The 71,422-nt window shown below is 46.1% G+C and overlaps 4 protein-coding genes and 1 pseudogene across 6 annotated transcripts; 3 read left to right on the forward strand and 2 right to left on the reverse strand.

Moving 5' to 3' along the window:
* Window positions 1-994: 994 nt before the first annotated feature.
* LOC147971991 (serine/threonine-protein phosphatase 7 long form homolog) lies at window positions 995-2,185 on the forward strand (annotated as a pseudogene).
* Window positions 2,186-13,533: 11,348 nt separating this feature from the next.
* On the reverse strand, window positions 13,534-14,202 carry LOC147971992 (uncharacterized). The gene is made up of 2 exons (XM_087522901.1): window positions 13,987-14,202; window positions 13,534-13,908 (listed from the first exon to the last, which is right to left on the reverse strand). Exons 1-2 carry the CDS (start codon window positions 14,200-14,202, stop codon window positions 13,534-13,536), a joined length of 591 nt encoding a protein of 196 aa, XP_087379027.1.
* A 1,655-nt stretch (window positions 14,203-15,857) lies between these two features.
* LOC147971993 (uncharacterized) lies at window positions 15,858-16,682 on the forward strand. The gene is made up of 2 exons (XM_087524197.1): window positions 15,858-16,097; window positions 16,182-16,682. Exons 1-2 carry the CDS (start codon window positions 15,858-15,860, stop codon window positions 16,680-16,682), a joined length of 741 nt encoding a protein of 246 aa, XP_087380323.1.
* Window positions 16,683-16,879: 197 nt separating this feature from the next.
* LOC125509808 (sulfate transporter 1.2-like) lies at window positions 16,880-24,553 on the forward strand. 2 transcript variants are annotated; one of them, XM_087521208.1, is made up of 14 exons: window positions 16,880-17,048; window positions 20,922-21,280; window positions 21,359-21,407; window positions 21,492-21,708; window positions 21,784-21,958; window positions 22,340-22,405; window positions 22,494-22,607; window positions 22,700-22,816; window positions 22,906-23,032; window positions 23,124-23,410; window positions 23,508-23,698; window positions 23,811-23,896; window positions 23,990-24,066; window positions 24,161-24,553. In XM_087521208.1, the coding sequence occupies exons 2-14, from the start codon at window positions 20,951-20,953 to the stop codon at window positions 24,302-24,304; spliced, it is 1,980 nt and encodes a 659-aa protein (XP_087377334.1). In that variant the 5' UTR covers window positions 16,880-17,048; window positions 20,922-20,950; the 3' UTR covers window positions 24,305-24,553. The 2 variants fall into 2 exon arrangements, with proteins under 2 accessions (XP_087377334.1, XP_087377335.1); XM_087521209.1 differs by lacking the exon at window positions 16,880-17,048 and having other exon boundaries at window positions 21,192-21,280; window positions 21,502-21,708.
* Window positions 24,554-25,109: 556 nt separating this feature from the next.
* On the reverse strand, window positions 25,110-27,671 carry LOC147971994 (putative leaf thionin). Of its 2 annotated transcripts, none has more exons than XM_087522903.1 (4): window positions 27,347-27,671; window positions 25,496-25,621; window positions 25,323-25,388; window positions 25,110-25,207 (listed from the first exon to the last, which is right to left on the reverse strand). In XM_087522903.1, the coding sequence occupies exons 1-4, from the start codon at window positions 27,462-27,464 to the stop codon at window positions 25,110-25,112; spliced, it is 408 nt and encodes a 135-aa protein (XP_087379029.1). In that variant the 5' UTR covers window positions 27,465-27,671. The 2 variants fall into 2 exon arrangements, with proteins under 2 accessions (XP_087379029.1, XP_087379028.1); XM_087522902.1 differs by having other exon boundaries at window positions 25,323-25,391.
* Window positions 27,672-71,422: the final 43,751 nt, after the last annotated feature.

A 71,422-nucleotide genomic window follows, 5' to 3' on the forward strand; every position in this document is an offset into this window, starting at 1 on the left:
GATCGGCGAGAATTGCCCTCATTTGGACAAGTGGGCGCAGGCTCACGACACCGGGGCTCGGTATGGAATAATGACCAGCAACATGTCAGAGGTGTACAATGGTGTTCTTAAAGGGGTGCGGGCACTGCCTATCACAGCCCTAATTGAAGAAACTTGGAACCGGACCTTGTCATACTTTGCAGACAGGGTCACCGTCGCCAAAGCACAAGTTGAATTGAACAAGCCATGGTCCGAGAAGATGCAAAGACATCTGGACGAGAAAGCAAAGAAGTCCCAAAGTCATGGCTGTAGGAAAGTGGATGCACTTAGGAATAAGTGAGAGGTCAATGTGCGAGCCAAGTACGTTAAGGGTCACCACAGAGGATCAAAAAAGCAAGCTGTCACCCTTGGCTCAACCTCCTGTGAGTGCACTTGTAACAAGCCCAAGCTTGAGGGCTACCCTTGCAGTCATGTGCTCCGGGCGGCTGCTGATCAAAAAATCAGCGTCGAGCCATACATATCGCCGTACTTCAACATGTACAATCTGTACAACACTTGGAACGGTGAGTTCTGGGCTTGGGGCATTGATATGAACTACAAAATGTTGTGGCCAGATGGGCCGAAATGGGTTCCGAACGCCGACTTGATGAGAACCGCAAAGGGACGACGTCAGTCTAGGCGTCATCGCAATGACATGGACCATAGCCAGATGGGAGAACCAAGGCGATGCCGCGTTTGCAGGTGTCCTGGACATTCACGCAAAGACTGCCCGTATCGAGCCAACAACAACGCATGATGTTGATATATATGTACTCGCCATGTCTATTTATATTTCTACTCGTTATGTGTACTTATATTAAATTTAAATTGAATCTCTTTGTATTATTGTACTCCTGATGTTAACTTCAGATAATTAATGTAAATCGTATCTCTTTGTATTTTTTAAGTTAATTTTGATTTGCATTTGTATTTCCGTCTTCCTCGTAATGTATATTTGTATATTTGTGTGCAGGTTATGGGTGAAGTGCCAGTGCTTTTGCAGGGGCCCCATGACGCCGGCCACCGTTGCCACCTATTTTTGAAACCAAATACTAAGCATGATTATCGGCCTTTCAGACTTCGAACCATAAAGAAAACATGGCCAATACACAATTTTTTCCTTGCTCACCTTGACGCTTATGGACTACAAGGTTTTGCTAGGCTCACATCATGCGACGACCAAGTACGTTCGGACCCATCCCTTTTGACATCTCTCGTTGATCGGTGGAGACCTGAAACCCACACCTTTCACTTTCGTTTTGGGGAGCTTACACCTACACTAAAAGATGTTTCTATGATCACTGCTCTACCAATTAGAGGTGAGCCGGTAGTCTCTCCACGAGTGTCTCCATCTTGGGCATTAGATATAGCAGCCCGTCTTGGGATGGAAATGCCAGAATCACAATGTTCTGGTAACCCTCGGGGCATCCCCCTCGTCTGGCTTCGTGATAACTTTCTTAATTTATCTAGCTTCGCCAATGAGGAGACGAGAAAAAGACATCTGTTTGCGTATTTGTTGTGGCTCCTCGGGAATCTATTTCCAAATTCATATAGGGACGTTGTTGTCCCTGGTCTCATCTACATTGCAGAGAATATGGTAGATGAACCTTTACCCGAGCAGCCAAAATACAGCTTCGGTTCTGCCATGCTATCTCATATATACAGAGGCTTGTGTGATGCCATGCAAAAAACCTCTTTCGCACAAAAAGCCCCATTACTTTGTGTAGCCTATGAGTTTCTACAGTTGTGGTCCTGGGAATACCTCCCTGTAGGATGAACTCGTATAGTACAACCCGTATACCCATACGACTTTAGCGAGGGTGCCAGCGCAACTATGGCCACCAGGTGGACAAAGGCACGGAAACGTTGGTCTCCAGATATTGCGAAAAATTGTTACCCTATGTACCACCAGCAGTTTGAGATACTTGATGAGGCAGAGGTCACATGGAACCCGTGGACTCAGGACCAGCTACAAATGGTCTTTGATGCTCGACACTTCACACCAGGCATGTTGAGCGATAGTGCATTCTGGCTGACTCGCTGCAACTTATTGTTCCTGTGGTGTGTTGAGCCTTACAACCCAGAGCGTGTAATGAGACAGTTCAGTCTCTATCAAGAAATTCCACCACCTTTTCCCAGACGTATCGACGAGGAAACACATAAGTAAGATGTGACATCCCTAAATAGTTAGTGTCATTTTTAATTTACTAAACTCACACTTTGTTACATAATTTGCAGGCTAACCAATATGGGCAGGGGTTGGAGTTTATACGATTGGAGGGAACAGAACATTGAATGGGTACACAAGTGGGAAAATGAAGCGCTAGCGGATATAGTGCATCAACTTAGGTATATTTTATTTACATTATTTTATGTATACTATTTTATTACGATGATCATACGATGCGTGAAGATGCTTTGCTTTCATCACAACGGTTTATGTAATAATTTAATTTTGCAGACCATACAATGGAAGTACAGATCAAGCGTACAAGCAGTGGTACTGCATGAACACACGTGCTAGCCTGGCCAGTCAGCCAGCTACTATACCAACACATCTCACACAAGAGGAGCAGGCGCGGAGACATGTTGAGCTGCATGCAGCTTACTATCGTGACCAGATGGTAATCGCTTGTAACTTTTTTAGGTCCATCATTTCATAATCATTTGAACTAAATAACATCCAAATATTGTTCAGCTTGAAAATTGCAATGAAGTAGGGCAGATGGCTACGGATAGCATGCCGGCCCAGGGCCCATTTCGCAAGACATTCCAGAAACTTCTTCAACAATACTTGGCAAAGAAGTTCAGATGCGGTAGAGGCGACGACGTTGTCACTGGAGCATACAACATGCCGGTACCGAGGTCAGCTAGACCAAGTGCGGCGCCGTCGTCCAGACCGAGCGAGCCGCGTACGAGCCATGGGCAGTGGGGGGAGGGTCCGAGTACTAGAATGACATTGCCACGACATGACTCATCTCTGCCACTGCATCGCTCTTCTTCGATGCAGCTTCGTCAGGGGCAGACATCTCAGGACCATGGCACGGGCTTGGAATCGATGCCCGAGCAGTTTCTTTCCCCTAACCCATATGCATACACAGGATATGATGCATACACCCAAGGTGAGGGATCTCAGCCGTATCTCTCCACGCGGGGGATCCCCATGCCCGAGGAGACTCGTGTACCAGATTTAAACCAGCACCACGTACAATGGCCAGACAGTATAGGAGAGGGATATAATCAGATAGTCATGTTTACATTTCAATGCATTTACAATGATATCATATATTATCCTCTAACAGTTTGTTTAAAATGTTTCTATGTGCAGGACATACCTGATGTTAATTGGGGCGATGAGAACACCCAACGTGGCGTCAACACAGGCCTCCAGGGAGCATCACATGATCATGGCGTCAACACAGGCCTCCAGGGAGCATCACATGATCATGGCGTCAACACAGGCCTCCGGGGAGCTTCACATGATCATGGCAACACGGTTACATCATTAGTTACAGAGTTCTTCGGAGGGGACGTTATTGGCCCATCTTTTATCCCCGCAGAGTCACAACCATACGCCTACAATTACGCTTCAGGTTCGCAACAAGGATTCACGACTCCACCACCTACGCAGGACTCGCAGACACATGAAGCCGAATTGGAGTACGGCCGCGGTCTTTGTGTAACTCGGCCATCTAATCGCTTGTCACCGTCCGGTTGTAAGGAAAGGTCAGGTGGTCGTCGTAAGTAGGGTGATTCATCTATCCACATGCGCGACCCATTGTATCTACATATGTATGTATCAGACTTTTCGATTTAAACATCTATGTATGCTGAAATAAAATGCACCAGTCAGGAACAATTTTTCCCGCCTTTATCTCCCGCCATACTATCCGCTCCACTCTTTTGCTTATGTTAGGACTGTTTCCCGCCAACCCCTTCCCGCCATATCTTCCTGCCACCCGTTTCCCGCCAAACCCTTCCCGCCATATGTTCCCGCCAACCCTTTCCCGCCATACCGCAGTCGTTCTTTCCCGCCATTTTTTCCTCTCTACCTATAAAATCCCCTTCAGATGGAGGTGGATAAGCATTTGAGTGTAGTGTAGTCGAGATGTCCCATTATCCTTCCGATCGTAGTTTTCACCCTGGGATGAGCAGCACTCTTCTGAGGCTAGCTACCGATTTCAGGATGTACAATAGGATAGTTCCATGGGACGAACTCACCGGTAGTGACACCACAATGAATGAGTTGGCTCACCAATTACGTAGGTCTGGGTGGCCTGAAAGGACCTATGAGGAGGTACGCAAAGAACTTCTTAGGTTGAATGCAAGGTGGAAGAAGGTAGTGGAGCCGAAGAGTGAAACTTTTAGAAGGACTGCAGAAAAGCATCCATTTTTATGGACTGAGGAGAGCGAGGACGAAGATGATATCTTCATGCCGCCGCTTCCGGGTTCTGCATCATCAAAGGGCAAGAGTTCTGCATCGTCCAAGGGCAAGAGTACTGCATCCTCGAAGGGCAAGAGTTCTTCATCGTCCAAGGGTAAGAGTTCTGCATCCTCGAAGGGCAAGAGTTCTGCATCGACCGAGGATGACGATGATGCCTTCATGTAGTTTTTAAGCTGTATTCCAGTTGTACCGTTTAATTCAGATGTACTTGCATTATTAGTTTGTATTCTCTTATTGTAAGGCATTATATTCTATCTTAATTTCATTTTGTAGTTGTTGCTGTTGGGGAACGTAGTAATTTCAAAAAAAATCCTATGCACACGCAAGATCATGGTGATGCATAGCAATGAGAGGGGAGAGTGTGATCTACGTACCCTTGTAGACCGACAGCGGAAGCGTTAGCACAACGCGGTTGATGTGGTCGTACGTCTTCACGGCCCGACCGATCAAGCACCGAAACTACGGCACCTCTGAGTTTTAGCACATGTTCAACTCGATGACGATCCCCGGACTCCGATCCAGCAACATGTCGGGGAAGAGTTCCGTCAGCACGACGGCGTGGTGACGATCTTGATGTACTACCGTCGCAGGGCTTTGCCTAAGCACCGCTACAATATTATCGAGGGCTATGGTGGAAGGGGGCACCGCACACGGCTAAGAATATGATCACGTGGATCAACTTGTGTGTCTAGGGGTGCCCTCTACCCTCGTATATAAAGGATCTAGGGGAGGAGGCCGGCCGGCCCTCTATGGCGTGCCAAGGAGGAGTCCTCCTCCTAGTAGGAGTAGGACTCCTACTAGGAGGGGGAAAGAACTGGGGAGGGAGAGGGAAAAGGGGGGGCTCCGCCCCCCTCTCCTAGTCCAATTCGGACCAGGGGGGAGGAGGCGCGCAGCCCACCTCTGGCAGCCCCTCTCTCTCCACTAAGGCCCATATGGCCCATTACTTCTCCCGGGGGGGTTCCGGTAACCCTCCGGCTCTTCGATTTTCTTCGAAATCACCCGGAACACTTCTGTGTCCGAATATAGCCGTCCAATATATCAGTCTTTATGTCTCGACCATTTTGAGACTCCTCGTCATGTCCGTGATCACATCCGGGACTCCGAACTAACTTCGGTACATCAAAACTCATAAACTTATAATATAACTGTCATCGAAACCTTAAGCGTGCGGACCCTACGGGTTCGAGAACAATGTAGACATGACCGAGACACGTCTCCGGTCAATAACCAATAGCGAAACCTGGATGCTCATATTGGCTCCTACATGTTCTACGAAGATCTTTATCGGTCAGACCGCATAACAACTTACGTCCTTCCCTTTGTCATCGGTATGTTACTTGCCCGAGATTCGATCGTCGGTATCTCAATACCTAGTTTCAATCTCGTTACCGGCAAGTCTCTTTACTCGTTCTGTAATACATCATCCCGCAACTAACTCATTAGTTGCAATGCTTGCAAGGCTTAAGTGATGTGCATTACCGAGAGGGCCCAGAGATACCTCTCCGACAATCGGAGTGACAAATCCTAATCTCGAAATACGCCAACCCAACATGTACCTTTGGAGACACCTATAGAGCTCCTTTATAATCACCTAGTTACGTTGTGACGTTTGGTAGCACACAAAGTGTTCCTCTGGCAAACGGGAGTTGCATAATCTCATAGTCATAGGAACATGTATAAGTCATGAAGAAAGCAATAGCAACATACTAAACGATCGGGTGCTAAGCTAATGGAATGGGTCATGTCAATCACATCATTCTCCTAATGATGTGATCCCGTTAATCTAATAACAACTCTTTTGTTTATGGTTAGGAAACATAACCATCTTCGATTAACGAGCTAGTCAAGTAGAGGCATACTAGTGACACTTTGTTTGTCTATGTATTCACACAAGTATTATGTTTCCGGTTAATACAATTCTAGCATGAATAATAAACATTTATCATGATATAAGGAAATAAATAATAACTTTATTATTGCCTCTAGGGCATATTTCCTTCAGTCTCCCACTTGCACTAGAGTCAATAATCTAGTTCACATCGCCATGTGATTTAACATCAATAGTTCACATCACCATGTGATTAACACCCATAGTTCACATCAATATGTGATCAACACCCAAAGGGTTTACTAGAGTCAGCAATCTAGTTCACATCGCTATGTGATTAACACCCAAAGAGTACTAAGGTGTGATCATGTTTTGCTTGTGAGATAATTTTAGTCAACGTGTCTGTCACATTCAGATCCGTAAGTATTTTGTGAATTTCTATGTCAACAATGCTCTGCACGGAGCTACTCTAGCTTATTGCTCCCACTTTCAATATGTATCTAGATCGAGACTTAGAGTCATCCAGATCTGTGTCAAAACTTGCATCGACGTAACTTTTTACGATGAACCTTTTTGTCACCTCCATAATTGAGAAATATTTCCTTATTCCACTAAGAATAATTTTGACCGCTGTCCAGTGATCTACTCTTAGATCACTATTGTACTCCCTTGCTTAACACAGTGTAGGGTATACAATAGATCTGGTACACAGCATGGCATACTTTATAGAACCTATGGCTGAGGCATAGGGAATGACTTTCATTCTATTTCTATCTTCTGCCGTGGTCGGGCTTTGAGTCTTACTCAATTTCACACCTTGCAACACAGGCAAGAACTCTTTCTTTGACTGTTCCATTTCGAACTACTTCAAAATCTTGTCAAGGTATGTACTCATTGAAAAAACTTATCAAGCATCTTGATCTATCTCTATAGATCTTGATGCTCAATATGTAAGCAGCTTTACCGAGGTCTTTCTTTGAAAAACTACTTTCAAATATTCCTTTATGCTTTCCAGAAAATTATACATTATTTCCGATCAACAATATGTTGTTCACATATACTTATCAGAAATGTTGTAGTGCTCCCACTCACTTTCTTGTAAATACAGGCTTCACCGTAAGTCTGTATAAAACTATATGCTTTGATCAACTTATCAAAGCGTATATTCCAACTCTGAGATGCTTTCACCAGTCCATAGATGGATCGTTGGAGCTTGCATATTTTGTTAACACCTTTAGGATTAACAAAACCTTCTGGTTGCATCATATACAACTCTTCTTTAAGAAATCCATTAAGGAATGCAGTTTTGTTTATCCATTTGCCAGATTTCATAAAATGCGGCAATTGCTAACATGATTCGGACAGACTTAAGCATATATACGAGTGAGAAAATCTCATCGTAGTCAACACCTTGAACTTGTCGAAAACCTTTTGCGACAATTCTAGCTTTGTAGATAGTAACACTACTATTAGCGCCCGTCTTCCTCTTGAAGATCCATTTATTTTCTATGGCTTGCCGATCATCGGGCAAATCCATCAAAGTCCATACTTTGTTCTCATACATGGATCATATCTCAGATTTTATGGCCACAAACCATTTCGCGGAATCTGAGCTCATCATCGCTTCCTCATAGTTCGCAAGTTCGTCATGGTCTAGTAACATGACTTCCAGAACAGGATTACTGTACCACTCTGGTGCGGATCTCACTCTGGTTTACCTACGAGATTCGGTAGTAACTTGATCTGAAGTTACATGATCATCATCATTAGCTTCCTCACTAATTGGTGTAGTAGTCACAGGAACAGATTTATGTGATGAACTACTTTCCAATAAGGGAGCAGGTACAGTTACCTCATCAAGTTCTACTTTCCTCCCACTCACTTCTTTCGAGAGAAACTCCTTCTCTAGAAAAACTCCGAATTTAGCAACAAAAGTCTTGCCTTCGGATTTGTGATAGAAGGTGTACCCAACAGTCTCCTTTGGGTATCCTATGAAGACATATTTCTCCGATTTGGGTTTGAGCTTATCAGGATGAAACTTTTTCATATAAGCATCACAATCCCAAACTTTAAGAAACGACAACTTTGGTTTCTTGCCAAACCACAGTTCAGATTGTGTCGTCTCAATGGACTTAGATGGTGCCCTTTTAAACGTGAATGCAGCTGTCTTTAATGCATAACCCCCAAACGATAGTGGTAGATCGATAAGAAACATCATAGATCGCACCATATCTAATAAAGTACGGTTATAATGTTCGGACACACCATTATGCTGTGGTGTTCCAGGTGGCGTGAGTAGTAAAACTATTTCACATTGTTTTAACTGAAGGCCAAACTTGTAACTCAAATATTTTAGCTCTGCGATCATATCGTAGAAACTTTTATTTTCTTGTTACGATGATTCTCCACTTCACTCTCAAATTCTTTGAACTTTTCAAATATTTCAGACTTGTGTTTCATTAAGTAGATATACCCATATCCGCTCAAATCATCTATGAAGGTCAGAAAATAATGATACCCGCCGCGAGCCTTAACACTCATCGGATCTCATACATCAGTATGTATTATTTCCAATAAGTCAGTTGCTCGCTCCATAGTTCCGGAGAACGGCGTTTTAGTCATCTTGCCCATGAGGCATGGTTCACAAGCATCAACTGATTCATAATCAAGTGATTCCAAAAACCCATTAGCATGGAGTTTCTTCATGTGCTTTACACCAATATGACCTAAACGGCAGTGCCACAAATAAGTTGCACTATCATTATTAACTTTGCATCTTTTGGTTTCAATATTATGATTATGTGTATCACTACGATCGAGATCCAATGAACTATTTTCATTGGGTGTGTAACCATATAAGGTTTTATTCATGTAAACAGAACAACAATTTATTCTCTTACTTAAATGAATAACTGTATTACAATAAACATGATCAAATCATATTCATGCTCAACGCAAACACCAAATAACACTTATTCAGGTTCAACACTAATCCCGAAAGTATAGGGAGTGTGCGATGATGATCATATCAATCTTGGAACCACTTCCAACACACATCGTCACTTCACCCTTAACTAGTCTCTGTTTATTCTGCAACTCCCGTTTCGAGTTACTAATCTTAGCAACTGAACTAGTATCAAATGCTGAGGGGTTGCTATAAACACTAGTAAAGTACACATCAATAACATGTATATCAAATATACTTATGTTCACTTTGCCATCCTTCTTATCTGCCAATCACTTGGGGTAGTTCCGCTTCCACTGACCAGTCCCTTTGCAGTAGAAACACTTAGTCTCAGGCTTAGGACCAGACTTGGGCTTCTTCACTTGAGCAGCAACTTGCTTGCTGTTCTTCTTGAAGTTCCCCTTCTTCCCTCTGCCCTTTTCTTGAAACTAGTGGTCTTGTCTACCATCAACACTTGATGTTTTTCTTGATTTCTACCTTCGTCAATTTCCGCATTATGAAGAGCTTGGGAATCGTTTCCGTTATCCCTTGCATATCATAGTTCATCACGAAGTTCTACTAACTTGGTGATGGTGACTAGAGAATTCTGTCAATCACTATCTTATCTGGAAGATTAACTCCCACTTGATGCAAGCGATTGTAGTACTCAGACAATCTGAACACATGCTCACTAGTTGAGCGATTCTCCTCCATCTTTTAGCTATAGAACTTGTTGGAGACTTCATATCTCTCAACTCGGGTATTTTCTTGAAATATTAACTTCAACTCCTGGAACATCTCATATGCTCCATGACGTTCAAAACGTCTTTGAAGTCCCGATTCTAAGCCATTAAGCATGGTGCACTAAACTATCAAGTAGTCATCATATTGAGCTAGCCAAACGTTCATAACGTCTGCATCTGCTCCTGCAATAGGTCCGTCACCTAGCGGTGCATCAAGGACATAATTATTCTGTGCAGCAATGAGGATAAATCTCAGATCACGGATCCAATCCGCATCATTGCTACTAACATCTTTCAACACAATTTTCTCTAGGAACATATCAAAATAAACACAGGGAAGCAACAACGCGAGCTATTGATCTACAACATAATTTGCAAAATACTACCAGGACTAAGTTCATGATAAATTTAAGTTCAATTAATCATATTACTTAAGAACTCCCACTTAGATAGACATCCCTCTAATCCTCTAAGTGATTACGTGATCCAAATCAACTAAACCATGTCCGATCATCACGAGAGATGGAGTAGTTTCATTGGTGAACATCGCTATGTTGATCATATCTGCTATATGATTCACGCTCGACCTTTCGGTCTCCGTGTTCCGAGGCCATATCTGTATATGCTTGGCTCGTCAAGTAAAACCTGAGTATTCTGCGTGTGCAACTGTTTTGCACCCGTTGTATTTGAACGTAGAGCCTATCACACCCGATCATCACGTGGTGTCTCAGCACGAAGAACTTTCGCAACGGTGCATACTCAGAGAGAACACTTCTTGATAATTAGTGAGAGATCATCTTATAATGCTACCGTCAATCAAAGCAAGATAAGATGCATAAAAGATAAACATCACATGCAATCAATATAAGTGATATGATATGGCCACCATCATCTTGTGCTTGTGATCTCCATCTTCGAAGCACCGTCATGATCACCATCGTCACCGGCGCGATACCTTGATCTCCATCGTAGCATCGTTGTCGTCTCGCCAATCTTATGCTTCCACGACTATCGCTACCGCTTAGTGATAAAGTAAAGCATTACAGCACGATTGCATTGCATACAATAAAGCGACAACCATATGGCTCCTACCAGTTGCCGATAACTCGGTTACAAAACATGATCATCTCATACAATAAAATTTAGCATCATGTCTTGACCATATCACATCACAACATGCCCTGCAAAAACAAGTTAGACGCCCTCTACTTTGTTGTTGCAAGTTTTACGTGGCTGCTACGGGCTTAAGCAAGAAGCAATCTTACCTACTCATCAAAACCACAACGATAGTTTGTCAAGTTGGTGTTGTTTTAACCTTCGCAAGGACCGGGCGTAGCCACACTCGGTTCAACTAAAGTTGGAGAAACTGTCACCCGCTAGCCACCTTTGTGCAAAGCACGTCAGGAGAACCGGTCTCGCGTAAGCGTACGCGTAATGTCGGTCCGGGCCGCTTCGTCCAACAATACCGCCGAACCAAAGTATGACATGCTAGTAAGCAGTATGACTTATATCGCTCACAACTCACTTGTGTTCTACTCGTGCATATAACATCAACATATAAAACCTAGGCTCGGATGCCATTGTTGGGGAACGTATAATTTCAAAAAATTTCCTACGCACACGCAAGATCATGGTGATGCATAGCAACGAGAGGGGAGAGTGTGATCTACGTACCCTTGTAGACCGACAGCGGAAGCATTAGCACAACGCGGTTGATGTAGTCGTACGTCTTCACGGCCCGACCGATCAAGCACCGAAACTACGGCACCTCCGAGTTTTAGCACACGTTCAGCTCGATGACGATCCCCGGACTCCGATCCAGCAAAGTGTCGGGGAAGAGTTCCGTCAGCACGACGGCGTGGTGACGATCTTGATGTACTACCGTCGCAGGGCTTTGCCTAAGCACCGCTACAATATTATCAAGGACTATGGTGGAAGGGGGCACCGCACACGGCTAAGAATATGATCACGTGGATCAACTTGTGTGTCTAGGGGTGCCCTCTACCCCCGTATATAAAGGATCTAGGGGAGGAGGCCGGCCGTCCCTCTATGGCGCGCCAAGGAGGAGTCCTCCTCCTAGTAGGAGTAGGACTCCTACTAGGAGGGGGAAAGAAGTGGGGAGGGAGAGGGAAAAGGGGGGGCGCCGCCCCCCTCTCCTAGTCCAATTCGGACCAGGGGGGAGGAGGCGCGCAGCCCACCTCTGGCAGCCCCTCTCTCTCCACTAAGGCCCATATGGCCCATTACTTCTCCCGGGGTGGGGGGGGGGTTCCGGTACCCTCCGGCTCTCCGGTTTTCTCCAAAATCACCCGGAACACTTCCGGTGTCCGAATATAGCCGTCCAATATATCAGTCTTTATGTCTCGACCATTTCGAGACTCCTCGTCATGTCCGTGATCACATCCGGGACTCCGAACTAACTTCGGTACATCAAAACTCATAAACTCATAATATAACTATCATCGAAACCTTAAGTGTGCGGACCCTACGGGTTCGAGAACAATGTAGACATGACCGAGACACGTCTCCGGTCAATAACCAATAACGGAACCTGGATGCTCATATTGGCTCCTACATATTCTACGAAGATCTTTATCGGTCAGACCGCATAACAACATACGTCGTTCCCTCTGTCATCGGTATGTTACTTGCCCGAGATTCGATCGTCGGTATCTCAATACCTAGTTTCAATCTCGTTACCGGCAAGTCTCTTTACTCGTTCTATAATACATCATCCCGCAACTAACTCATTAGTTGCAATACTTGCAAGGCTTAAGTGATGTGCATTACCGAGAGGGCCCAGAGATACCTCTCCGACAATCGGAGTGACAAATCCTAATCTCAAAATACGCCAACCCAACATGTACCTTTGGAGACACCTGTAGAGCTCCTTTATAATCACCCAGTTACGTTGTGACGTTTGGTAGCACACAAAGTGTTCCTCTGGAAAACGGGAGTTGCATAATCTCATAGTCATAGGAACATGTATAAGTCATGAAGAAAGCAATAGCAACATACTAAACGATCGGGTGCTAAGCTAATGGAATGGGTCATGTCAATCACATCATTCTCCTAATGATGTGATGCCGTTGATCAAATAACAACTCTTTTGTTTATGGTTAGGAAACATAACCATCTTCGATTAACGAGCTAGTCAAGTAGGGGCATACTAGTGACACTTTGTTTGTCTATGTATTCACACAAGTATTATGTTTCCGGTTAATACAATTCTAGCATGAATAATAAATATTTATCATGATATAAGGAAATAAATAATAACTTTATTATTGCCTCTAGGGCATATTTCCTTCAGTTGCACGATGTTCGATAATTAGTGGAGGGAAAGAAAATGCCACTACTTTATTCTAAAACTATATTTTTTTTCCCATCACGACAAGGTACAATTGAAAATAAGATACAACACGACAAGGTACAACTGAAAATAAGATACATCGTAGAATTTAAATAAAGCTACATTTAACTACTGAAATAAAGCTACATTAAACTGCATCAATAAAGATACAAATGATTGCGAAATTTAAAATACTACCACAGGAATCTACTGAGTCCAACGTGGATATTTTCCTTTTCCATCGCCAGCTTCTTCTGCTGCCTTGGCCTGACGAGCCCTTTCTTTCTTTCTCTGCCTCTCCGCCTCACGTGTCTCCTTTCGCTGTCGTTCCTGCTCCTCCATGCGACAAGCCTCTTCCCTGTTTTTCTTTCCTAAATCCTGAAAAAATTGGTGTTGCTCCGCATAGTATTCTTTTAACTCTCTCTCTTGCTCTGCTTTCTCCTCAGCTTCCGCCTTCTCGCGTCGCTCTTCCGCATAGAAACTATTCCACGCACGGTGACTTCTTTCACGAATCTCAGTCACTGCCCAAGCCGGCATCTCCGTGTCAATCCAACGATAGTACATGCACAGAGGCGGAGGAGACTACAACAAGAAACCAGAATGTTATTAAAGAATCAATCAAAATACCAACAATATCTATTCGTGATGGTTAAAGCATACCGGAGGCTTGTCGTACTCTGAAATAGCTACGGGTGGATCTTCCTCATAATTGGCGCACATGAAAAACTTCATGCCCAACCAATCTGAAAAATCTGTCACCTCCTTCACCTTGCAAAGATCGCCACACCAACACCGCAGGACTGCCACCCCCGGAGGCAAACTTGCATTCTTCATTTTTCTCGGCCTAATGCTTTGATCCGAGCAAGGCAAACTCATACCGACTGAAAAAATGTGTTACACACTTTGCACACTGGCGATTTCGAGGATGGCTGGACGAGAGCCTCGGTGTCTTCCTTTTATAGGCTCAGGCGATAAATGATGGCGAGAAAATAAGCGCGAACAGACGAAATTAGGCGGGAAATTTTAGGATCCCTGTAGTGTCGGCACAACAGGTTCCCGCAGCATCGGATTCCCGCAGCAAGTGACTGTTTACCGCAGTGCCGTCGCATCCGCTCAAGCAATAGCCAGAGTGATTCTCGGACTGCCGTCGCATCCTACGAGGCAAAAGTAACAAAAGCAGGACTGATTCCCGGGTGAAAGAACCAAAAGCAGGCATCAGCATCCATATTCCCACGCGGAAATCACGCTCTTGGGTGCTGTCACCTCACTTGTAGCAGCATTTTTCGAATCATGGGAATGAGGGCTGTCTGCGGGGGAATCAGAGCCGTTTGCGCACACGCGTGCAGCAGGGTGGCCGCCAGCGCTGGTGGCGGCGGGGCCCACGCCTCGGCCCGCGAGCTGCAGCAGCTGTCGGCCAGGGAGGGACATGGGCAGCAGCGGCCGCCTCCTCTAGTGGCGACCTGGCCCGCTAGGCCTGGCCCGTTCCGTCGCGGCTCGAAGAACTGTACATAATCAGCGGCCACCTCCTCTAGTGGCGGCGTGGCCCGCCAGGCCTGGCCCGTTCCGTCACGGCTCAGAGAACTGTACATAATCCGTTTTCGCCGGCCGGCCGCCTCCTGGCGTGGCGGCCGGGCCCGCCGCCTCCTGGCGTGGCGGCAGGTGCCACGTGTCGCCTGCCGCACCTGCCGCCACCGCTGAGGGGGTCTTTTTTGTCAAATTGATCCATAGGTAGTCTCTTTTGTCAATTCATCTGGTCAGGTGGTCCTTTTGGACAATCTGAGCAGGGGTTGGAGTTTATACGATTGGAGGGAACAGAACATTGAATGGGTACACAAGTGGGAAAATGAAGCGCTAGCGGATATAGTGCATCAACTTAGGTATATTTTATTTACATTATTTTATGTATACTATTTTATTACGATGATCATACGATGCGTGAAGATGCTTTGCTTTCATCACAATGGTTTATGTAATAATTTAATTTTGCAGACCATACGATGGAAGTATAGATCAAGCGTATAAGCAGTGGTACTGCATGAACACACGTGCTAGCCTGGCCAGTTAGCCAGCTACTATACCAACACATCTCACACAAGAGGAGCAGGCGCGGAGACATGTTGAGCTGCGTGCAGCTTACTATTGTGACCAGATGGTAATCACTTGTAACTTTTTTAGGTCCATCATTTCATAATCATTTGAACTAAATAACATCCAAATATTGTTCAGCTTGAAAATTGCAACGAAGTAGGGCAGATGGCTACGGATAGCATGCCGGCCCAGGGCCCATTTCGCAAGACATTCCAGAAACTTCTTCAACAATACTTGGCAAAGAAGTTCAGATGCGATAGAGGCGATGACGTTGTCGCTGGAGCATACAACATGCCGGTACCGAGGTCAGCTAGACCAAGTGCGGCGCCGTCGTCCAGACCGAGCGAGGCGCGTACGAGCCATGGGCAGTGGGGGAGGGTCCGAGTACTAGAACGACATTGCCACGACAGGACTCATCTCTGCCACTGCATCGCTCTTTTTCGATGCAGCTTCGTCAGGGGCAGACATCTCAGGACCATGGTACGGGCTTGGAATCGATGCCCGAGCAGTTTCTTTCCCCTAACCCATATGCGTACACAGGATATGATGCATACACCCAAGGTGAGGGATCTCAGCCGTATCTCTCCACGCGGGGGATCCCCATGTCCGAGGAGACTCGTGTACCAGATTTAAACCAGCGCCACGTACAATGGCCAGACAGTATAGGAGAGGGATATAATCAGGTAGTCATGTTTACATTTCAATGCATTTACAATGATATCATATATTATCCTCTAACAGTTTGTTTAAAATGTTTCTATGTGCAGGAGATACCTGATGTTAATTGGGGCGATGAGAACACCCAACGTGGCGTCAACACAGGTCTTCGGGGAGCATCACATGATCATGGCGTCAACATAGGCCTCCGGGGAGCTTCACATGATCATGGCAACACGGTTACATCATTAGTTACAGAGTTCTTCGGAGGGGACGTTATTGGCCCATCTTTTATCCCCGCAGAGTCACAACCATACGCCTACAATTACGCTTCAGGTTCGCAACAAGGATTCGCGACTCCACCACCTACGCAGGACTCGCAGACACATGAAGCCGAATTGAAGTACGGCCGCGGTCTTCGTGTAACTCGGCCACCTAATCGCTTGTCACCTTCCGGTCGTAAGGAAAGGCCAGGTGGTCGTCGTAAGTCACCTTCAGTTGTACCCTGCCCCACACGCGGTTCACTTCACCTCTCGTCGTCCCGACCACTATTCCACGGTCCAAACACTGAAAACTCATCATCCTTCCCTCGCCGCCGTTGGTCCCCGTAGACCCTGACCGCGGCGCCGTTGACCGACCGGCGTAGGACGGCCCCGGTTCCACGGCCGTGGAGCCCGCGGCGACTTCCCAGCCATTTTGGTTCCGCACGTCCACGTCCACGTCGCCGTCTTCCCTCGTCTCCCGACTCCGTGGTGTATAAACAACTACCAGCAGAGATCGCGCTACCTTCCATTGCCGCTCTTTTGTCCGTTGGGCGCGTCTGTTTCCCCGGCAGGCGGATCCTCCTGGTGCCTCCAGAAGGCATATATACCCGCTCTCGCCGCGCCAGCGCCAAGAGGGATGCGCCATTCGTGGGCCGGTGAACCCTGAGCGCGCGGCGGCTCCGTCGACCGATCACAGGAACCACTGTATATCCGGTAAAATCTCTTCATCCGACGATTCTGATCCATGAGCATCTTCTCCCCTCCCCTTCAGTCGTTCTTGGTTCTTTATTTTCTGTACAACTCGTCGCATTTCGTCTGTTACGACTGCGACTGCACGCTGGGGTTCGATTTTTTGATAACTTCGCCATTAGTTCCTCTGCTCGGAAATCAGCAGTGTATCCATCCCTTTTTTAATGGATGAGAAACCGGCAATTCACCGATACCTTTTGTGCGTTATTGTGTCAGCGAGTATGCTTCGTGAGTACTTGATTAAATGTCTCACAAAAATTTCAGCTGGCTCGTCGTTAGCATCCTGTAAGTAAGGTGCGACCAAGTGTTCTTGGTTCCATCCACACCCTAATGAAACTGGCCGAAAATGAAATATTGTTCTGAAAATATTTCTTTTTTTTTGAAAATATTTCTACTACTTATGTTTTAGGATTTCTGAAAATAAATGTGGTAAGAACTTCTTTCTTAGTAATTGAATTGGGACCCGTTTAGGTGGAATGGTGATCAGTCACTGCTCATCATAAGTAAGAAGATTAAGGTTGTCAAATTTTGCAGTATTCTTTAGATTATAATAAACCAATCCCTTCACTTTCAAACAACTGCCTCTGTTCATCTGTCTGCTCTTCGTCTCAGCTTTGATTTGGAGAATTCTACAGATGTACTATGGAGTATCTTCTGATATCTTAGTTGGACTATCTCAGCCTAGGCACAAATTTGACTCATTGGCTTTATTAATAGTATTATTGCTCATCTGTTGCCATTGGGTCAGGATTCAAAGAGAATAGTTGGAACTTTCTGCACCAATTATGCTATTTGAATAAGCCTGCTTGGACTTTCAGACCAACACCGGAAAGTCTTGTGCTTACAAGAAACAACGGTCCACCACTATTATCTTTGAATCATGCAAGTAAGCTGCGACCAAGCGTTCTTGGTTCCATCCGCAGCCTAATGAAACTAGCCGAGAATGAAAATTCTACTGAAAATATTACTACTTAGGTTTTAATTACCGAAAAAGGCTTTCGCCCCGCTTTATATATAAAGCATCAACCAACAACAACCCGGTACAAACGCACGCCACCACAACACACGCACACACCCAAGGCAAGATACATAAGTGTCGAGCGCAGCAACACCACCCCAAGCACTACAAGAGCAGCGGGGTCCTCGCCCGTGAACACGCCACCGCGAAGAGATGAAGCCGCATATGACGAACCGTGGGCTCCAAGGCGGTGCCTTCAGGAAGGAAACGACACCGGAGCGCCGCCACCGCCCGACCCGAGAGTCAGAGTTTCCCCTAGAGCAACACGACGGGCAATGATGGCCGCGACGACGCCTTCAGGAAGGGAGCGAGCTTCGCCGCCGCCGGTCCGTCCGAAGATAGGATAGGTTTTCACCCCGGCCCATACTCACCGCCACCGAACGTCACACCCCGGTGACCATGCCGCCCACACGACCATGGTTACCGGGCAGCACCAAGGCACGGGCTTTGCCCATGAGCACCGCGACACCACCACCAGGGCCGCCACCCCGGAATCCAAGACCTCGACGCCACCTCACCAGTTACCCAGCGCCACGCCACCTATAGAGACGCGCCTTTTGCACCCCTGAGCTGCCCCCAACTGGCCGCCATCGGCCCGTCCTGCTGCCGGGCGCGAGACGGGCGCGGTCCTGCCGCTGGGCGCGAGACGGGCGCGGTCCTGCTGCCGGGCGCGAGACAGGCGGCGCGGTCCTGCAACCGGGCGCGGGACAGGCGCGGTCCTGCTGCCGGGCGCGAGACGGGCGCGGTCCTGCTTCCGGGCGCGAGACGGGCGATGTACCACAACTGAGAAAAGCCCAGTCCTTCGACGGAAGTGGTGCATGGGCGACGGGGAGAGGAATCGAAGGCCGCCACACGCCACCTACGGTCGAACCGACGCCGAAACATGTCAGCCGCCGCCGCAGCCGACATGCCAAGCTACCGTGGATCCCTCCACGGCCGGAGCAGCAGCCACACCAGGCCACTGCCCATCCCGCGCCGCCCGCCGGACTCCAGCCGTTGAGTCCGTCGGCCACGCAGCCACCAGATCGGCCACCACTCTGCGCCGCCACCGCCACCACACACGCGCCGCCACACCCTGGCCAGAGCAGGCCAGCATCCGCGACCAGGACGCGCTCCGGCCACCGCCCTGCGCCACCAGCCGGGTCCCCGGCGACAAATCCAGCCAGATCTGGCCGGAACCCGGCTCGCCCGCAACCACCAGCACCGCCACCGCCGCGTCAGATCCGCCGCCCACCGCAGCCACGAAGGCCGCACCTTGAGCAGGATCCGCCGCCGCCTTCAGCCGCCTCTGCCGCCAGCCAGCAGGACGACGGCCTCCAGCCCACGCCGCCACAGCCCGTGCCCCCCGGCGGCCAGATCTGGCCGTTGCAGCCCGGGCACGCCCCGCCGTCGCAGTGCCCGCCACGCAGGCTCCACCAGTGCGCCGCCGCCGCCAGAACGCGGAGCCGCCACACCCGCACAACGCAGCGCCGTCGCGCTCACCGCCGCGCGACGCACCGGCCCGAAGAAGCATGCCCGCGCAGCCCCCTCGAGCAGGAGGACGCCAGCGCCCCGCCGCCGCCGGCACCGGTCGGGCTTTGCCCGGCCGTGCCCTCTGGCGGCGGCGGAGCAGGGGAAGAGGAGGAGGAGGGGGGCGCTCGACAGGATCTGGTCGCCCTCCCCTTCGCCTCGCGGGGGCGACGCGGGAGGGGTCGGGAGGGGAGAGTGTTCAATAGCTCGTCGAATTATATAATTCTGCACCACTACTTAGGTTTTCTGAAAATAAACATGGTTAGAGCTTCTTTCTTAGCAATTGGGACCCATTTAGGTGGAATGGTGACCAGTCACTGCTCATGTAAGTAAGAAGATTAAGGTTACCGAATTTTGTAGTAGTATTCTTTAGTTAGATATAATAATAATTGATAAATCAATCCCTTCACTTGGAAACAACTGCCTCTGTCTGCTCTGTCTCAGCTTTGATTTGGAGAATTCTACAGATGTACAGTATGGAGTATTTTGTCTCATCTTAGTTGGACTATCTCACCTAGGCACAAACTTGACTCATTTGGCTTTTATTAATATTATTAGTTTCTCATCTATTACCATTGGGTCAGGATTCAAAGAGAATAGCTGGAACTTTCTGCACCAATTATTGCTTTTTGAATAAGCCCGTTGGACTTTCAGACCAACACCGCAAAGTCTTGTGCTTACAAGAAACAACAGTCCACCATTATTATCTGCTATTCACACTGAGCTGAACAATACAATCAACCTTCTCGTTTTTCCTTTTACTGTTAGAATGGGACAGTTGGGAGAAACATATGGTTATTCTATATAAGAGTGAGCATCAAATATCAAATAGATTTTTCTATTTCGAAGATATCATAATATGGATTCACTGTTGCCATTCTTAGCTCCTCGTATGAAAAGATTTGCCTGCTAGTTGTCCGAGCTCAAGGTATGTGTTCATCTTGAATAAGCATCGCCTATATTTCTCCCAAAACGAAAATTCAGGATAACCTGTCCTCCACCAACATACTGCTGATTCAATCTCTTTCTAGTACGCAAACTAGTCACGACAAAATTAGTTTACATACTTATCAGTTTACTAGCAATATAAAAAAATTAAGTTCAGATTCATTCTATGTTAAGATAGAAAAAAAGATAAAACCATTAAACATGATAAATATCGATAGTTTCTATGCATGTAAGGGTCATCGTTTCGTGATGTCATTTTGGTGGTGTTTATATGGTTATAATTTTTGCAATGTTGAAGTACTGTAAACGTCTAACCTCCATGCACACTCCAGTTACTAAAATTAACTCAACTGTTTCTCCAGGATAACAAAAAGTTGTTCGAATAGCAGAGATGGTCCATCATATATCTGACGAGGCAGCAGATGAACCTGGCATCACCACACAGACACCCTCCAATGACCCATCTCAAGCACCGCTGGTGTACAAAGTGGGCTATCCCCCTCCGAAGAACTTGGCCACGGAGTTTACAGAAACATTGAGAGAGACTTTCTTCCACGACAACCCGCTGCGTCAGTACAAGGGCCAATCCGGACCGAGGAGGTTCATGATGGGGCTGGAGTTCTTGTTTCCAATATTTGGGTGGGGCAGGGATTACAGTCTCAGCAAGTTCAAAGGAGATCTGATTGCCGGGTTGACCATCGCAAGCCTCTGCATTCCTCAGGTATCATCAAGGATGACTGGTCCACCTTGGCTTTGACCACTTAAACTGTGCCTGACATTGAATGATGGACTCTAATAGGACATTGGCTATTCGAAGCTTGCTAATTTGGACCCGCAGTATGGGCTTTGTAAGTTACTCCTCTTGATTCTGTTGCGGAGATTTGATGCGAAACATTTAAGCTTGTTTTGCTATCATAATTTACTTTTGTTAGTTGGTTTCAGACTCCAGCTTCATTCCCCATTGATATATGCTGCAATGGGTAGCTCAAGGGATATAGCGATCGGTCCAGTTGCTGTGGTTTCTCTTTTGATAGGTTCACTTCTACAAGCTGAGGTTGACCATGTCAAAAACAAGGAGGAATACATGCGCCTTGCTTTCACGGCAACCTTCTTCGCTGGTATCACTCAAGCAGCCTTGGGATTTCTAAGGTATATGCAAACATATACTAAAAGCTTGCACATAATGTCACGTGTTGGACTAAGAGTTGGTAAATTTTTTTTCAGGTTAGGGTTCCTTATAGAGTTCTTGTCACATGCTGCAATTGTCGGATTCATGGGGGGAGCTGCCATTACTATTGCCCTGCAGCAGCTAAAATACGTGTTGGGCATCGCAAATTTTACAAGGAAAACCGACATAGTTTCTGTTATGGAATCTGTCTGGAGATCAGTTCGTCATGGGGTACATATCTCATATACTTAGCAGTAACATATCGATTTTATATCTTGATCAGAACATCATGCACTGCATTTTCTGGAATTATAAGAGCATATTTGTAATTCCTAGAACTTAAAAACATTTTCATTATTAATAGAAGTACATCATGCCATGTCGATATGGAAATAACTTATGTGGGGAAAAATATTTTTGCAAGTGCTGAATTGTTTTTGGATCTTTGGAGCTCATCTTTATATTCATTTGGAAGTGGGCAGGTGAATTTGTTCCCCTCCTTTTTGTGGATCTTCCCGCGCCAGGAAGGGATTAGCATAGGCTTAAGATAGTACTACTGTCTGTCTGAGTTATCTAGAGTACTAACAAGGAGATGCTTGTATATATATGCAGTGGAACTGGCAGACAATTGTGATTGGTGTATCTTTCCTGGTTTTCCTTCTGTTTGCGAAGTATATCGTAAGGATTCTTTGTTCCTTGTACCTTTACAACACATTTAACATTTTAAAAATTTATTTCATCCACTAAGGATGTTTGATTTACACAGGGAAAGAAGAATAGGAAGCTTTTCTGGGTGCCAGCTATTGCTCCTATAATATCAGTGATTCTAGCAACATTTTTTGTATACATTACTCGTGCCGACAAGCAAGGTGTTCAGATAGTAAGTGACTAAGTCAGGAAAATTCAGGCTCAGTTGTGTGGACCATACACTGTTTGTCATGGATGAAAAAAAAATTGTCACTTGGTTATCAGGTAAAGCACATTGAACAGGGAATCAACCCATCATCAGTACACAAGATTTATTTCACCGGTCCATTTGTCGCAAAAGGCTTCAAGATCGGTGTTGTTTGCGGCATAGTTGGTTTGACAGTATGTATTCTGATATGAACACATATTTGTTTTTCCTGTCATGTGCATCTCCAGATTTCTCATCAATCTGTGCGTGACTACTTCATCAGGAAGCTGTAGCTATTGGAAGGACATTTGCTGCTATGAAGGACTACCAGCTAGATGGAAACAAGGAGATGGTAGCACTTGGAACCATGAACATAGTAGGATCAATGACATCTTGCTATGTCACAACAGGTAGCTTCACCCTTTTTCGCCGAACAGAGCTGACAGTAAACTGTCTGGAAAATACAGTGCCAAAATCTATATCCTGTATTTTCTTTTTCAGGTTCTTTCTCACGTTCGGCAGTTAACTTCATGGCTGGCTGCAAGACTCCTGTATCCAATGTGGTTATGTCAGTGGTGGTTCTTCTTACCTTGTTGGTCATCACACCGCTATTCAAATACACACCAAATGCAATCCTAGGGTCGATCATTATTTCTGCGGTGATCGGCCTTGTGGACTATGAAGCAGCAATTCTCATCTGGAAAGTTGACAAATTGGACTTCATTGCTTGCATGGGAGCTTTTTTCGGTGTTGTTTTTGTATCCGTTGAGATTGGCCTCTTGATTGCTGTAAGGACCAAAGCATTATCTTTGATGAAGAATAATAATATTTTCATGTCTTTCTGTGGAGACATAACTAGAACTTGTTTTTTCTGGGTATTACCAGGTAGCAATCTCATTTGCCAAAATACTTCTTCAAGTAACAAGGCCAAGGACAGCCCTACTTGGAAACCTTCCCGGCACCACTATATACAGGAACATAAGCCAATATCCAGAAGCAAATCTTACTCCCGGGGTGGTGATTGTGAGGGTTGATTCTGCTATTTATTTTTCCAACTCTAATTACGTCCGAGAAAGGTAAAGATGGCAAATTCATCACACATTATGCTCTGAATCTGAAGTATGATAAAATACACATGAATTTGGTAATTTCAGCCTCATAGGCCTGACATCTGGTGCTCCATGGCAGAATTCTTAGGTGGCTCACAGACGAAGAAGACAGAGCTAAAGCAGTGGGACTGCCTAAAATCAGTTTCTTGATTGTGGAAATGTCGCGTAAGTAGAAGAATTATATCTTGGCCTGAGAAATTTCAAACTATTTTTTTCAATCATTGTACTAATGCAGTCCGGTGAAAAATGCTGGTGCAGCGGTCATCGACATCGATACAAGCGGCATACATGCTCTTGAAGGTCTGTACAAGAATCTTCAGAAAAGAGATATGCAGGTACACCCATTCAAGCTACACACACTTTCAGAAAACTATAATCTTGTTTCACAGGGCAGCTGATAATGTTGTTTTGTATTGTGTGTTTTGGCAGCTCATTCTGTCAAATCCTGGTTCCGTCGTCATAGAAAAACTGCAAGCATCCAAGCTCACCGAGCACATTGGAAGCAGTCATATATTCCTCGCAGTCTCTGACGCCGTGCGATTCTGTACGACGAAGTCGATGCAGGAACCGTGAGCGAAGTAGTTCGGCGGAATGGCTGGTGGTGCCATATGGTGCTAGTGTTGAGAATAGTTTTGGTGCTCCCTGTGATCTAAGCTGGGTAGCGCAAGATGATGTGGCTTTGTGGCCAATGTAGATACATATAATAAGTTAAGGCAATCACCGGAGCCTCTCCGGTTTACCAAATACTACTCCCTCCGTTCACCGTTATAAGATGTTCTAACTTTTTTTCTGAAACAGATGTATATAACCGTATTTTAGTGTGTTTGTTCTCTCATTTCAGTCCATATTTAGTCCATATTAGAATATTCAAAACATGTTATAATAGTGAACGGAGGGAATAGTAGATAAAGTTTAGAGGTGCTCCTTTACTGAGTATGAACGAAGTAAATTTTTGGAACTCACGGAGGAACCTCCTCAAGTATGTACAGATATACATAAAGGATCGACGTGGGATCTCGGTGCATTTTTTTTCTTCATCAAAAGAGAAGCCTCCCTCTCCGATTTTATTAAGAGAAACCAAGGTTCACAGCTACTAGTAGAGTTTTTGTTACCCAACACACGACATACTATCTTACATGACCGGGGATCACGACGAACCCCAGCCCAGCACCTCAAAGGGTCATGCAAGATCCCAAAATAGAAGCAGAGCACACACCAGCTGAACCGGGGCACCCACACAGCATTTCAGACACAGCATACAGCAGTTGGCAGCAAAGCCTAACATATCATAGCTAAAGCAAGAACTAGATAGCGGCTAAGGCAGCAGCAACGACGAAGAAGGTAAGCCACCGGGATCTCAGCGCGTTCTCATACATGATCAAGCATCAACGGATGCGATGTTGGCATCGTTGCAGAACCGTCCGCACGCATCGCCGCAGCGCCCCACGCCGACTTTCATGTCTTCGCCAAGCTCAGCTGATGACAAGATCAAGATATGTGCAATGTTCATTCCAAACCGAAAAAAAAAACTTTTTTCCCTTATGATCAATTGAAAGTATATGTACAGATGATGAATTAATTAAGATACTACCTGAATTGACGTTGTCACAGACTGAGAGGCTACATCCTAAACTGCAGTACTCAACGGCATCTGGTTCTTCTTCCGCACCAGCAGCAGCAAGCATTAGTCAACCTTAAGTGCAACTTCCATCTGGGAGCAAAATAATATAGAGAACATACAGAGAGTGACTTGGGTTTACGTACCAGCTGAGCTGGGGAGAAGGTTGAGGTTAGGGTATTCACTGGGACATGTGGGGTCCCTTGTGAGCACACAGCCACACATTTTTGAGCAGGAGCTACTGGGGTACCTAAAACCGCACACGTTGTAACCAGGGGCGGACGCACGTTGTGACGAGCGGCGGCCCAGGACCCCACTCAATTTCCTGTCGCCCCGGTATAAACACCCGATCCAGCCAGCAGGCCCCCGGTCACGCAAGAGCTGGTGCCCCCACTCCCCATCGGCCCTTCTCCGTAAAGCCCATAAAAAAGCAAACCAAATCGAGAAAAATGAAGAGATGCGTGTCCTTCAACAAAGCGATGAACACGAGGAGAAATTGGCTACTGCTTGCCTCTTCGACTCTCGGAGATCAATCAATTAATGAATAGGCTAATAGCTAGAAAATCGATTAAACCAAGAAATGAACCGTCAGCCACCACGCACTGCCACTTTGAGGATTGGTCGATCGTGGCTCTGCGGCTGCCCAGTCGCCTGCCGGCTGATGCCCGCCCTGCCGCCGGCCGCCGCGGCGCGAGCGCTGGTCTACGTAGGTCTGGTCTGCAGCAGCAGCAACTTCTGCTCAAGTGCCCATCCCCAAGCTTTATTAATCTCAATCTCATCCCAACTCCAAAACTGCCATAGGCAAACAGAAACACAGGTACTTCTCGATTTGGTTTGCCTGGATCTCTCCGGTCCTTATTTTTTATTTGATTTCTTTGTGTTTTCTGTCAAACCAAGTGAAAATATGCAATCCGTACTAGTACTCTATCAGGCATGTACTGTTGGTTCTAACCATAAATTGTAGGATTAGTGTGGCACACTACCGGTAGCTTAACTTGTAGTACCATTCTGGAATTTTCTATGCAATTCAATCCGGCAAACCATTCTATTACTCTCACTTGTCTGCTGGCTTGATAGTCTGCTACTACTAGGATGCTTTCTCTCGGAATTTTTACAGTTAGAAAGAAAGGGACGACACCATCACCACCAACAGGTCTGCTTTGAGCCCAACTGATTTACTTTGCCATTTTAACAAGGAAATGTTGCTGAAATTAGCCAAGATTTATCCTGATGATTTTTTAATCACAAAAATATGGTGACTCTTGAACACGAACTTGGTCTCTACATAGATAATATACTCCATGATACAATGTTTTCTAGCTTTGGACAAAATAGGTGATTTGGCTAAACCGACGGTGGATACAAGGAAGCATCTCTCCTATCATTGGTATATTGGCTTTTGAAGCTAGCGTTGACTCTCCCTGTAACCACTGCCAATGTTGACAGATGTTTTTCAGTTATGAAGATTGTGAAGGGTGCTTTGCGTAACAAAATTGGTGATGATTATTTGAGCCATAGCCTAATTTGCTTCGTGGAAAATGGACTGCTGGACGAAATTGCTTATAAAGTGATTCTTGATCGTTTCCATAAGATTAAAGATCGTCGTGGGAGAAATGTATTGTAATGATCCTATACCTTACACCTCTTGTGTGTTTACCATTTCCATTAGAATTTTAAATTGCTAATACTAATATGTGTTTTTCTTTTCAGAACACAGTATTTATGTTAGAGATGAATATTCTTTTGCAAAATATGAACTATTTGGATTTAAAGTCTTTTTGTAAGGTATGTTCACTTTATTGATAACTTGTTGTGTTATGATTGGATGAAGTATCTCTTTTTAGAACTTGAATGAAATATCTTATGACTTGCAAGAAAATGTCTATATATAGGACATATAGACGTTTATATAAGCCTATGTGTAAAAATTATCGAGAGTTTTGTATAGCTGGGTGCCCCTGGTCAGTTTTTATCCTGGGTCCGCCCCTGGTTGTAACAGTTTCTTGATCTGGTGTCTCTGCAGCAGCTCTTGCCCTCTGCTACTTGGATTTGTCCCTGGACAAGTCCCAGTATGAGTGCACGCAGGATCACGCTCTTGAAATGCTTGCTCTCCATGGCAAATTTCTAGCCTCTTCGGTACCGTGCATTGCCCTTTCTCACCTTGAGAGTTGGTGCAAACTTCGCTGGTGCATCCAAACCCCGTGATATGATACGCTCTATCACACATAAACCTCCTTATATCTTCCTCAAAACAGCTACCATACCTACCTATCATGGCATTTCCATAGCCATTCTGAGATATATTGTCATGCAACTTTCCACCGTTTCGTTTATCATGACACGCTCCATTATTATTATATTGCTTTGCATGATCATGTAGTTGACATTGTATTTGTGGCAAAGCCACCGTTCATAATTCTTTCATACATGTCGCTCTTGATTCATTGCATATCCCGGTACACCGCCGGAGGCATTCATATAGAGTCATATTTTGTTCTAAGTATTGAGTTGTAATTCATGAGTTGTAAGTAAATAAAAGTGTGATGATCATCATTATTAGAGCATTGTCCCAAGTGAGGAAAGGATGATGGAGAGTATGATTCCCCCACAAGTCGGGATGAGACTCCGGACTTGCAAAACTAGCATCCCTAAGCTAAATAAAAAAAAGAGGCCATAAAATAAAGAAAGAGAAAAGGCCTAAATAAAAAAATGAGAGAAAAAGAGAGAAGGGACAATGTTACTATCCTTTTACCACACTTGTGCTTCAAAGTAGCACCGTGATCTTCATAATAGAGAGTCTCTCATTTTGTCACTTTCATATACTAGTGGGATATTTCATTATAGAATTTGGCTTGTATATTCCAATGATGGGCTTCCTCAAATGCCCGAGGTCTTCGTGAGCAAGCAAGTTGGATGCACACCCACTTAGTTTCTTTTTGAGCTTTCATACACTTATAGCTCTAGTGCATCCGTTGCATGACAATACCTACTCCTCGCATTAACATCAATTGATGGGCATCTCCATTGCCCGTTGATTAGCCTCGTTGATGTGAGACTTTCTCCTTTTTTTGTCTTCCCACATAACCCCTACCATTATACCTTATTCCACCATAGTGCTATATCCATGGCTTGCGCTCATGTATTGCGTAAGAGTTGAAAATGCTGAAGCGCGTTAAAAGTATGAACCAATTGCTTGGTTAAAACTGGGGTCGTACATGATATGAATATTTTGTGTGGGGAAGATGGAGCATAGCCAAACTATATGATTTTGTAGGGATAACTTGCTTTGGCTATGTTATTTTGATAAGACATAATTCTTAGTTAGTATGCTTGAAGTATTATTGTTTTTTGTCAATTATAAACTTTTATCTTGAATCATATCAAATCTGAACATTCATGCCACAATAAGAAGAATTATATTGAAATTATGCTAAGTAGCACTCCACATCAAAAATTCTGTTTTTATCATTTACCTACTCGAGGACGAGCAGGAATTAAGCTTGGGGATGCTTGATATGACGTATCTATAATTTTTGATTGTTCCATGCTATATTATATTTTGTTTTTGGACATTATCGGGCTTTATTATACACTTTTATATTATTTTTGGGGCTAACCTATTAACTGGAGGCCCATCCCAGAATTGCTGTTTTTTTTGCCTATTTCGGAGTTTCACAGAAAAAGAATATCAAACGGAGTCCAAACGGAATGAAACCTTCGGGAACGTGATTTTCGGAACGAACGTGATCTAGAGGACTTGGACCCTACGTCAAGACATCAACCAGGAGGGCATGAGGTAGGGGCGTGCCTACCCCCCCAAGCGCGCCCTCCACCCTCATGGGCCCCACGTTACTCCATCGACATACTCCTTCCTCCTATATATACCTACGTACCCTCAAACTACTAGATACGGAGCCAAAAACCTAATTCCACCACCGCAACCTTCTGTACCTGTGAGATCCCATCTTGGGGCCTGTTCCAGCGCTCCGCCGGAGGGGGCATCGATCATGGAGGGCTTCTACATCAACACCATAGCCTCTCCGATGATGTGTGAGTAGTTTACCTCAGACCTTCGGGTCCATAGTTATTAGCTAGATGGCTTCTTCTCTCTTTTTGGATCTCAATACAATGTTCTCCCCCTCTCTTGTGGAGATCTATTCAATGTAATCTTCTTTTGCGGTGTGTTTGTTGAGACCGATGAATTGTGGGTTTATGATCAAGTTTATCTATGAACAATATTTGAATCTCCTCTGAATTCTTTTATGTATGATTGGTTATCTTTGCAAGTCTCTTTGAATTATCAGTTTGGTTTGGCCTACTAGATTGATCTTTCTTGCAATGTGAGAAGTGCTTAGCTTTGGGTTCAATCTTGCGGTGTCCTTTCCCAGTGACAGCAGGGGCAGCAAGGCACATATTGTATTGTTGCCATCGAGGATAACAAGATGGGGTTTATATCATATTGCATGAGTTTATCCCTCTACATCATGTCATCTTGCTTAAAGCGTTACTCTGTTCTTTTGAACTTAATACTCTAGATGCATGCTGGATAGCAGTCGATGTGTGGAGTAATAGTAGTAGATGCAGGCAGGAGTCGGTCTACTTGTCTCGGATGTGATGCCTATATACATGATCATACCTAGATATTCTCATAACTATGCTCAGTTCTATCAATTGCTCAACAGTAATTTGTTCACACACCGTAATACTTAGCTCTTGAGAGAAGCCACTAGTGAAACCTATGGCCCCCGGGTCTATTTTCCATCATATTAATCTTCTAACACTTAGTTATTTTTATTGCCTTTTATTTTACTTTACATCTTTATCATAAAAATACCAAAAATATTATCTTATCATATCTATCAGATCTCACTCTCGTAAGTGACCGTGTAGGGATTGACAACCCCTTATCGCGTTGGCTGCGAGGATTTATTTATTTGTGTAGGTGTGAGGGACTCGTGCGTGGTCTCCTACTGGATTGATACCTTGGTTCTCAAAAACTGAGGGAAATACTTACGCTGCTTTACTGCATCACCCTTTCCTCTTCAAGGGAAAACCAACGCAGTGCTCAAGAGGTAGCACTCGCGCGCCATGATGCGCGTCCATGGGCCTGCGACGAGCGTGGGACGATGAGACGGCCGGAGTCAGCGATGGGGTGGCGGTGCGTCCGTCCCGCCGCACAGAGGGGTGGAGCGACGAAGCCTACTGCTCGTTCCCCACCGGGCCGGTGGCGGCGCTGGCAGCGGGTGATGGAGAGCGACGGGGAGGCCCGCCGACGGGCGCCGTCTGGGCGACATGAGCATTGAGAGCGGCTCGACGCTCAACACGGGCTCGACGAGCATCAGCCATGGAAGCGGTGGAGCGGTGGTGCGTCGACTGACGGAGGAAGGGCTTCGGCGCACCCCTACCTGGCGCGCCAAATGTCGGATTCAGGGTTCCGCAGACCCTTGAGAGGTTCGAACTCTGGGGTGCGCACGAAGAACTCTCTCTCTCCCCAGCCTGCCTGCCCAACGATTCCACGGCCTAGCTCGATGAACCCAAAGAACAAGAGACACAGGGGTTTATACTGGTTCGGGCCACCTTGCGGCATAATACCCTACTCCAGTTTTGTGGTGGATTGCCTCGAGGGGTTGAGGATGAACTAGTACAGTGGATGAACAGCCTCAGGAGGTGAGGTGTTCTTGGGCTTGATGAGCTGGTGAGTGAGAGGATGATCTGGATGACCCCCCCCCCTTCTATGGTGGTGGCTAAGTCCTATTTATAGCAGCCTTGGTCCTCTTCCCAAATATAGGCGGGAAGGGATCCCACAACGACCAATTTTTAAGGGAGATGATAACCCACAAGTATAGGGGATCGCAACAGTTTTCGAGGGTAGAGTATTCAACCCAAATTTATAGATTCGACACAAGGGGAGCCAAAGAATATTTGAAGGTATTAGCAGCTGAGTTGTCAATTCAACCACACCTGGCGATTAATTATATGCAGCAAAGTGATCAGTAGCAAAGTAGTTTGATAGTTTTGATAGTAGTGGCAGCAGTAATGGTAATGGTAACAGTGATATCAGTAATTTGTAGCAAGTGTAACAGTGATGATAGCAATAGTAATGCAGCAAGATCAATATAAGTAAATTCGTAGGCATTGGATTGGTGACTTGTTGGATGATATTCATCATGGGACAGTTATAACCCAGGGCGATATGGCACTAGCTCCAGTTCATCGATATAATGTAGGCATGTATTCTGTAAATAGTCATACGTGCTTTATTAAAAGAACTTGCATGACATCTTTTATCCTACCCTCCCGTGGCAGCGGGGTCCATATTGGAAACTAAGGGATATTAAGGCCTCCTTTTAATAGAGAACCGGAACAAAGCATTAACACATAGTTAATACATGAACTCCTCAAACTACGGTCATCACCAGGAGTGGGCCCGGTTGTTGTCACTCTGGGGTTGCCGGATCATAACACGTAGTAGGTGACTATAACTTGCAAGATCGGATCTAAAACATGGATATAATGATGAATTCATAAACGGTTCAGATATGAGTTCATGGCACTCGAGCCCAAAGTGACAAGAATTAAGCATAGCAAAGTCATAGCAACATCAATCTAAGAACATAGTGGATACTAGGGATCAGGCCCTAACAAAACTAACTCGATTACATGATGAATCTCATCCAACTCCTCACTGACCAGCGAGCCTATGAAGGAATTACTCACTCCCGGTGGGGAGCATCATGGAATTGGAGATGGAGATTGGTTGGTGATGATGAAGAACGAAGATCCCCCTCTCTGGAGCCCCAAACGGACTCCAGATCTGCCCTCTCGAGGAAGAACAGGGCTTGGCGGCGGCTCTGTCTCGTGAAACGCGATGATTCTTTCTCCCTGGTTTTTTCTGGAAATATGTGAATTTATAGTATCAGGGGGGTTGTCAGCGGGGCCACCAGGTCGATACAACCCACCTGGGCGCGCCAGGAGAGGGGGCCGCACCCTGGTGGGTTGTGCCCAGGCAGGGGCCCCTCTCTGGTGTTTGTTGGCTCCAAAAATATTCTTTTATTCCATAAAAAATCCTCGCAAAGTTTCATTTCATTCCGAAAACTTTTATTTCTGCACAAAAACAACATCATGGTAGTTCTGCTAAAAACAACGTCAGTCCAGGGTTAGTTTCGTTCAAATCATGCAAATTAGAGTCCAAAACAAGAGGAAAAGTGTGAGAAAAAGTAGATACATTGGAGACATATCAACTCCCCCAAGCTTAAACCTTTGCTTGTCCTCAAGCAATTCAGTTGATAAACTGAAAGTGAGAAAGAAAAACTTTTACGAACTCTTTTGCTCTTGTTTGCGTAAATAAGCTTAAACAGCACCCAGGTTTTCAGCCAACATTATAACTAACCATGTCAACAATAACATTTAAAGATTATATTAACTCATATCAATGACATAATCAGCTAGCGAGCGATAATAAGAGATCTCAAACAGCAACACGTTGTCAAAACAACCATGATATAATATGACAATAGTGGTATCTTGCTAGCCCTTTCTGAGACGGCAAAACATAAATGCAGAGCACCTCCAAAGTTCAAGCAGCGACTAAACAATGTAATTCATGGTAGAAAAGATCCAGTCATGATGCACCCAACATTAGCTATACACAATGCATAAATCATGACAGTTGTGCTCTCTCAATTTCTAGCGCTTGTTTTAGAAGGTGATGACACAACATAAAAGTAAATAGAAAGTCCCTTCGCAGAGGGAATTAGTGATTTGCAGAGGTGCCAGAGCTCAATTTTTAAAACAGAGATAAATGGTATTTTGAGACATGCACCCTTCTTATTCACTTCACGACCATCAGTTATCAACATCTTCCATGCTAAGCATGCTAGTGGCGGTTCCCAAGCGATAAAAGTAAAGGTTTTGACTCCATTGGGAGTTTTTGTTTGATTATTCAAGAGATGAAATCTTTTTCATGTTTGTAGTTTGGGATTGGGCATCCCTATTACGCCCATTTTCTCGTGCAATGGTGAGTGAATAAACACTCGACCTGAGAATAACCTGCTTAGCACGGAAGATATTGACCACCTCCTGTCGTTCCATGAACGATCCAGGCACACAAAAAGGATAATTTTTAGAAGTTTTTAGAGGTGGCACATGCAAATTTACTTAGTACGGCAGGGTAATACCGTATATAGGTATGTATGGTGGACTCATCTGTAATAACTTTGGATTCAAGGTTTTTGATGTACAAGCAGTCTTCCCACTTAGTACAGGCGAAGGCTAGCAATTAGATTAAGGAGCGGCAAGCTAGAGAGCAACAACGATCATAACCAGGCATTATGCATAAGTAACATTGGACACTAGCATGAGTAGGATATGAACACCATGAACATAAATATTATAGAAGCTATGTTGCTTTTGATTCAACTACATGCATGAACATGTGCCAAGTCAAGCCACTCGAACATTCAGAGGAGGATACCATATCATCATACTACATCACAATCATTTTAACGCTATGTTGATATCCAAGATAAATCATTATTGTCGGATGTTGGGTTCCGGCAGACCCTTAAGGTTCGAACTCTGGGGTGCGCACAGAGATCTTTCCCCTACCGATCTACGTCTGATCGTCTCGCGTGAATCTAGGCTAAACGATGAACAACACGAGGGACACAAGATTTATACTGGTTCGGGCCACCGTCGTGGTGTAATACCCTACTCCAGTGTGTGGTGTGGCGGATTGCCTCAAGGGCTGGTGATGAATAGTACAAAGGACGAACAGCCTCGCGAGAGGTGTTCTTGAGCTGGTGCGATGAACTGCTTGGGTGAGTTCGATTGCCTCTCTCTCTCTGGCTAGGGCTCTATCTGATGCCCTCTACGGTGGTGGCTAGCTCTATTTATAGAGGCCCTGGTCCTCTTCCCAAATATTGAGCGGGAAGGGCGCCAACAACAGCCATTTTGAAGAGGAACATCTAGTACAAGTTATCCTGACTAAAGTTGGTCTTCGGCTGCCAAAAGCACTGGCGATGACGCCGTCTTGGGCTCCACGGTGACCTCCATCCTGCCGCTCCGCTGGCCTTGGTCTCGTTGCACTGAAATGGAAACCTTTGCCTGATGCCTCAGTACTCCACGCCTGTGCTTGCCCCCTTTGCACCAAAGAGGAAACAAGGACACTGCGCAGGCCAGCGCCCGCCTGGTCTCGATCGTCATGGCTTGCATCACGAGCACCTCGCGAGGTACCTTGCCTTGATCTCTCCGCCTCCTCGCGAGTCTTCCTGGCGAGGCCGTTCCTGAGGAAGCCCTGTGTCATCCTCCCCATGAGGCTTGGCCCCTCGCGAGGGTCCTGAGTCTTGTGCTGATGAAGATGGGCCGTGTTGGACCACCACTTGAGACACGCCGCAGGCAGGCAAGTCTGGGGACCCCCGTTCCCAGAACACCGACAATTATCAACTCCTAGCTACTTATGCATGGCATGAGAAACTATAATCTCTAATTGTCATTGCAAACATGTTTAATCATAATGGGCCGAAGCCTGGATACCACGTTAAACATATTTACACAAACAGAACAAGTCGAGTTCATACCATTTTCTCTTTGCCACGGCCAGCTCATCGAATATCGTCATTATTGCCTTTCAGTTGCGCGACCGAATGATATGAAAATAATAATAGTGCAAGAGTACCATGGACTAAGCTGGAATTTGCAAAACATTTTATTCAACAGGAGAAGACAAGGTAAAATGGGCTCTTTGCTAGTTCAACGGTTATTCATATGAGAGCCACTCAACATTTTCATCGTGGTCTTCTCCTCGGTAGGACTCGAATAAAAAGAAAAGAAATTCAGAGAAACACACTGAAATATTTTTGGAGTTTTTGGTTTTCTTGAACAAGCAAAAACGAGAAAAACTATCTACACGGGAAAGCTCCCAACAAGCAAAAGAAGAACAAGGAAATATTTTTGGATTTTCTTTTTAGTACTACTACTAAGCATACGTAGAAAGTAAATTACTACAACTAATTTTTTTTGGTTTTTCTAAAGTTTTTCAAACACATAAGAAGAAAACAAGAAAATAAATCTAAGCATGGATAATACCATGAAAAAGTGTGAACACCGACAAATAGAATGATATGAGTGAATGTAATGTCGGTGAGAAACACGTACTCCCCTAAGCTTAGACTTTTGGCCTAAGTTGGTAATCAATCAGTAGCCTGGAGGGTAGTAGGGATCCTGAGGAGAGGGCATCCACTCACCCCACTGCCGAGGCTCCGCCTGTGCGGCTGCAGCAGCTTGGGTGTTCCGGTAGGCGATGATGTCCCCAGGCATAATCCTATATCCGCCCCTAGCAACAGAATCAAACAAAGCAGGAGCAGGCAATGGAATAACATCACGAGTCCTCACACTAAAAACTAGGTTATATGGAATAGGGATGTTAGGAGATTCGATATCAAGAAAGTGATGGTGTTCCATGGCTGCACGGTCTAGGTAAACTTTGGTCAGAGGGTAATCATGAGGGCTTATCTCAACCTCGAAGTGAGCCTCCAAACGAGTAGCAAAAATCCCACCATGTATTTTACCCTGGGATTTGTTAAGATGCAGGCGACGAGCCACGATAGCTCCCAAGCTATGCGTGCTGTCGCCCTCAAGTGCATGACGTAAAACAGCAAGGTCTGGTGAACTAAGTGCACCCACCTTCTCCCTAGTATGCAAGCATTTGGTAATAAAAAATGCAAAGTAATGAACAACAAGAAAATGTAAGCCACCGGCAGTGATGGATGACACTCCTCTCTCATCACCCACTGTCAAAGTGCGACAGAAGGTCTCAAACTCAGCCGGCCTAGGCTCAGCCAAGCTCCCATCAGAAGGGATCATGCATATGTTACAAAAGTCAGTAAGTGGTATTTTATGGTTTTCAGCATATAAGTCAAAGCTCACTTCAAGAGGATTATTTCTATGCAGGAAAGTAAAACTTTGAACAAAGATGTTTGTGAGGATTTGAAGTTGGTCACACTCATCTGCGATGAAGTCCGTGAGGCCGGCATTAGCAATATATTGCATGAACTCCTCATGAATTCCAGCCTCCTGCAGGAATGGGGTGTGCGGCCATTCGCACAGCCGTACCTCCGCCAACCTCCGAGGGTGAAGATCACTGTCAGAAGACTCCCCAATAACACCCTTGGAGTTCTTCTTAGAGCCAAATTTCCTGAAGATATTCATGTCCGCGTACAATATTTCCTATGAACAAAAATATGAATTTTTAGTTCACAAATTTTTTCCAACAAAACTTCACAAAATTGATAGCAACTACTCATAGGGATACAGAGAGGTCATAGCAACCATTCAAACTATTTAGAACACTTAAGAATTCAACATGCAAGCACATCTACAGCAGCACCAAGAGTAGCTATTTATTCAAAGTATAAAGCACTAAAACAGAAACTTATTGGACAAATGGTGTAGTCACATACTAAGCAACAATCCCCCGAAACAGTTTCAGAAACAGAGCTTCGAGCAAAGAGATTGAATTCCATGGGTTTGAGCTCAAGAACATGGGAGAGAGATCAAGAGGTATTTTTTTTGTGGAGGTAGGTGACAATGTGGGATGAAGAGATAAGTGAGAGGGCCCACGTGGGGACCACAACCCACCAGGGCGCGCCCAGGTGGGTTGTGCCCACCTGGTGCACCTCCCTCTGGTATTATTTGCACCAAAAATTCTTAAATATTCAGAAAAAAGCGTATAAATTTTCAGGGCATTCTGAGAACTTTTATTTTTGGGTCATTTTTTATTGCACGGAAAATTCAGAAAACAGACAAAACATGGCATTTTATTTTATTTGACTAATAAAAAACAGAGAACAAAAAGTAAGGACAGAAGGTAGTGCTTACTAAATTCATCAACTTCATACCGCTCAAAAATGATTCATTAATAAGGTTGATCAGGTCTTATTAACAACCACTTTCGATTAGCATGAAACCTAAGAACTTTCGTAAATCACTAAGTTACCTCAATGGGGATATGCATCTCTCCAATAATAAGCATTTCATATTTCTTTTTGAGAGAAGGTAGAGGTATTTGAAAACTTCCAATAGTGATTGTCGGAGATTTTTGAATAACATTAATACCATTCATTTGGAATTGTTTCTTCGGAAAGTGCACCGTATTCTCATTACCATTAATATGAAAAGTGACCTTGCTTTTATTGCAATCAATAACAGCCCCTGCAGTATTCAAGAAGGGTCTACCAAGGCTAATCGACATGTTTTCATCCTCGGGCATCTCAAGTATTACAAAGTCTGTCAAGATAGTAACATTAGCAACAACAACAGGCACATCCTCACAGATATCGATAGGTATCACAGTTGACTTGTCAGCCATTTGCAAAGATATTTCAGTAGGTGTGAGTTTATTCAAGTCAAGTCTTTTATATAAAGAGAAAGGCATAACACTAACACCAACACCTAAATCACACAAAGCAGTTTTCACAAAATTCTTTTTGATAGAGCAAGGTATAGTTGGTATACCCGGATCTCCAAGTTTTTTAGGCACTCCATCTTCGGAAGTATAATTAGCAAGCATAGTGGAGATTTTAGCTTTCGGTATTTTTCTCTTATTAGTGATGATGTCCTTCATATATTTTGCATAAGGAGGCATTTTCAAGATATTAGTCAAGCGAGTACGCAAAAAGACTGGCCTCAGCATTTCAGCAAAGCATTCAAATTCTTCATCATCATTCTTTTTAGTTTACTTGGGTGGAAAAGGCATAGATTTTTGAAGCCACGGTTCTCTTTCTTTACCATGTTTTCTAGCAACAAAGTCTCTTTTATCATACCTTTTATTCTTAGGTTGTGGGTTATCAAGATCAACAAGTGGTTCTATCTCAACATCATTATCTGGTTCTTTTTCATTGTTTGGTTGAGCATCTTCGTGAGCATCAGCATTATCTTTTTCATTGTTACTAGGTGGATGTTCATTACCAGATTGAGTTTCAGCATCAGAGATAGAAGTTTCATTTTCATTATCAGGAGGTTTTTCTATTTCAGGTTCACTAGAAGCATGCAAAGTCCTATGATTTTTCTTCTTCTTTTTCTTTTTAGAAGGACTAGGTGCACTAGTGTTATTTCTTTGTGAGTCCTGTATAATTATTTTTGGGTGTCCCTCAGGATAAAGTGGTTCCTGTGTCATTTTACCTCCTCTAGTTGCAACTCTAACAGCAAAGTCATGCATATTATTATTCATTTCATCAAGTAATTCTCTTTGTGATTTAGCAACTTGTTCTAACTGGGTTTGTACCATAGAAGCATGTTTTCCAACACCTCTAACATCATTTGAAATTCTAAATAACAAGTCACTGAAGCGAGCAATCATATCAGAATTGTATTTCAATTGTTTCATCACATTTGCATTGAAATGATCTTGTTTTCTAATATAGTTTTCAAAATCATAAAAGGCATTGACTAGGATGCATATTGTGAGGATTGTCATTTTCATTGAACTTCATTAAAGAATTTACCTCTACCACCTTAGGAAATGGTGGTGTATTAAGCCCATGTATTTCTTCAATAGGAGGTAAATTTTTAACATCCGCAGCTTTAATACCTTTTTCCTTCATAGATTTCTTTGCCTCTTGCATATCTTCAGGACTGAGATATAATATACCCCTCTTCTTTGGAGTGGGTTTAGGCGGTGGTTTAGGAAGAGTCCAATCATCATAATTCTTTAATATGTTACTCAATAATTCTTCAACTTGAGCAACAATTCATTCCCTAAAAACACAACCAGCACAACTATCTAGGAAGCCCCTAGAAGCATCGGGTAGTCCATTATAGAAGATATCAAGTGTTTCATTTTTCTTAAGAGGATGATTAGGCAAAGCATTACGTAACTGGCAAAGCCTCCCCCAAGAATGTGGGAGACTCTCTTCTTTAGTTTGCACAAAGTTAAATATTCCTTGTAAGGCAACTTGTTTCTTATGAGCAGGAAAATATTTTTCAGAAAAGTAATAAATCATATCCTGGGGACTGCGCACACAACCAGGAGTAAGAGTATTGTACCATGCTTTAGCATCACCCTTTAATGAGAAAGGAAATAATTTGTGAATAAAGTAATAGCGAGTTTTCTCATCATGAGTAAAAGGGTGGCTATATCATTCAACTTAGTAAGATGTGCCACAACAGTTTCAGATTCATAACCATGGAAAGGATCAGATTCAACCAAAGTAATTAACTCTGGGTCGACAGAGAATTCATAATCCTTATCATCAATAAAGATAGGTAAAGTAGAAACTTAGGATCATACTTCATTCTAGCATTCAGAGACTTTTCTTTATACTTGCATAGTAATTTCTCTAGATCATCTCTATCATTGCAAGCAATAATATCTCTAGTTGTTTCTTCACTCATAACATAACCTTCCGGTACCTTAGGCAATTCATATCTAGGAAGGCAAGTTCTAATAGGTTTTTCAGGAGTTTCAGTTTCAAGCTCATCATCAGATTCAACAACATCATGTTGTATTACTCTAGCAATTTGTTCATCAAGAAATTCACCAAGTGGCACATCATCATTACCAAGCAAGGTACTAGCATCATTCATAGTAGAAGTAGCATCATCAATAACTTGCGACATATTAGAATTGATAGCATGTGGTGTTGTTGCAAGTTTACTCAAAATAGAAGGTGAATCTAAAGCAGAACTGGATGGCAGTTCCTTACCCCCCTCGTCTTTGAGGGAAATATCTTAGTCTTTGGATTCTTCAGATTCTTCATAGTGATAATATGATAATAATCCCAAGTGACTCAACAAATATTGCTATGCTCCCCGGCAACGGTGCCAGAAAAAGGTCTTGATAACCCACAAGTATAGGGGATCGCAACAGTTTTCGAGGGTAGAGTATTCAACCCAAATTTATAGATTCAACACAAGGGGAGCCAAAGAATATTTGAAGGTATTAGCAGCTGAGTTGTCAATTCAACCACACCTGGAGATTAATTATCTGCAGCAAAGTGATCAGTAGAAAAGTAGTTTGATAGTTTTGATAGTAGTGACAACAGTAACGGTAAGGGTAACAGTGATAGCAGTAATTTGTAGCAAGTGTAACAGTGATGATAGCAATAGTAACGCAACAAGATCAATATAGATAAATTTGTAGGCATTGGATCGGTGACTTGTTGGATGATATTCATCATGTGACAGTTATAACCTAGGGCGATACGGCACTAGCTCCAGTTCATCAATATAATGTAGGCATGTATTCCGTAAATAGTCATACATGCTTTATTAAAAGAACTTGCATGACATCTTTTATCCTACCCTCCCGTGGCAGTGGGGTCCATATTGGAAACTAAGGGATATTAAGGCCTCCTTTTAATAGAGAACCAGAACAAAGCATTAACACATAGTGAATACATGAACTCCTCAAACTACGATCATCATAGGGAGTGGGCCCGGTTGTTGTCACTCTGGGGTTGCCAAATCATAACACGTAGTAGGTGACTATAACTTGCAAGATCGGATCTAAAACATGGATATAATGATGAATTCATAAACGGTTCAGATCTGAGTTCATGGCACCCGGGCCCAAAGTGACAAGCATTAAGCATAGCAAAGTCATAGCAACATCAATCTAGGAACATAGTGGATACTAGGGATCAAGCCCTAACAAAACTAACTCGATTACGTGATGAATCTCATCCAACTCCTCACCGACCGGCGAGCGTACGAAGGAATTACTCACTCCCGGTGGAGAGCATCATGGAATTGGCGATGGAGATTGGTTGGTGATGACGAAGAACGAAGATCCTCCTCTCCGGAGCCCCAAACGGATTCCAGATTTGCCCTCCCGAGGAAGAACAGGGCTTGGCGGCAGCTCCATCTCATGAAACGCGATAATTCTTTCTCCCTGGTTTTTTTGGAAATATGTGAATTTATAGTATCAGGGGTGTCGTCAGCGGGGCCACCATGTGGGTACAAGCCACCTGGGCGTGCTAGGAAAGGGGGCGCGCCCTGGTGGGTTGTGCCCAGCCAGGGGGCCCTCTCTGGTTGTTGTTGGCTCCAAAAATCTTCTTTTATTCCATAAAAAATCCTCGCAAAGTTTCGTTTCATTCCGAGAACTTTTTTTTTGCACAAAAACAACACCAAGGTAGTTCAGCTGAAAACAGCGTCAGTCCGGGGTTAGTTTCATTCAAATCATGCAAATTAGAGTCCAAAACAAGAGGAAAAGCGTGAGAAAAGTAGATACGTTGGAGACATATCAGGAGACAACTAGTACAAGCTATCCTAACAAAAGTAGTCTTCGCCTGCCAAAGGCTCTGGTGGTGACGCTGCTGTGGGCTCCGTGATGACCTCCGTCCTGCCGTCCTGGCGGTCTTGGTCTTGTTGCACCGATAAGGAAACCTTTGCTTGATTCCTCGGGACTCCTCGCCTGTGCTTGCCTCCTTAGCACCAAAGAGGAAACTGGTACACTGCACCCGCTGGCGCCCGCCTGGCCTTGGTCGTCATGGCTCACGTCATGTGAACCTCGCGAGGTGCACCTTGCATAGATATCTCCGCTCCTCGGGAGCCATCCTAGCGAGGCCACCCCCAGGGAGGTCTTGGTGTGGTCCGCCTCGCAAGGCTTGGCCCCTCGCGAGGGTCTTGAGCTGTTGCTGCAGAAGCTGGGCCATACCGGGCCGTTGCTGGAGCCACGTCGTGGGCTGCAGGCAGGCAAGTCTGGGCACCCCCCTTCCCAGGATGCTGACACTAGTGGTTTCCACAGCTGCAAGAAAGACACCAACTTATATGACAGATTAGACGGATGTCTGATGTATTGTCCCTCTATCAATGCCTTATTTCTCATGGTCCATAATGCCCATGCCATAGCACCAAATCCTAGCCAGACCATCCGTCTATCACGCCTGAAATAGGGGTGGGAATGCCATTGATAGCTGGTCCTCCCCACACCATATATCGGTCCAAAAACATGCAGCTCTACCATTATGAATGGTAAATTTGGTCTGAAGCCACCCCAGATATGTGCTCCCTCACCTTGGCATGATCGAGAATTGATGCCAGTGCATCGGCCAAGATGTTAAACAAAAGTGGGGATATTGGGTCCCCTTGTCGAGCCCATCTCTTATTCCGGAAAAACGCCCCTACCTCGCCATTAATATTAGCTGCCGTCTGCCCCCATGGACCAGCTGCCGCATCCAGCTAATCCAAAGTTGGTCAAAGCCTTTCGCCTTAAGTACCTCCATAAATTCCCATCGCACTCTGTCATATGCCTTTCGAAGTCTATTTTAAGGATGAACACTTCTTACTTAGTTTTTTGAATCTCATGTAGGACCTCGTGTAGGACTGCAATCCCGTCTAAAATACTTTCTCCCTCAAATAAAAGTTGTCTGGTTTGGGTCAATGATTTTATTTGCCACCGGCGACAGGCGGGTCGCAAACCCCTTAGTCAATAGCCAGAAGCTAACATTTATTAGAGTTATTGAGCTGTATTGTCGAATGTTATTTTCCCCTTGGACCTTAGGAAGCAATGCCAGCACCCCATAATTTAGACATTGAACGTCAATTCTACCAAGGGTGAACTCCTGCACCAAGTTAAAGAACTGCGGTCCCACCATACCCTAGAATCTTTTGTAGAAGGTTACCGGGAACCCGTCGGGTCCTGGGGACATATTTACTCTCATGTTATTTAGCTTGTTAGTCACCTTGACTAGAGTAAAAGGATGCACCAGTGCTAGTTATCGTCCCTCGTCACCTTCCGTTGAGGCCCCCACATATCCGGGCCGAGAGAGGTGGCACCCCCTGATGTGGTCCCCAAAAGCAGTCTGTAGAACCCATCAATATGAGTTCTGAGCTCTACCTCCCCAGAGTATATTATATCCCCTTCGCTATGGGACCTATTCGTGCATCTCCGTCGCCGACCATTTGCCACTGAATGGAAGAACTCTGTGCTAGCATCCCCTTTTAAAACCCACATCTGTTGCCAATACATCTCCTCACATGTTAGTATGAAAATCATCTCATCCTCTACCGCGTATCTACGGCCCCACTCATCATGTGATAGGCCCACATTATCCGCTTGATAATACAGTTGTTTAGTTTCTTCTAATAAGGGTGCCTTTCGTTGCATCAGATCACTCCCAATATTAGCTCCCCATCCTCGCAAGTGATGCCGTGCTCGACGGATACAGTGCTGCCACTCATCCAAGGCATCACATAATGGACCGTAACGATGAGGTCTATTTTCCCTAGCCTCGCCCCAAATGCGCTTGATCAACTCGACAAAGCCCGGTTGGAGAAACCATTGTTTCTCAAAGAAGAGACGCGTAGGGATTCTACGATGGTTCTCCCCAAACTGTAGAATGAGAGGGTAGTGATCCGCCCCCAGCTGTGTTTCTGCTATAAGAGAAGTTGCTAGGAACTTTGCCTCCCAATCCGCAGAGGCAAAAACTCGATCGAATACACAACAGATTGGGTTGTCCTGGTTGTTAGTACATGTAAAGCGAGCCCCCACCCGGTGTAGCTCGATAAGAGCCAAGTCCGCCACCCACTCATTAAACTAGTCAACCAATCCTTGATCATTAATTGCATGATTGCTCTTGTCCTCCGCTGACCGGATTAAATTAGCCCCCCCCCCCTCGATGACTGATGACCCACAAGTATAGGGGATCTATCGTAGTCCTTTCGATAAGTAAGAGTGTCGAACCCAACGAGGAGCGAAAGGAAATGACAAGCGGATTTCAACAAGGTATTCTCTGCAAGCACTGAAATTATCGGTAATAATAGTTTTGTGATAAGATAATTCGTAACGGGTAACAAGTAACAAAAGTAAGTAAGGTGCAGCAAGGTGGCCCAATCCTTTTTGTAGCAAAGGAAAAAGCCTGGATGAACTCTTATATAATGCAAAGCGCTCCCGAGGACACATGGGAATTACTGTCAAGCTAGTTTTCATCATGCTCATATTATCCACGTTCGTTACTTTCATAATTTGATATGTGGGTGGACCAGTGCTTGGGGTGTTGCCCTTCCTTGGACAAGCCTCCCACTTATTATTAACCCCTCTCGCAAAGCTCCGCAACTACGAAAGAAGAATTAAGATAAATCTAACCATAGCATGAAACATATGTGATCCAAATTAGCCCCTTAAGAAGAAACACATAAACTAGGGTTTAAGCTTCTGTCACTCTAGGAACCCATCATCTACTTATTACTTCCCAATGCCTTACCCTAGGCCCAAATCATGGTGAAGTGTCATGTAGTCTACGTTCACATAACACCACTAGAGGAAAGACAACATACATCTCATCAAAAAATCAAACAAATACCAAATTCGCATGATTACTTATAACAAGACTTCTCCCATGTCCTCAGGAACAAATGTAACTACTCACAAAACATACTCATGTTCATAATCAGAGGAGTATTAATTATCATTAAGGATCTGAAAATATAATCTTCCACCGAATAAACCAACTAGCATCAACTACAAGGAGTAATCAACACTACTAGCAACCCACATGTACCAATCTGAGGTTTGGAGACAAAGATCAGATACAAGAGATGAACTAGGGTTTGAGAGGAGATGGTGCTGGTGAAGATGTTGATGGAGATTGACCCCCTCTCGATGAGAGGATCGTTGGTGATGATGATGGCTTTGATTTCCCCCTCCAGGAGGGCAGTTTCCCCGGCAGAACAGCTCCTCCGGAGCCCTAGATTGCTTCTGCCCAGGTTCCGCCTCGAGACGGCGGGGCTTCATCCCCAAATCTTCCTTATGATTTTTTCCAGGTAAAAACCCTTCATATAGTAGAAGATGGGCGCCGGGGGCCTGCCAGGTGGACGGCAAGGCAGGGGCGCGCCCCCACCCTTATGGTTGCCTGGTGGGTCCCCTCTGGTGCTTTCTTCTCCCAATATTTTTTATTAATTCCAAAATGATTCTCCGTAAAGTTTCAGGACTTTGGGAGTTGTGCAGAATAGGTCTCTAATATTTGCTCCTTTTCCACCCCAGAATTCCAGTTGCCGGCATTCTCCCTCTTCATTTAAACCTTGTAAAATAAGAAAGAATAGGCATAAGTATTGTACCAAAATAGGTAATAACAACCCATAATGCAATAAATATCAATATCAAAGCATGGTGCAAAATGGACGTATCAACTCCCCCAAGCTTAGACCTCGCTTGTCCTCAAGTGAAAGCCGATATCAAAAAATATGTCCACATGTTTAGAGATAGAGGTGTTGATAAAATAAAATATGGACATGAGGGCATCATGATCATCTTTAGAACAACAACATATATTGTCATATAATTTCTTATGCTAAAGTAACAATTCGTTCACAAGGTAAAGTATGAATCAAAAACTTCATTGAGAACTAACAAACTATGATCTCAGTCATTGAAGTAATTGCAATTTATCATAACATCGAAAAGAGACAATTCAAGAGCTTTTCAGCAAGTCCACATACTCAACTATCATTTAGTCTTTCACAGTTGCTAACACTCACGCAATACTTATGGGTTCAAAGCCTCAGTCGGACACAGAGAAAGATAAGGGCTCATAGTTTCGCCTCCCAACCTTTTACCTCAAGGGTAATGTCAATGATAATACTTTATGATAGCCTACATCCGAGTGGATATAAATATCTGGATCTTTCTCCAACACATAGTGCTGGCCAAAAGGAAAAAGTGTAAAAAGGAACGGTGAAGATCACCATTACTCTTATATAAGGGTAGAAGATAAAAGTAAAAGATAGGCCCTTCGCAGAGGGAAGCAGAGGTTGTCATGCACTTTTATGGTTGGATGCACAACATCTTAATGCAAAAGAACGTCACTTTATATTGCCGCTTGTGATAAATAACTTTGTTATGCAGTCTGTCGCTTTTATTTCTTCCATATCACAAGTTCATATAAATATTATTTTCTTCACACTAATAGATCATGCATATATAGAGAGAAATTTTTATTGCTTGCATCGATGACAACTTACTTGAAGGATCTTACTCAATCCATAGGTAGGTATGGTGGACTCTCATGGAAAAACTGGGTTAAGGGATGTTTGGATGCACAAGTAGTATCTCTACTTGGTGCAAAGGATTTGGCTAGCATAAGAGGGAAAAGCAAGCTCAACATGTTGGAGGATCCATGACAATATAACTTCTATTCGGATATAAGAAAACATAACCCATTATGTTGTCTTCCTTGTCCAACATCCACTTTTTAGCATGTCATATTTTAATGAGTGCTCACAATTACAAAAGATGTCCAAGATAGTATATTTATATGTGAAACCTCTCTTTCTTTATTACTTCCTATTAATTGCAACAATGACCAAAACTATGTTTGTCAACTCTCAACAAATTTTATTCATCACACTCTTTATATGTGAAGTCATCACTCTCCATAAGATCATTATATGACCTTTTTATTTATTTTGTTTCTTTCTCTTATTTTATTACCTCAAGATCATAGCATGAAAGCAAAGCCCTCAACTCAAAATTACTCTTTATTATACATAACTCATAGACTCGATTACATAGATAGATCTTAGAAAAAACTCAAAGCTAGATCATACTAAAATTTTATTCTACTAGATAAAGATGTAACCAAAAGTATCGAACAAATAAAAATGATAAAGGTAAAGGTGTGATGGTGATATGATACCGGGGCATCTCCCCCAAGCTTGGCGGTTGCCAAGGGGAGTGCCCATACCCATGTATTTAGATATCTTTCTTCAGAGGTGGTGATGATGGAGTTGTTGATGATGAAAGGATCTTATCCTCCGTCTTCCAAGGCATAGGTTCACCATCATAAAAAGATGAACGAGTCTCCAGGATCCTCAAATCTGCAGCCAAACTCATCTTCCTAAATCTGTATTCATACTCACAGTTTTGGTTTTGCAGGTCATAGATCTGGGCTTGGAGGTGCTCGATTTTCTCATGAAGCTTGAAGATGGCCTCCCTAATGTTCTTGGCATCTAACTTGTGACCATTGGTAAATTCAACGATCATCATGTGATTGGCGTTGAGTCCACGTTCCACCATCCCTTGGCACTTGAAGACTTGTTGCTCCATTGCCTCAAGCCTTGTCTCCATGCTTCCGGTCTTCTTTGGCCCTTCAACATCGCGGATGTGCAGCACCCCCTCACACGCATCTCAATGGTTTGAGGGTGTTACAGCACCTTCGTGAGTTAAGGGTTGATGACCTTCTCGAAAAAATTGTCCTTGGGGGCGCTTGGAGATGTCATGGCAATCTAGATTTATCAGAAAAACAACTTGAAACAAGAACAGACGATTTTGTCGTGGTACGGTTGTCAAAACCTTTGGGAGATTATATAATGATTTTTTACCGATGAAAGAAGTATTGTGCAAGAAAACATAGTCCGGAGGGCACACGAGGTGGCGGCAAGGTACAGGGGCGCGCCCCTGCCTTGCCGCTTCCTCGTGCACTCTTCGGACTTCTTTTAATTTTCCTAATTTTTTTAATATTCCAAAACGGAGAAAAATTACCATTAGAACAGATTTGGAGTCGGTTTACTTACCTTACCACATACCTATTTCTTTTCGGAGTCTGAAACATTCTGAAAGTATCCCTTATGTACTCCTCCGGTGTTATGGTATTATTAATATTGGTCTCAAAATTTATGGGAGTACCTGAGATATAATGTTTGACTCTTTGACTGTTTACCACCTTTGGATTTGTGCCTTTGGCATTGTTGATCTTGATGGCACCGGAACGATAGACCTCCTCAATAATGTAAGGACCTTCCCATTTAGAGAGAAGCTTTCCTGCAAAAAATCTTAAATGATAGTTGTATAGCAAAATATGGTCACCTACATTAAACTCACGCTTTTGTATACTTTTTTCATACCATCTTTTAACTTTTTCTTTAAACAACTTGGCATTCTCATAGGCTTGGGTTCTCCATTCATCAAGTGAGCTAATGTCAAATAACCTCTTCTCTTCGGCAAGTTTGAAATCATAGTTGAGCTCTTTGATTGCCAATAAGCTTTATGTTCTAGTTTAAGAGGTAAGTGACATGCTTTTACATAAACCATTTTATATGCAGACATTGTTGGAGAATGTTGCATGGGAAACAAAATTTTCCTACGCTCACCAAGATCAATCTAGGAGATGGACATCTATGAGAGGAGATATTGCATCTACATACCCTTGTAGATCGCTAAGCGGAAGCGTTAGGAAACACGGTTGATGTAGTCGAACGTCTTCGCGATCCAATCACGATCCGTCCCGCAAACTCCCGATCCAGGTGCCGAACGGACGGCACCTCCGCATTCAACACACGTACGGCTTGATGACACCTTCACCTCCTCAATCCAGCGAGTGATGGTGAAGTAGTAGCTCGAGTCCTCCGGCAGCACGACGGTGTGGTGGTGGAGAAATCTCAGCAGAGCTTCGCTAAGCACTACAGAGAAGAAGAGGGATGCGAGGGAGAGGAGAGGCAGCGCCGTGGCGTGGAGATGTGCTCAAGGGGTGCGGCTAACCTCTCTCTACCTCTCTATATATAGGGGGAAGGGAGGAGGAGGGGGGCACCCTAGATCCCATCTAGGGGGCGGCGGCCACAGGGGGAAACCCTAGATGGGTTTTGGGCGCCTCCAACCCCCCGGGAGCCTTGGCCCCCATGGCAAAGGGGTGGGAACCCTAGGGAGGGCGCCCCCACCTCCTATGGTAACGTGGGATGGGGTGAGGGGAGTGCACAACCCCTTAGTGGGCTGATGTGCCCCTTCCCTAGGCCCATGAGGCCCCCCAACACTTGTCGGGGGCCCCCGAAACCCCTTTCGGTGATGCTGGTCATCGCCCGGTACCCCCGGAACAATTCCGGACTCAAATACCCTTCGTCCAATATATCTATATTCACCTACGGACCATTCCGGAGTTCCTCGTCACATGCGGGATCTCATTTGGGACTCCGAACTACCTTCGGTAACCACCATAATGACACAACTATACTTATATCGTCACCAAACGTTAAGTGTGTAGACCCTGCGGGTTCGAGAACTATGCAAACATGACCGAGACACCTCTACGGTCAATAACCAATAGTGGGACCTAGATGACCATATTGGTTCCAAAATATTCTACGAAGATCTTATCGGTCGAACCTCGATGTCAAGGATTCAGCTAATCCCGTATGTAGTTCCCTTTGTCTATCGGTATGTTACTTGCCCGAGATTCGATCGTCGGTATCTCCATACCTAGTTCAATCTTGTTACTGGCAATTCTCTTTACTCGTTCCGTAATACAAGATCACGTGACTAACTCCTTGGTCACATTGCTTGCAAGCTTATTGTGATGTTGTATTACCGAGTGGGCCCTGAGATACATCTCTGTCATACGGAGTGACAAATCCCAGTCTTGATCCATGCCAACTCAACAGACACCCTCAGAGATACCTGTAGAGCACCTTTATAGTCACCCAGTTACATTGCAACATTTGATACACACAAGGCACTCCTCCGGTTTTAGTGAGTTGCATGATCTCATGGTCATAGGAACATATACTTTACATGCATAAAAATGATAGCAATAAACTTGATACGATCATATGCTATGTTCATAGTTTGGGTCTTGTCCATCACATCATTCTCCTAATGATGTGATCTCGTTATCAAATGACAACTCATGTCCATGGCTAGGAAACCATAGCCATATTTGATCAACGAGCTAGTCCGATAGAGGCTTACTAGGGACATGTTGTTGTCTATGTATCCACACATGTATTTGAGTTTCCGGTCTATACAATTATAGCATGGATAATAAACGATTATCATGAACAAGGAAATATAATAATAACCACTTTATTATTGCCTCTAGGGCATATTTCCAATAGTCTCCCACTTGCACTAGAGTCAATAATCTAGCATTACATGGTAATGAATCTAACACCCATAGAGTTCTGGTGTTGATCGTGCTTTGCCCGTGGAAGAGGTTTAGTCAATGGATCTGTAACATTCAGGTCCGTATGCACTTTGAAAATGTTTATGTCTTCCTCCTTGATGTAATCGCGGATGGAATTGAAGCGTCGCTTTATGTGTCTGGTCCTCTTGTGAAACCTTGGTTCCTTGGCTAGAGCAATGGCACCAGTGTTGTCACAGAACAGAGTCATTGGGTCAAGTGCACTGGGCACAACTCCAGATCTGTCCTGAACTGCTTCATCCGGACACCTTCCTTTGCTGCCTCCGAGGCAGCTATGTACTCCACTTCGCATGTAGAATCAGCTACCACACTTTGCTTGGAACTGCACCAACTTACCGCTCCCCCATTTAGAATATATACGTATCCGGTTTGAGACTTAGAGTCATCTGGATCAGTGTCAAAGCTTGCATCGATGTAACCCTTTACGACAAGCTCTTGATCACCTCCATAAATGAGAAACATTTCCTTAGTCCTTTTCAGGTACTTAAGGATATTCTTCACCACTATCCAGTGATCCACTCCTGGATTACTTTGAAACCTTCCGGCCATAGTTATGGCAAGGCTGACATCCGGCCTTGTGCACAACATCGCATACATGATAGAGCCTATGGCAGAGACATAGGGGATGGCACTCATCTTTTCTCTATCCTCTGTAGTCGCTTGGCATTGAGTATGACTCAACTTCACACCTAGCAAAACAGGCAAGAACCCCTTCTTGAACTGATCCATTTTGAACTTCTTCAAAATCTTATCAAGGTATGTGCTTTGTGAAAGTCCTATCAAGCGTCTCGATCTATATCTATAGATCTTGATGCCTAATATGAAAGCAGCTTCTCCTAGGTCCTTCATTGAAAAACTCTTGTTCAAATATTCCTTCACGTTTTCCAAAAGTTCTATATTGTTTCCCATCAGCAATATGTCATCCACATATAATATTAGAAACACTATAGAGCTCCCACTCACTTTCTTGTAAATAAAAGATTCTCCAAAAACTTGTATAAACCCAAACCCAAACGCTGGAGTTTTCACACTTTGTCAGCATTCTCTGGACGACAAAACTGTCGGATGTGGGGTTCCGGCAAAACCCTTAAGGTTCGAACTCTGGGGTGCGCGCGAAGTTCTTCCCCCTACCGATCTACGCCCTAGCCCTCTAAGATCTCGCGGACGAACTCGACGAACTCATAACACAGAAAGACATGAGATTTATACTAGTTCGGGCCACCGTTGTGGTGTAATACCCTACTACAGTGTGTGGTGGTGGATTGCCTCTTGGGCTGATGATGAACAGTACAAAGGGAAGAACAGACTCCTGAGGTTGAGGTGTTCTTGTGCTCGGCTAACTTGTGTGGGTGAGATGCCTCTGAATGTGTTATCAAATGCCCTCTATTGTGGTGGCTAGTTCTACTTATATTGGCCCTGGTCCTCTCCCCAAATATTTGAGCAGGAAGGGAGCCAACAACGGCGAGCGATTTTGAAAGGGGACAGCTAGTACAAGCTATCCTGACAAAAGTGATCTTCGCCTGCAAAAGGCTCTGGTGATGATGCCGTCTTGGGATCCACGGCGACCTCCGTCCTGCTGGTTTGCTGGTCTTGGTCTCATTGCACCGATATGGAAACCTTTGCCTGACGCCTCGGTACTTCGTGCCTGCTCCTGCTTCCTTAGCACCAAAGAGGAAAACAGGACACTGCGTGCGCTGGCGCCCACTTGGCGCCTGCCTGGTGTCGATCGTCATGGCTCACGTCATGAGAGCCTCGCGAGGTTTGCCCCGCCTTGATATCTCCACTCCTCGCGAGGCAGCCTGGTGAGGCCACTCCTAAGGAGGTCTTGCATTGTCCGCCTCGCGAGGCTTGGCCCCTCGCAAGGGTCTTGAATGTCTTGTCAATGAAGATGGGCCATACAGGCCTGCTAGCAAAGCCACGCCATGGGCCGCAGGCAGGCAAGTCTGGGGACCCCCGTTCCCAGAACGCCGGCAGTAGCCCCCGGGGCCAAGGTGCGCTCGGGCTTGGCTTCGAGGCGAAGCCAAAGGTCAAGTACGGAGGGCCGCGGGCCCCAAAAGCCTGCGACCTCGGTTGATTGGATGTGGGCGTCTCCACTTCCCCATGCTGCCTCGGCAACTGCTCGACTTGACAAGTCCCTGCGACATGCAAGGAAAACCATCACTACTTGTGATCATGGGAGGCGCCGGTTGGCCTTCTTCCGCTATAAATGGGGAGGGGGGAGGAGCCCCCGTCGCCCATCTCTTCCTTGGTTCACTTGCTTCTTCCTCCTTGCTCCACCGCTAGCAGCAATGGCGCTGCCGAAGAGGTTCTCCGCCGCGGAGAAAGGCAAGGCCCCTCGGGAGGGACCCGGCTCCCCGGCGCCCAAGCGAGGACGTGGCCGTCCCCGCAAGCATGCCGCGACCCCCACTGTGGCCCCCGGCTCTCGAGGTGGCGCCGCAGTGCGCGGCAGGAGTCGCTCTGGTCGTGGTAGTTCTGTCGATGGAAGGAGACGCGCTGTGGTTGCGCGATCTCCCCGACCATGGTTCCATGCGTCAGAGGTGCTGCTGGAGTTCGTTGTCTGGTCAGAGGATCCGGCCGGTAGCTGGCTCTAGCTCCCCCGCTTCTTCGCCGATGAGCTGCCAGCCTCCGGTCCAGGCGGGCTCTGGCTGCAGGCAGACGGTTGCTGCAGCCAGACTTCTTGGGTCGCGGTCGAGGTCTCCGTCATGGGCAACATTGCTCTGGCCCGCGGCTGGCAGACGTTCGCCCCCGCGCACGGCCTTGGCAGGCGGTGCACCCTCCACTTCAAGTTCGACGGTGATGCGACCCTCTTTGTGAGGGTGTTCGGGGAAGACGGTCACCGTGCCGGATGCTGCCCCGAGGTGAACGACGGCGAGGAGGTGTTCGGCCTTGGCGATGGTCGGGGCGAGGAGGAGGATGAGCCCGCCGGCCGTGCCTCGTCTGGCTATGGTGGCTCTTCCCTTGGTAACAGTTCTAGCAGCGGCGGCCTTGATCAGCCTCCACGCCGCCGCGCCCGCTTCGAAGGTGGCAACGGGTCGTCTCGCCGCCATGCATCGGTGAAGCGCGAGGAGGGGTCTGACTAGACCCGGGATGTCGCCAAGGCCCTGCCTCCGTCGGCTGCTGCAGGGGCGAGCACCACTTTTGTTATGTTTCTCTTTTTCTTCCTGCATCAAGATGAAACCAGTATGGGCCCAGAGGGGCATGTATCGAATTGTAACTTATTGACCATTATGCTACACTTGTTGTTTCAGTGTTGTGTGGCTACTTTGTGCAGAGATAACTTAGCCTGGTGCATTCGGTGCGCCCTCCTCCTTGCGAGGCGTTTATTTCCTTGTGTCCATCTGGACCTTGTGGTCTGCGATTGCTTAGGAACTACAAAAAATTCGTTAGGGAGTTTGCCTGGATATTTGTCGCTCACCCAAGCCTTGACCCGGCGCTTTGTATCACGGTACCCGTGGGGCATGATTTAGGAGAGATGCGCCAGCTTTCGGGCTCGAACGAGGGTGGCTCGCGAGGAGGCAGAGAGAAGAAAGACGCTCGCGAGGGCACCTGCCTAGCCCCCCCTCGCGAGGTACGTGAGACAGAGAACACGAGCGAACCAGAGTCGGAAAATGCGGTAAGAGGCGAGGGAATCGAATCAGCAAGGAACACCAAAAGCAAACTTCGATTAAAGAAAAGCGAGCTAACTACGGAAAGCAAATGAAAAGCCGCGTACGGTACCTAATCTAGTCTTCAAGTCATCTCACCAGCGCGGAGCTAAGTGCTGCCACTAGGCGTGGGAGGGAGCCCCAGGGCCTGAGGCCGGCGCTCCTGAGACTCCGGGGCGTGTACAGCCCCACTTACGTGAGAGCGTCACGGGCGGCGATTCTTCACAGGCACCGGGCCTTCTTCACAGGCTCTGGGCCTTTCTTCATAGGCTCAGGGCCTTGCTTCATGGGAAGAAATTTCGGAGGTGCTAGATGTTCCAGGCGTTCTGGATAGGTATCCCGTCCTGCGTCTCCAGGCGCACGGCGCTAGGCCTGGAGATGTTGACGACCTTGAATGGGCCCTCCCACATGGGTGAAAGCTTATGCAGCCCTTCCCTGGAGAGGACCCTCCTCAGGACGAGGTCACCAGTCTCGAGCGTCCTGGAGCGGATGTTGCAGCAGTGGTATCGCCGCAGTGCCTGCTGGTACCTTGCCGTCCTCAGTGCAGCTTCGCGATGACGCTCCTCCCCCAGCACGAGGTCCATCCCCCACGTGGTGTCCTGCTGCGTTTCATCGAACGCCAGGACCCATGCGGAGCGATGCTTGACCTCATGAGGAAGGACCGCTTCAGCTCCGTAGACAAGGAAGAATGGGGTCTCGCCCATTGGCTTGGTGGCGGTGGTGCGGATGGACCACATCACGGACTGGAGCTCGTCGTGCCAGCCCCTGCCACAGGCCTCGAGCTTCTTCTTGAAGGTCCTGGTCTTGAGGCCCCTCAAGACCTCTGCGTTGGCGCGTTCGGCCTGACCATTGCTCCTGGGGTGCGCCACCGAAGCGTAGCAAATCTGCGTTCCAAGGTTAGCACAGTAGGTTTTGAAGAGGTTACTAGTGAACTGCGAACCGTTATCGGTGATGATGCGGTTGGGGACTCCGTAACGGCTCACGATGCCCCTGATGAACTTGACCACGGACCCGGCTGGGATGTTGCGAACAGCTTCCACTTCCGCCCACTTGGTGAACTTGTCGATGGTGATGTACAGGTAGCGGTAGCCCCCAGGCGCTCGAGGGAACGGGCCCAAGATGTCTAGCCCCCAGACCGCGAACGGCCACGTGAGCGGAATGGTTTGGAGACCCTGGGCCGGCTGATGGATTTGCTTGGCGTGGAACTGGCAGGCTTCGCAAGACTTCACCAGCTCAGCTGCATCGTTGAGCGCAGTGGGCCAGTAGAACCCACTGCGGAATAATTTGCTGACGAGGGTCCGTGACGACGAGTGGTGCCCGCAGTCCCCACCGTGTATGTCAGTTAGCAGCCCCTTCCCCTGGTCCCTAGAAATGCAGCACAGGTAAACATCGTTTGGCCACTTCCTGTACAACTCACCATCCTGGATGCAGTACGCCGTGGCTTGTCGAACCACACGCTCCGCATCCTCCTCCTTCTCCAGCAGCGCCCCTTGCATCAGATATTCCTTGAATTCCTTGGTCCAGCATGCCTCCTGAGGCTTGAGCGCCAAGAGCAAGCGAGCTCCTGAGGTCGGGCCACAGGCCGGGGCTCCTGTGGCAGGAGGCTGTGGGAGCTGCTCCCGAGGCTGAGCTATGCTTGAAAGTGGTGGTGTCGCCGATGGCTTGAAGAGCCGTTCCTCAAAGACTCCAGGCTCTTGTGGCTGCCGCTTGGATGCTCTCCTGGCGATGTCGTCGGCTTCCTTGTTGGTGCCCCGAGGCACGTGCTGCAGCTCTAGGCCCAAGAACTGCTTCTCCATCTTGCGCACCTCCACGAGGTATTCCTCCATATGCTCATCCTTTGGCTCGTATACCTTGTTGGAGAAGTTGACGAGGAGCTGCGAGTCGCCCCTAACAACAAGGCGCTTCACCCCCAGAGCTGTTGCGGCCTTCAGGCCAGCTATGAGGCCCTCGTACTCTGTGATGTTGTTGGAGACCTTCTCGCCCTGCTGAAAGTAGAGCTGCACGGCATAGTAGAGCTTGTCCTGAGTGGGCGAGATGAGTACTGCTCCAGCCCCTGCGCCCTGGTGCACGAAGGCGCCATCAAAGTACATGACCCAACCATCTGGTGCCTCACTTCCTGGTGAGGTGGACCGGTCTTCGCCTACTTCAAGAGCCTGAGCATCCATCCATTCTACCACGAAATCAGCAAGAACGACTCCCTTGATGACCCGGGTAGTGCTGAACTCCAGCTAGAATGCTTGCAGCTTGATGTTCCACTCAGCGACCCTTCCAGCGGAGTTCGGGCTCCTGAGCACTCTCCCTGGGCCGGCTGTTGGATTTGCTTGGCGTGGAACTGGCAGGCTTCACAGGACTTCACTAGCTCACCTGCATCATTGAGCGCAGTGGGCCAGTAGAACCCACTGCGGAATACTTTGCTGACGAGGGTCCGTGACAACGAGTGGTGCCTGCAGTCCCCACCGTGTATGTCAGTTAGTAGCCCCTTCCCCTGGTCCCTAGAAATGCAGCGCAGGAAAATGTCATTTGGCCGCTTCCTGTACGACTCACCATCCTGGATGCAGTACGCTGTGGCTTGCCGAACCACACGCTCTGCATCCTCCTCCTTCTCTGGCAGCGCCCCTTGCATCAGATATTCCTTGAATTCCTTGGTCCAGCATGCCTCCTGAGGCTCGAGTCCCAAGAGCAAGCGAGCTCCTAAGGTCGGGCCACAGGCCGGGGCTCCTGTGGCAGGAGGCTGTGGGAGCTCCTCCCGAGGCTGAGCTGTGCTTGAAAGTGGTGGTGTCGCCGACGGCTTGAAGAGCCGTTCCTCAAAGACTCCAGGCTCTTGTGGCTGCTGCTTGGATGCTCTCCTGGCGATGTCGTCGGCTTCCTTGTTGGTGCCCCAGGGCACGTGCTGCAGCTCCAGGCCCAAGAAATGCTTCTCCATCTTGCGCACCTCCGCGAGGTATGCCTCCATATGCTCGTCCTTTGGCTCGTATACCTTGTTGGAGAAGTTGATGAGGAGCAGCGAGTCACCCCTAACAACAAGGCGCTTCACCCCCAGAGCTGATGCGGCCTTCAGGCCAGCTATGAGGCCCTCGTACTCTGCGATGTTGTTGGAGACCTTCTCGCCCTGCTGAAAGTAGAGCTGCATAGCGTAGTAGAGCTTGTCCTGAGTGGGCGAGATGAGTACTGCTCCAGCCCCTGCGCCCTGGTGCGCGAAGGCGCCATCGAAGTACATGACCCAACCATCTGGTGCCTCACTTCCTGGCGAGGTGGACCGGTCTTCGCCTACTTCAAGAGCCAGGGCATCCGTCCATTCTTCCATGAAATCAGCAAGCGTGACTCCCTTGATGACCCGGGTAGTGCTGAACTCCAGCTGGAATGCTTGCAGCTTGATGTTCCACTCAACGACCCTTCCAGCGGAGTTCAGGCTCCTGAGCACTCTCTCCAATGGGTAGGCTGAGACGACCTTGATGGGGTGGCCCTGGAAGTAGTGCCGCAGCTTGCGCGAGGCCACCAAGAGCGCGAGCAGGAGTTTTTGAGGCATGGGATATCGTGCCCTTGTGTCCCGCAACACCATGCTGACAAAATACACCGGGTGCTCGACAAGGGCTGGCGCGTTGGTGAGGCTTGTGCCTTGCGGGGGCCCGGACGTCTCCTGAGGTGGTGGAACTCCTGGTGCCTGACCGCCTACAGGGGCCTCTGCGACGTCGTCCTGCCGAGCTTGGTCTTCTGTTGACGCTGCTGCGGCTCCTTCCTGATCTTGCATCATTTCAGCTATAGCTCGGTGCAGCGTGCCCTTGGCTTGGCGCTCCTCCCGAACCGGCACCAGTGCTGCGCTGGCAGAGTATGGGGTAGCGGCCAGGTAGAGCACTAGGGGCTCGAGAGGCCATGGCGCCACCATCACCGGTGGGCTAGTTATGTATCTCTTGAGATCTTGGAAGGCTTGGTCAGCCTCCGGGGTCCACTCAAACGGGCCTTTCTTCTTCATCAGCTTGAAGAAGGGCAGGGCGCATTCTCCTAGCTTGGAGATGAAGCGTCCCAAGGCAGTCACCCGACCAGCCAACTTCTGCATTTCTCTGAGGGTCTGCTGTGGGCTCATGTCCTCGATGGCCTTGATCTTCTCTGGATTCGCCTCGATCCCTCTGTGGGACACGAGGAAACCCAGCAGCTTGCCGGAAGGGACGCCAAACACGCACTTCTCCGGGTTGAGCTGCAAGTTCACATGGCACAGGCTATCGAAGGTCTCTTTCGGGTCTTGAATCAAGGTCCTTGCCTCTCGAGACTTCACCACAATGTCGTCGACGTAGGCCTCAGTGTTTCTTCCGAGCTATCGCCCTAAGGCGATGTGCATCAGTCGCTGAAAGGTTGCGCCCGCGTTGCACAATCCAAAGGGCATGCAAGTGTAGCAGTACACCCCACACGGGGCCAGGAAGGCTATCTTCTCCACGTCTTCTACCGCCATCTTGATCTAGCGATATCCTGAGAACGCGTCCAAGAAGCACAGCAGGTCGCACTTGGCGGTGGAGTCGACGGTCTGATCGATGCGTGGGAGCAGGAACGGATCTTGGGGGCAGGCTTTGTTAAGGTTGGTGAAGTCGACGCACATCCGTTCCTTCCCGCCTTTCTTCGGCACTACGACAGGGTTCGCCAGCCATTTGGGATACCGAACCTCGCGAATGGCACCCGCCGCTTCCAGCTTGCGGGTTTCTTGGATGATGAAGGCCTGCTTCTTAGTGGACTGTCGTCTCGCCCGCTGCTTCACGGGGCGTACATTGGGGCATACCCTTAAATGATGCTGAATCACCTCTATCGGGACTCCTACCAGCTGATTGGGCTCCCACGCGAATATATCCTTGTCTGCGCGCAAGAACTTCACCAATGCTTCCTCTTGCCCTGGGTCTAGGCTGGCACCTATGGTAAAGGTGGCTCCTGAGGGCCTGTCCTCATTGACCAGCACCTGCTTGGTTTCCGCCTTGTCTTGTGTCAATAGCTGCTTCTTCTTGGCTGGCATGCTCCCTTGGGCTTGGAGGCGCCCGCGTCGGCGGGCTGCACCGACGCGGCGATTTTGAGGGCGAGCTTGAGTGCCGTCACGGCCTCCTTGGTGTCCCCCTTGATGGTTAGGACGCCTTTGCTCCCAGGCATCTTCATGAGGTTGTAGGCCGGATGAGTCGCCGCCATGAACTGGGCGAGAGCTGGGTACCCGAGGATGGCGTTATACGGGAGGCCGATGCGGGCGATGTCGAAGTCGACCAGATCGGTGCGATAGTTGTCGCGCGTGTCGAAGGTGACTGGGAGGCAGATCTGTCCCAGAGAGTGGGTAGTGCCGCCACCAACTCCTGAGAAAGGCTTGCTGAGACTGAGCCACTCGAGCGGCACATGAAAAAGGTTGAAGGCCTCTACGGAGAGCAAGTTGAGGCCTGCACCACCGTCGATGAGGGTCTTGGTGATGGCCAAGTTGCAGATGGTGGGCGTGCAGAGCATTGGGAGCTTGCCCGAGCCGGTGGTAGCGTTGGGGTGATCTTCTGAGCCGAAGGTGAGGTCGGCCTCTAGCGCAGCCCAACCCGGCGGAGCCACCGGGCGCTGATACGTCTCCATCGTATCTACTTTTCCAAACACTTTTGCCCTTGTTTTGGACTCTAACTTGCATGATTTGAATGGAACTAACCCGGACTAACGCTGTTTTCAGCAGACTTTCCATGGTGTTATTTATGTGCAGAAACAAAAGTTCTCGGAATGACCTGAAACTCCACGGAATGTATTTTTGGAAAATATAAAAAACACTGGAAGAAGAATCCACATCAGGGGGGCCTCCACCTGTCCACGAGGGTGGGGGGCGTGCCTGCCCCCCTCGGCGCGCCCCCTGCCTCGTGGGCCCCCTGACGCTCCACCGACCTCAACTCCAATTCCATATATTCATGTTCGGGGAGAAAAAAATTAGAGAGAAGGATTCATAGCGTTTTACGATACGGAGCCGCCGCCAAGCCCTAAAACCTCTTGGGAGGGCTGATCTGGAGTCCGTTCGGGGCTCCGGAGAGGGGAATCCGTCGCCATCGTCATCATCAACCATCCTCCATCACCAATTTCATTATGCTCACCGCCGTGTGTGAGTAATTCCATCGTACGCTTGCTGGACGGTGATGGGTTGAATGAGATTTATCATGTAATCGAGTTAGTTTTGTTAGGGTTTGATCCCTAGTATCCACTATGTTCTGAGATTGATGTTGCTATGACTTTGCTGTGCTTAATGCTAGTCACTAGGGCCCGAGTGCCATGATTTCAGATCTGAACCTATTATGTTTTCATGAATATATGTGAGTTCTTGATCCTATCTTGCAAGTATATAGTCACCTACTATGTGTTATGATCCGGCAACCCCGAAGTGACAATAATCGGGACCACTCCCGGTGATGACCGTAGTTTGAGGAGTTCATGTATTCACTATGTGTTAATGCTTTGGTCCGGTACTCTATTAATAGGAGGCCTTAATATCCCTTAGTTTCCATTAGGACCCCTCTGCCACGGGAGGGTAGGACAAAAGATGTCATGCAAGTTCTTTTCCATAAGCACGTATGACTATATTCGGAATACATGCCTACATTACATTGATGAATTGGAGCTAGTTTTGTGTCACCCTATGTTATGACTGTTACATGATGAACCACATCCAGCATAATTCTCCATCACCGATCCAATGCCTACAAGCTTTTCACATATTGTTCTTCGCTTATTTACTTTTCCGTTGCTACTGTTACAATCACTACAAAACCCAAAAATATTACTTTTGCTACCTTTACCGTTACTTCCATATTACTTTGCTAATAAATACTTTGCTGTAGACACTAAGTTATCCAGGTGTGGTTGAATTGATAACTCAACCGCTAATACTTGAGAATATTCTTTGGCTCCCCTCGTGTCGAATCAATAAATTTGGGTTGAATACTCTACCCTCGAAAACTGTTGCGATCCCCTATACTTGTGGGTTATCAAGACTATTTTTTGGCGCTGTTGCCAAGGAGCATAGCTCTATTCTTTGAGTCACTGGGATTTATATCTGCTGGTCACTATCAAGAACTTGAAAGACGCAAAAACAAAAATTTATCCCTCAACTATGAGGGGAGGTAAGGAACTGCCATCTAGCTCTGCACTTGATTCACCTTTTGTTTTGAGTAAGCTTGTGACACCTAAACCTGCTTGTGATGGCCTGGCTTATTAGGGATGATAGACTACTCATATCAATAAGGAATTCCTTCTTTTCCGGGAGCCCATTCGGACAGAACTCCAAAGTTAAGTGTGCTCAGCTTGGAGTAGTGTCAGGATGGGTGACCGACCGGGAAGTTGCTCCCGGGTGCGCACGAGTGAGGACAAAGTGCGCAGAAAAGACTAGTATTGATCTGTGGGGCCAGTCTAGATCCCGCCAGGAGTAACGACCACCGGCGGGTGTGTCTGGGGCGTTACAAGTTGGTATCAGAGCCGACCCTCGCGGTTACACGGATGGTTGCGGACAGGTGCGTGGTCATGTTGTTCATGACTTCATGACGTTTGTGACCCGTCGTGGCACCCAGCATGGCACATGTACCGGACTGGAAGCACAGACGTATGTGCCAAGAGGGAACATTCCTGTGGCCCGACGAGGACGTCGGTTCCTCTGAGTGGGGGTGTATGTGATGGCCTGGCTTATTAAGGATGATAGACTACTCATATCAATAAGGAATTCCTTCTTTTCCGGGAGCCCATTCGGACAGAACTCCAAAGTTAAGTGTGCTCAGCTTGGAGTAGTGTCAGGATGGGTGACCGACCGGGAAGTTGTTCCCGGGTGCGCACGAGTGAGGACAAAGTGCGCAGAAAAGACTAGTATTGATCTGTGGGGCCAGTCTAGATCCCGCTAGGAGTAACGACCACCGGCGGGTGTGTCCGGGGCGTTACACTGCTTCTGCTATGAATTCTGATATGTCGCATGTTATTGATGATGCCACTTCTGCTATGCATGATACTTATGATGAAGCTACTTCTATGCTTGATACTACTGTGCCACTTGGTGAATTTCTTGATGAACAACTTGCTAGGGTTAGAGAGAGTGAAATTATTGAAACTGATAATATTGAAGATAGTGATTATGAAGACTCTCCCCCTAATAAATATGAATTACTTGTTGTGCCTGAGGGTTATGTTTTGGATGAAGAATCTGCTAGAGCTATTTTAGCTTGCAATGATAGAAGTGATCTTAAGAAGTTATTAGCTAAATGGAAGTAGCAATCTCTTAATGCTAGGATGAAACCTAACCCTGCTTTTGCTACTTCACCTATCTGTGTTACTGATAAGGATTATGAATTCTCTATTGATCCTGATATAATTACTTTGGTTGAATCTGATCCTTTTTAGGGCTATGAATCTGAAACTGTTGTGGCACATCTTACTAAATTAAATGATATAGCCACCCTGTTCACTAATGATGAGAGAACTTGCTACCTTTATATCCTTAAAATATTTCTGTTCTCATTAAAGAGTGATGCTAAGATATGGTTCAACTCTCTTGATCCTAGTTGTGTGCGTAGTCCCCAGGATATGATTTATTACTTCTCTGCTAAATATTTGCCTGCTCATAAGAAACAAGCTGCTTTAAGGGATATATACAACTTTGTGCAAACTAAAGAAGAGAGTCTCCCACAAGCTTGGGGAGGCTTCTCCAATTACTTAATGCTTTGCCTGATCATCCTCTTAAGAAAAATGAAATACTTGATATCTTTTATAATGGACTAACCGAAGCTTCCAGAGATTACCTGGATAGTTGTGCTGGTTCTATTTTCAGGGAAAGAACACCGGATGAAGCTGAAATTATATTGAATTATATGTTGACAAATGAAAATAATTGGACACTTCCTGGGCCTATTCCTAAACCAACTCTGAAGAAGAGAGGTGTTCTATTTCTCAGTCGTGAAGATATGCAAGAGGCAAAGAAATCTATGAAAGAAAAAGGTATAAAAGCTGAAGATGTTAAGAATTTACCTCCTATTGAAGAAATACAGGGTCTAAATTTACCGCCTGTTGAAGAAACATATGATCTTAATCCCTCACCTATTGAAGAAACTCATGGTCTTAATAACCCGACACAGGTAGTAAAGGTAAATTCTCTCTATAGATTTGATAAAGGTGATATACCTCGTTATAAGTCTGCTAGATAGTGCTTAGAAGAGTTTGACAATTTTATTGTTAAACAAGAAAATTTTAGTGCTTATTTTCGTAGAAAATTGAAATACAATTCCGATATGCTTGAACACTTGGGTGATTATATGTCTAGAGTTAAAGGTGAACTTAAACTCATTATTAAACATGCTTCTATGGTTACCACTCAAGTAGAACAAGTACTTAAAGCTCAAAATGATTTGCTCAGTGAATTACATAATAAGAATAATGACTATGCTGTTAGAGTGGCTACTAGAACCGGTAAAATGACTCAGGAACCTTTGTATCCTGAAGGCCACCCTAAGAGAATTGAGCAAGATTCTCAGAGAAATAATATTGATGCACCTAGTCCTTCTCAAAAGAAGAAAAAGAAAAATGATAGGACTTTGCATGCTTCTAGTGAACCTATTGCTGAACCACCTGAGAATCCAAATGATATTTCTATTTCTGATGCTGAAACACAATCTGGTAATGAACATGAACCTAGTGATAATGTTAATGATGATGTTCATGATGATGCTCAACATAGTAATAATAATGATGTAGAAATTGAACTTGTTGTTGATCTTGATAACCCACAATCAAAGAATCAACGTTATGATAATAGAGACTTTGTTGCTAGGAAACAAAGTAAGGAAAGAGAACCTTGGGTTCAGAAACCCATGCCTTTTCCTCCCAAACCATCCAAGAAAAAGGATGATGAGGATTTTGAGCGCTTTGCTGAAATGATTAGACCTATCTTCTTGTGTATGCGATTAACTGATATGCTCAAAATGAATCCTTATGCTAAGTATATGAAAGATATTGTTACTAATAAAAGAAAGATACCGGAAGCTGAAATTTCCACCATGCTTGCTAATTACACTTTTAAGGGTGGAATACCTAAGAAACTAGGAGATCCAGGAGTAACTACTATACCATGCTCCATTAAAAGAAATTATGTTAGAACTGCTTTATGTGATCTTGGAGCCGGTGTTAGTGTTATGCCTCTCTCTTTATATCATAGACTTGATTTAAATAAGTTGACACCTACTAAAATATCTTTGCAAATGGCCGATAAATCAACTGCTATACCTGTCGGTATTTGTGAGGATGTGCCTGTTGTGGTTGCAAACGTTACTATTTTAATGTACTTTGTTATTCTTGATATTCCCGAGGACGATAGTATGTCTATTATTCTTGGAAGACCTTTTTTGAATACTGCAGGGGCTGTTATTGATTGCAACAAAGGCAATGTCACTTTTCATGTTAATGGTAATGAGCATATGGTACACTTTCCGAGGAAACAACCTCAAGTTCATAGTACCAATTCTATTGGAAAAGTTCCATCGATTATTTTTGGAGGTTTTGAATTTCCTCTTCCCACTGTCAAGAAGAAATATGATATTCTTATTATTGGGGATGTGCATATCTCCATTGAGGTAACATAGTGTTATTCGAAATTTCTCCGGTTTCATGCGATTCGGAATGAGTTTGTTAACAAGACCTGATCAATCTTGTTAGTGGATTCCTTTTGATGAGCATGAGATGGATGAAACTAGAAGGCACAACCTTCTGTACCCTCTCTCTACTTTCTGTTATTTAGTTGAAATAAAGTAAAAATAGTATTTTTCTGTCTGTTTTCTGATTTATCCGTGCAATATAAAAATACCCCGAAAATAAAAGTTCTCCAAATACCCAGCCAATTTAATATGATTTTTTCTGGAATATTTGAGAATATCTGGCAATGAGAACACAGCAGGGAGAGCAAGCACCTGGCCACGAGGGTCCAGGGCGCGCCCCCTGCCTCGTGGGCCCACGGTGGCCCCCCTCCACTTATTCCTACACCCACACACTTCTTCTTCCTCCCAAAAAAATCACCACCCTTCTCAAGCACGAGTTCTAGCTCATTTTGCTGCGATTTTCAATCTCCTTGCTCAAAGCACCTCTCACAAAACTGCTTGGGGGGATTGATCCTTGGTATGTGACTCCTCCATTGGTCCAATTAGTTTTTGTTCTAGTGCTTTATACATTGCAAATTTGTGCTGCCTAGGTGACCATGTTCTTGAGCTTGCATGTCAAATTTATATGGTTCCAAGTAGTTCTAATGCATGATATAGTCTCTAGGCACTTGTAGGAGTAGTTGCTATCAATTTTGTTGAGCTTAGTTCACTTTTGTTTGAAGTTACTAAAAATTTCAGAATTTTTTAGAAAATAATGAAGAGATTTTTGAGGGGCTCATCAAGCCGAAGCTCGAAGGAAAATCAAAGTGAGGAAGTAGAGAGGCCCAAATATAATTTGCCTCGTACCGCGGAGGTTCGGCCGTGTGAATGGCCTTCCGATGATTTCCTGAGTACAACCGGGATTTATGATGATTTTTATGAATTGGCTGAGAATGCAGGCCTCACCGACTTCCTCCGCGACCAACGCAAACAGTATCTCTTACTCACCAATACTTTTGTGCAAAACTTCTACTATTATCCTAAGGAATCACCTCCTTTAGTAGAGTTTCATTTATATGATGTGGTTAAGAAGATGTCACTAGATGAATTTTGCAAGGTTTGCAAAATACCTTTCGAGGGTAGCTTAGAGGAACCACATCGTAAAGATGTGGACGGGTTCATTGATACTATTACTGTAGGGGAAACTAGGAAGGTTTCCGATGCAAGAATCACTAGCATACATTTTCCTGTTTTACACTACTTTGCTATATTTGCTAGTCGTTACTTAATTGGTCGCGGAAATTGTGGAAACCTTAGTGTTCCTGATATTATCATTTTGTTCCATGGTTTATTCTGTGATAACACTGTTAGTATGGGCGGTATTATTGCTAAACGGTTAAGTTTGAACCGTACAAAGGGCCCCATCTTTGGAGGTATTTACGCTTCACGCCTTGCTGCACATCATAACATACCTATTAGGCACTATGAAAAAGAAGATAAATTACTGCCCACTGCTTATTTAGATTATAAGAGTATGGTAGTGCATGATTTTATTGTCAAGAATAGGGAAGGGGCGCTTAAATACAAATTGTTCTTTGATAAACATCACCCTGAGACTATTACCTTGCCTGCTCCTTCCTTGTTTGATTTATCTGCAGGCTCGTATCTAGTTCCGTTGGCGGCCATTCACACCTACCGGAACCCTACATCAGCCACAGAGCCAGAGCCGGAACCACAATTTAAACCTCCACGACAATCTAATTACCAGTGGGATCCGGAGATGATTGCCAACCAGTGGCAGTCAGAGTCTTCTTCATCTCAGTACAACCCCGGTTATAACTTTGGATATCCGCCAGGCCATCTGTGGCAATAAACCAACTTAGGCCAAAAGCCTAAGCTTGGGGGAGTACGTATTTCCCACTGACATTACATTCATGTTCACACACTCATTGCTAGATGACGGTGCTCATACTTTTTCACTGTAATATCCATGCTAGTTTATTTTCTTTTTCTTGCTTTCTTCTTGTGTGTTTGATAAACTTTAAGAAAAAACAAAAAAATTAGTAATAGCTTTTAGCTAGTTTACTTTCTTGTTGTAGTAGTAATAATTAAAAAGAAAACCCAAAAAGATTTCCCCGTTCTTCTTTTGCTTGTTGGGAGCTTTCCTGTGTAAATAGTTTTATTTCTTTTCTTTTCTTCGGGGGTCGTTAGGAGAAGACCATAATTAAATTATTGAAGTGGCTCTTATATGCATTATTGTTGATTTAACCAAGAGCCCATATTACCTTGTCTTCTCCTGTTTATTGAATGCTCGCAGATTCCAGCTTAGTCCAATGCACGTGCACTCTTATTATTATTCACATTGTTCGGTCGTGCAAGTGAAAGGAAATTATGATGATGTATGATGGACTGATTGAGATGAGAGAAACTGGTATGAACTCGACCTCTCTTGTTTTTGTAATTATGATTAGTTCATCATTCCTGATTCAGCCTATTATGAATAAACATGTTTGCAATGACAATTAGAGACTATAGTTGCTTATGCCATGCTTGATTAGCTATGAGTTATAATGGTTTACCTTGCGTGCCAACATGCTATTAAAATGGTTGTGATGTGGTATAGTGGGGTGGTATCCTCCTTTGAATGATTCAAGTGACTAGACTTGGCACATGTTCACACATGTAGTTGAAACAAATCAACATAGCCTTCACGATATTTATGTTCATGGTGGATTATATCCTACTCATGCTTGCACTCAATGTTTATTAATTTTAATGCATGTTCATGACTATTGTCGCTCTCTAGTTGGTCGCTTCCCAGTCTTTTGCTAGCCTTCACTTGTACTAACCTGAACGCATTTTTGGAAAATTTTAAAAATAATGGAAGAAGAATCCACGTAAGGGGGCCTCCACCTGTCCACGAGGGTGGGGGGCGCGCCTGCCCCCTTGGGCGCGCCCCCTGCCTCGTGGGCCCCCTGACGCTCCACCGACATCAACTCCAACTCCATATATTTGTGTTCGGGGAGAAAAAAATCAGAGAGAATGATTCATCGCGTTTTACAATACGGAGCCGCCGCCAAGCCCTAAAACCTCTCGGGAGGGCTGATCTGGAGTCCGTTCGGGGCTCCGGATAGGGGAATCCGTCGTTGTCGTCATCATCAACCATCCTCCATCACCAATTTCATTATGCTCACCACCGTGCGTGAGTAATTCCATCATAGGCTTGCTGGACGGTGATGGGTTAGATGAGATTTATCATGTAATCGAGTTCGTTTTGTTAGGGTTTGATCCCTAGTATCCACTATGTTCTGAGATTGATGTTGCTATGACTTTGCTATGCTTAATGCTTGTCACTAGGGCCAGAGTGCCATGATTTCAGATCTGAACCTATTATGTTTTCATGAACATATGTGAGTTCTTGATCCTATCTTGCAAGTCTTTATCACCTACTATGTGTTATGATCCGGCAACCCCGAAGTGAAAATAATCGGGACCACTCCCGGTGATGATCCTAGTTTGAGGAGTTCATGTATTCACTATGTGTTAATGCTTTGGTCTCGTACTCTATTAAAAGGAGGCCTTAATATCCCTTAGTTTCCATTAGGACCCCACTGCCATGGGAGGGTAGGACAAAAGATGTCATGCAAGTTCTTTTCCATAAGCATGTATGACTATATTCGGAATACATGCCTACATTACATTGATGAATTGAAGCTAGTTCTGTGTCACCCTATGTTATGACTGTTACATGATGAACCACATCCGGCATAATTCTCCATCACCGATCCAATGCCTATGAGCTTTTCACATATTGTTCTTTGCTTATTTACTTTTCCGTTGCTACTGTTACAATCACTACAAAACCCAAAAATATTACTTTTTCTACCTTTACCGTTACTTCCATATTACTTTGCTACTAAATACTTTGCTGCAGATACTAAGTTATCCAGGTGTGGTTGAATTGACAACTCAACTGATAATACTTGAGAATATTCTTTGTCTCTCCTTGTGTCAAATCAATAAATTTGGGTTGAATACTCTACCCTCGAAAACTGTTGCGATCCCCTATACTTGTGGGTTATCAGGCGCTTGGAAGCGGCACCAATCTGACGGAGGAACGGCTTGACGTGGCGATCTGAAGGCGGTGCTTGAGATCCGCCCAGCAGGGATGTGACCGCGTGGTGCGCCGGCACCGCGTAGCGAGCAGTGAAGAGGTCGCGGAGTTCCCCCCAGGACGCCACCATGGATCCAGGGAGGTTGAGCAGCCAGGCGCGCGGCTCGCCGGCGAGGGCCATGGGGAGCCAGTTGGCCATGACCTTGTCGTCGCCCCCGGCCACGAGGACGGCCTCCTCGTATGCCAGCAGGAACGGCGACGGGTCCGCCACGCTGTAGTAGCACGGCGGCATCTCCGGCCTGAACTTGGGTGGCCATCGCACCTGCCGAAGGGCGGGGGCCAGGGCTCGGAGCCCCCTGGCCCCGTCTTCAGCTCCGGCCGTTGGAGCTGGTGGCGGGGCGCTTGTCATGAGGGCGGAGCGCAGATCGACGGAGGAGAAGCTACAGCGCACCCCTACCTGGCGCGCCTGTAAGTGCATCTAGTGCCACCCCTAGTTGGTTTTGGAGTATTGACGACAAATTTGGTTGAGGGACTAATGCGTTTGTGAGAATTGCAGGATAACGCAGATAGTGTCCCTCATTGATTCGGTTTACCTACCGGAGATGACCCCTAAAAATGTATGAAGACATTGACGACAATGGTGGTATGTGAAGATATTCATATTGAAGACTATGACATGAGAAGACATTGTGTGAAGACTATGGAGCGCGAAGACTGTGTCGTTTCGTTGTTTCCTTTTTCTTCTTTGTTGAGTCATAGGAACCACCATACTGTTAAGTGGGGTCCAAGTGAACAAAGTTAGAATGACTGAAGTGATGCTCAACCCAAATCCTATGTCTTCGAGCGAAGACAATGAGAGCAAATCTTATCCAGAGCTGGATGAGTCAGCCTTGCTTGTAGCCCAAGTAAAGTTGCCATGTGTGTTTGAAATCCGACCGTTGGAACACGTGTCAGTTCCTTAGTAACCCAGGGTCATTTCGGACATATCAGGCCGGGTTACCTAGTGGCTATAAATAGCCCACCCCCTACACCATAAATTGGTGGCTGCTCAGAGTTAGTGCACGGCTTTTGTCGTTTGAGAGCAACCCACCTCGAAGCCTTTGAGAGAGAGAAATCCTTGCGAGGACAAAGCCCAAACACCTAGAGCCAAAGAGTGTTAGGCATCACTGAAGTCTTTCTGTCTGCGTGACCTGAAGACTTATTACACTTGAGGACTGTGAATCCTCCAGCCGGTTAGGCATCGCGTTCTGAGCATCCAAGAGTCATTGTGGATCGCTGGTGAACGAAGTCTGTGAAGGTTCAGAAGTCTACCTTGAAGACTTACCAGAGTGATTGGGCGAGGACTGTGTGTCCTTAGCTCAAGGGGAATAAGGTGAAGACGCGGTCTTCTGAGTTGAATCTCAGCCTCCCTAACCAGACGTACAGTTGTCACAGCAACTGGAACTGGTCCAACAAATCCTGTGTCTTCAACAAGTGACTGGTTCTATCCTCTCCCTCCCTTTACTTAGAGTTTGTCTTCATGAAGTCATTGCCTATTTGTCGTACCTGTTTGACTTCATTGCTTGACTACTATCGTTGGTTGGCTTCATACTATCTTCCATCCTGATCCTTACTACTAAGCTGCTATTAGTCCTTGTACATTCACATTATTGCAAGCACAGGCCAAGGCATCAGGCAAAGGTTACTGTTTCGGTGCAACAAGACCAAGACCAGCAGAACGGCAGGATGGAGGTCACCGTGTAGCCCAGGGCGGCGTCACCGTCAGGACCTTTGGCAGCCGAACACCAACTTTAGTCAGGATAAGTGTACCAGATGTTCCCCTTCAAAATGGCCAATTGTTGGCGCCCTTCCCGCTCATTATTTGGGAAGAGGCCCAGGGCCTCCGCCTATAAATAGGACTAGCCACCACAAGGTAGAAAAGGGGGAGAGATCGCATCTGGAGATCGACCAGAGAGAGAGAGAAGCAACTGAACTCACCCAAGCAGTTCATTGCACCAGCTCAAGAACAGCCCCTCACGAGGCTGTTCTCCCTTTGTACTATTCATCATCAGCCCCTGAGGCAATCCACCACACCACACACTGGAGTAGGGTATTACACCACAATGGTGGCCTGAACCAGTATAAATCTCGTGTCCCTTGTGTGTTCATCTTTCTTGCTTAGATCTTTGCGAGACTTCAAGATGTGAGATGGTAGGGGAGAGATCTTCGTGCGCACCCCAGTGTTCGAACCTCAAGGGTTTGCCGGAACCCGAAATCCGACACTGCTGAGCTGGGGCAGCTGCCCGCTGCTGCGACCTGACCCTCCCATGACCCATGGTTAGCATAGCTTGCTCCTGAGGAATTAGCGGTACCCGGTAACTGCTGCTGTCGGCGCGGTTGGTGAGGCTCCCTTGAGGCTCCTGGAAGGGCTCGGCCTCTGGCGTCTCTTCTTCCCAGCCTGGCCCGAGGAGCGAGCCAGGGTCGTCTTCCTGCGCGTACTCCCGATCCACCATGTGGGGCACATAAGCCTCCGAAGCTGCCGCCGCGAAGACTTCCCCGTAGTGCCCCACACTCCATGTTGCTCGGCCTAGCGCGCCGTCTTGAGGATGGTAGGGCAGCGGCCCGCCCGGGCCGTAGGCGGTAGCGCGCATGCCCTCATTCACCGATGGTGGCGCGGGTGCGACCCGGCGTCCGGCGCCGATGGTTGAGCTGGTGTCGATGAAGCCTTAGGGCGTTCTTGGGGGTGCGCAGGCGTGGAGAGGTCCGCCGATTGGTCCGGCCGAGGCCCGGGGTGCGAGCTAGAAGCAGAAGGGCGGTGCCCCCGAGGCCGCGGCATCCAGGAGCTCGG

The sequence above is a fragment of the Triticum urartu genome, chromosome 5A, assembly GCF_056163025.1.
Source record: "Triticum urartu cultivar PI428250 chromosome 5A, HENAU_Tu73, whole genome shotgun sequence".
Lineage (NCBI taxonomy): Eukaryota > Viridiplantae > Streptophyta > Magnoliopsida > Poales > Poaceae > Triticum > Triticum urartu.

Bases quoted from the DNA above. Each gene is read 5' to 3' on its own strand.
- LOC147971992 (XM_087522901.1), bottom strand. From the start codon at position 14,202: ATGAGTTTGCCTTGCTCGGATCAAAGCATTAGGCCGAGAAAAATGAAG. The intron at 13,909-13,986 runs GTATGCTTTAAC...TTCTTGTTGTAG, and splicing joins CAGAGTACGACAAGCCTCCG to TCTCCTCCGCCTCTGTGCAT.
- LOC147971993 (XM_087524197.1), top strand. From the start codon at position 15,858: ATGCAGCTTCGTCAGGGGCAGACATCTCAGGACCATGGTACGGGCTTG. The intron at 16,098-16,181 runs GTAGTCATGTTT...TTCTATGTGCAG, and splicing joins TAGGAGAGGGATATAATCAG to GAGATACCTGATGTTAATTG.
- LOC125509808 (XM_087521208.1), top strand. From the start codon at position 20,951: ATGGTCCATCATATATCTGACGAGGCAGCAGATGAACCTGGCATCACC. The intron at 21,281-21,358 runs GTATCATCAAGG...GGACTCTAATAG, and splicing joins CAAGCCTCTGCATTCCTCAG to GACATTGGCTATTCGAAGCT. The intron at 22,608-22,699 runs GTAAGTGACTAA...CTTGGTTATCAG, and splicing joins ACAAGCAAGGTGTTCAGATA to GTAAAGCACATTGAACAGGG.
- LOC147971994 (XM_087522902.1), bottom strand. From the start codon at position 27,464: ATGGAGAGCAAGCATTTCAAGAGCGTGATCCTGCGTGCACTCATACTG. The intron at 25,622-27,346 runs GTTACAACCAGG...CGTCCGCCCCTG, and splicing joins AGACACCAGATCAAGAAACT to GTTACAACGTGTGCGGTTTT. The intron at 25,208-25,322 runs GTAGTATCTTAA...TCTTGTCATCAG, and splicing joins CTGTGACAACGTCAATTCAG to CTGAGCTTGGCGAAGACATG.